Source organism: Papaver somniferum, unplaced genomic scaffold (assembly GCF_003573695.1).
Source record: "Papaver somniferum cultivar HN1 unplaced genomic scaffold, ASM357369v1 unplaced-scaffold_150, whole genome shotgun sequence".
Classification (NCBI taxonomy): Eukaryota; Viridiplantae; Streptophyta; class Magnoliopsida; order Ranunculales; family Papaveraceae; genus Papaver; species Papaver somniferum.
The window spans coordinates 6,051,053-6,123,141 of NW_020624377.1; the positions used below are offsets into that span (position 1 = coordinate 6,051,053).

Sequence of the window (72,089 nt, forward strand, 5' to 3'; positions counted from 1 at the left end):
TATATAAATAGGAAAAAACAGCGTTATTTAGACCCATTATATAAATACAACTGGTTTTCTAAAATTGATTTTTACGTTTTTTTTCTTCTGAATAATATTTTAAAATATTTTTTTATACTGTTTTTCTGTTTCCACACATGTTATACCCGTTTTTCAGAAAAAAATAAAAATATTTTTTTTACCAATTTTTTATATTTAAAATAAAAGATTAAAATTACAATTAAAGAAATAAATGAATAAAAAATAAATAGAAAAACAAAATAACACCGTTATTTAGGCCTGACATAATCGTTTTCACGCATGTTAAAAACGTCAAAAAAAAATCCATTTTTTCCCTACACAACACGTTTTAACTTGTTCATACCCGTCAAAACATGTTATAACAGTCATGCAACCTTGACCCGCTTTCAAACCTTAGATGGTAACTGAGATATTGAACAAAAATTAATGGTCGAGTCTGAGTCATGCTTGTGCCTATGGGCCAATATGACGAATAATATTCATCTAAAGAAAAATGGCACTGTATGCTGAAAACACGAACACCAATGTATCTAGTGGTGGACCATGCTTTATTTTCTAGCTGAACTTTTTTTCTTAATCCACTTGGACTAGATCCCAGCATAACTCTTGTTCTTATCGAAGTATGTTTCCACTCTGTAATGATTTCCATTCTCTAATGAAATTTGCTCACCATCAGAAAATATGTTTGCTCGGGATAAAATCAAATGGATTGTTGTTTTGGCGGGATTATTCCCGCACATCTCTTCATTATAAAGGAAGCCTTAAAATCATTTTACATTCCACCACAAACAAAACCCTAAAATCCTTTCGAAATCCTAATTGATATTTATTTCTATTGACAGGAAACTTATCAATTTTTGATTCTTCATCTTACCAAGGTATGTTTTCTGTTGATCTATGGGCTCAATTTTTTTAACCATGAATTTAACAAATTAACTTTGTCCATAAACCTCTTTTCCTGCTTTGATGATTTTGGACACCAACATACTTAGCTTGAAATTGGCTAATTTCTTTTGATATTTGTTTCTATTGACAGGAAATTTATCGATTTTTGATTCAAACCTTCATCTTACCAAGGTATGTTTTCTGTTAACCTCTACGGGCTCAATTCTTTTTTAGTTTATATATGTTTATTAACCTGAATTTAACAAATTAACTGTGTCCATAAACTTCTTTCCTGCTTTGATGATTTTGCACACCAACATACTTAGTTGTCTAATTTCTTTGTGTTTAACTCTTAATATCAAGCTGTGTATAAATTTTGATGTGATAAATGATTTCATGAAGATTTGTAAATCTTGGCAGCCAAATAAGTTATAATTACCATCATAAATCAAGCCTTGAATTGATTACCTAATTATTTTTAATTGATTTTTTAGAGTAGCCTATAAATGTTTGTGAAAATTACCTAGTCAATTACGATTTTGGAACTTATACAGTCTATATAAGTGTTGTGTGAATTGATCTTGCTCTTCTTTATAGACCTTGATTCTTGCTTTTTCGTTTAATAAGTATCTAAACAAGTCCTTCATCAGCTGAAAGTCTTACAACCCATGTTTGCACGATTCTACTTGAAATGTACTGCCATATGAATTATATCCATTCTATACATTTTTGTTAGGCTTGCACTGCGACTTGCTTTGCTATTAAGTAATAATTAATTCTCATCCGTGTTCGTTATGTCATGATGTTCCCTGGATTTTGTCTTGATATAATAAAGCTACTGATTACCATTGATGTTTAATTTACTGGAGCATGTTTAGTTTAGTAATCTAATTCAGACTATGTTTTTAGGGATCTTAAAGATTTACATCTAAATTGCTGATCAAAATTGAAATGATGTATTTATTCTTTATGTTCATAGGATGGATTTCCAAGACTTCACTACTATTGACAAGAGCTGGATAGGACTGCCAAGAGACGACGATGCACTCAAAGCAGGAGTTCAAAAGTTCATAGACTATGCGAGTCAAGATTTAGAATCCGGCCAGAATTTTTTTTGTCCTTGTAAGGACATATTCTGTGGAATGGGTTTATGCCGGGATAGGTTGATTGGGTATACCATGGAGAAGGGGAGGACCAGGTGAGGGAAACAACCAATACTGGAAATGTGGTGCAGGACGACGATGAAGAAATGTCTGATTTGCTGCAAGAAATGAACTATGAAGCCTCCAATTTTTACAAGTTGCTGAACGATGCGCAGGTGTCACTATATCCTGGCTGCTAAATTTTTTCAAGATTATTCTTCATCGTGCACTTGCTTCATGTCAAGTCCCTTGGTGGATTGAACATCAAGGGATTTGACGCGTTGTTGGGTCTCTTGACCAAAGCCTTTCCGGATGCCAAACTACCAAAGAATTTTTATGAAGCTAGAACAACAATCAAGGGCTTGGGTCTTGGCTACATTTTGATCGATGCTTGCGTGAATGATTGTGTTTTGTTCTGGAAAGAGAATGCAGATAAAAGTTCTTACCCGGTATGTCATGCTTCAAGATGGAAAACTACTGAATTGAATGTAGATAACGAATCAATCAGAAGGACACCAAGAGGTAAAAACATTCCAGTAAAGCAATTGCGGTACTTCCCATTGAAGCAAGACTTCAGAGGTTATTTATGTATTCAAAGACTGCTTCTGATATGCAATATCATGCCAAAAGACGTTCCAAAGATGGAGTTTTGAGGCATCCAGTTGATGCAGAGACATGGAAGACCTTTGATAAGAAGCACCCAACATTTGCAGCTGATCCTCGCAATGTAAGACTTGCATTAGCAACTGATGGGATGAATCCGTTTGGGAATATGTTGCATCCACATAGTACATGGCCAGTGGTTCTCATCAATTATAACTTACCACCATGGTTGTGTATGAAAGAGGAAAATTTTATCTTGTCTATGATAATTCCTGGACCCAAATCCCCAGGAAACGACATCGATGTGTATTTGCAACCACTCATAGAGGAATTGAAGGAATTGTGGGATGAAGGTGTTGAAACTTACGACATTTCAAGGAAAGAGAATTTTAAATGTCATGCAACATTACTTGGCACCATCAGTGATTTACCTGCACTAGCTATGCTTTCCGGGTGGAGCACGAAAGGGGAATTTGTTTGTCCGTGTTGTGGGCCTGACCGATGTTCAGAACGTCTGAGCAATGGGGGAAAGTATTGTTACATGCATCATCGCCGATACTTGCCTCCTGGTCATCATTGGCGCCACCAGAAATCAGCCTTTAATGGAGAGAAAGAACTCGAGAACCACCACATCTGATGAATGGGGATGAAATCGCTCAACAGCTGGCTCATTTTCAACAAGTTCAGTTTGGTAAGAACGCCAAACAAACTGGTCTGACAAAAATAACACCGGTTACTTTTGAACACAACTGGAAAAAAAAGCATGTTTCATGAGTTTCCGTACTTAAGCTCAATTATATGTTTTCATAATGTCGACGTGATGCACGTTGAGAAGAATATTTCTGAAACTGTATTGGGCACAGTGATGAATGTAGAAGGGAAAACGAAAGACAATCTTAAGGCCCGGTTGGATCTGATGGACTGGGGATTACGACCGGAGTTACATTTGAGACAAGAGGGAGACAAAGTAGTGGTGACAACAGCTTCTTTTGTCATGTCGTCGAAAGAAAAGGAATCATTTTGTAGAACTTTGAAGGATATTAAGGTTCCCGATGGATACTCATCAAACATTTCTCGGTGTGTGAACGTTAAGGATCGAAAGATTATGGGTCTGAAAAGTCATGATTATCATGTACTAATGGAATATTTATTTCCTATTGCCTTACGGGACACTTGGATGGGGATATATTGGAAGCATGGATGGGGATATGTATGTATGTGTTTTTAAAGTGTTGTGTACACGGGTTCTCAAGATAGAGGATCTGGATAAACTACAAGAATTGCAATTACTTTGTGCAAGTTGGAAAGAATATTCCCCCATCTTTTTTTGTTGTGATGATGCATTTGCCCATTCATCTACACAACAAGCAAAGGATGCAGGTCCAGTTCAGTATCGGTGGATGTATCCGATCGAGAGGTAAGGGTATTCATTTATTTTATGTGCAACATTGTCTAATTACATTGACGACTTGGGTGAATATTTCTTTTTGTAATTTTTTTATACATCACTATTTTTGGAACTTATGTAATTACTTTAGGTATCTGCGTAAGTTGAAGTCTTATGTGCGGAATAAAGCTTGCCCCGAAGGATCGATGGCTGAAGCATACCTTATAGATGAATGTATCACTTTTTGTACGCGTTACTTGAATAGTGTTGTTACAAAATTTAATAAACTTGAAAGGAATGAGGATGATGAGGCGCCACAACCTGATGATCGATTAATAGTTTTCAAACAATCCGGTAGGCCCGTTGGAGCTGAAACTTGGGGACAGCTTACGGAGTCAGAGATGAAACAAATCCAACTTTATGCTTTGCTGAATACCAAAGAAGTGCAGCCATATGAGGAGCGCGTGTATTTATTTGTGTTTTATAGCCATTAACTTGTTCAAGATCTCGTAATATTTTAGCATGTTGTGGTTAACTATGTTAAGCGCTGCACCTGCAGGGAACAAAAGTGAGCTGCAAAGCCGTGGCTTAAGAGACGCCGAGGTTAATAGAAGACACATCAAAGATTTCCTGATTGGTTTGCAACTAAAGTAAGTACCGATATATCATTGTAACACAATTTCTTTTGCGATTTTAATGACTTTCACTTCGTTTTTTCGTCATTTAAAATCTCTATGCATGTATGAATAGATATACCAATTGCATAAAATGGTCAGGTGAGTGATGAACTATATTCGTTGAGTCAAGGTCCTGCTAAAGAATGTTTGAGTTACAATGGCTACTTATCATGGGTTTAGATTTCATACAAGAGAGTGGGAGAGTCGACGAAAGTCACAGAATAGTGGACTGTGTGTCCCTCGGGAAGACGAAGGTGTAGCTGAAGATGAAAATGATTTTTATGGAGTTGTGAATAATATTATCGAGGCACGGTATGTGGGTCAACTCCGAGTTCTTCTTTTCAAATGCGATTGGAGACCGATTGCAGGAACAATGAGTTTGGATTTACTAGTGTCCATATGAATAGAAGATATTATGTGAATGAACCGTTTATTTTAGCATCTCAAGCACAACAGGTTTTCTATATCAAGATGTATATAATAACAAAAGAAGTGGTTATAAAAACAACCTCGTCGGTCTTTCAATATTCCAGAAATAGATTCGGATGGGGAGACTGAAACAGAAACTCGACTTCTAGTGAGGCATATCAAGAATGGCATTCAAGTATTCGATAAAAGATCTTAGAGGAGAGCCACATCAGGATCGCAGTGACAGTTTGTTTGGGATAGGAACGACGTTCCCCCGAAACTATCAGTCGTGCTGCAGCAGCAGTAGCTTGTCGAAGCCAAGAAGATGAAGAGGAAAATGACACGGATGTTTACACCTCTGATGATGAGGATGGGTATGAATTTGATGATAATAACAACCGTGATGATATGGAATTTTAATAGTGATGAGTATTAATTCATCTTATTGATCTAATAAAAGTTTTTCCTTTTGTGATGCTTGGATTATTTTGAATTTAAGTTTAATCTATGATGAGTTAGTTACTGAGTTATCTATATTTTGTAGGACTTGTCCAGTTATCGACTGCAAATGCCTTGCAAAATGGACGGGTTTCTATGTTTCTCTTACTGGGGTGTGGTGTTGCGAGGCTATCACCTGTTAGAAGTAGAATTTTTTTCCCTGCTACTTTGACATCGGGTACTTGGCAATTTGGGAAGACATGACAGTTCATATTTTTAATCTTGTAAACTTCTCTTTCACGTTTCCCACTTTTAATCTCTTGTAGACTTTAAGAGTGTTTCAAGGCACTCGTTTTCTTGAATCATTTCCATGAATGATATTCTAACCGGAGTCTTGTAAGGATCTAATTAAGTTACACATTTCACTGTGAAATTTTTTGTCATACCTAACAGTGACTGCCATCTTAACAGTTAACGAAGACTAGTAGTTCAAATTCCTAACCTTAAAATCACATTTTAATGTTTTCAAAAAGACTGATTAAGAATGAGTGTGATAGCAAATCAAGAACAAGTATTTATAATTTATCAAATTCTCATTTCATTAGTGGAGACTCAATGAAATTTCGTAGGATACTCTTACCCTTACCATTTTCCTTGTATTTTCTTCAATCTAACTTCGGTTCCAACACTCTTACCCTTACCCTTACCCTTTTCCTTGTATTTTATTTAATCTAACTTCGGTTCCAACAAGTAATACTGTAGGTGACTTCTGGTCATTCGAATTAAAATATTCAAAAAAAAAGCAGAAAACATCCAACTAATTTTTTTCAAGCAAGCTATTTACAAAAGAATGAGAAACATAACTGCAAAGAGCCTCAAAATTTTAATTTAAATGTCAACAGGTGTTTTAACATTAACAATTAACATAATTTAGTTGGTGTATTTGGGTGCTCAAACATTTGGCAATCACAGTTGCTGGTTTAGTTTCCGAAGTCTTAAGCAACTATGCCATCGGTTAATTGTGCAAGCTTAGTTTCCGAAGAGTTTGGAAACTAGTGCATTATATGTAGTTGGCATATCTTTGTTGCTGAAGAGTTTGGAAACTAATGAAACCTATAGTTGCGATTGACGTGTTGTCAAACTATGTAAGAACAAAAAGTTGCCTTCGCCTAGTTGGCATATACTTGTTGCTAAAGAATTCAGAAACTAATAAAAATGGTAGTTGCGTGCAGATTGTTGCGGAAGTATATAGGAACTACTAGTTTCCTTTGACTTGTTTCGATATCATTTGGCAACTAATAGTTGCGAGATTTTAGTGGTCTTTGCTAGGATTTTTTGTAGTGTTTTATTATTTTTTCTTCCTCTTATGCCCCCATTCCAGTTCCTATCCTTATCAACTTGGGCTCCTCTTCTGTACCCATGTTGATCTCTTTAGTCGGCTCATCTACAATAAAGTTCGCCTTTGGTTCACCTAGCGGAGATGGCTCTTTGATCTCTTTCGCTGGTGCTCCTTCTTCGTCTATTTCGCTTGGTGTTCCTCGACCTTCTTTTGCTCGCGCCATATATACCCTGAGCTCTTCTTCTTTCTTTAGCTGCTTTGCCTTTCACCATCTATCTTTTCGCTTTTTTGCTCTTCCCTCATAGTTCTTGACATCTAACTGGGTACGTGCTTTCTCTCTTTCTGTGTCACCTGCAATTTTTCCTATTCCGTTCAGCATCGGGAAACGTATGCATTGATGTAAGGTTGATGCCACGCCTTTTATACCATGCATCCACGACCTTCCCAAGAGCATGTTGTATGGTGATTCCACATCTACCATACACAATGTGACCTGCACTTCTATCTCTCCTAGTGGCATTTTTATAGTTACCTCCCCTTTTGGATTTGTTATTGCTTTGTTGAAACCGTGGATGTTGTATGCAGACGGCTTTAAGTCTGCATCGTCATATCCAATGTTCTTAAACGTGCGATAAAATAAGATGTCGGCTGAGCTTCCGGTATCTATCAAAGTTCCTTCAATCGCCCATTCCTCTGAAGCTTTCGCATCTTTATCCTTCTCCATCTTTCACGCGGGTATAGTTACTGCCAATGAATCTGTTCGTCCCCAGCTTCCTTGTGGTATATTGTCCGCTTCGAACATGATCTTCTGTTTTTTCCATTCGTGCAAGGGAGACATCTTCTCGATATTCGAGATCTTCCTTCCTTCATAATCACGCTTGTGGATCTGCCCTGTAAGTCCTGCATGAAAATATGTGACATCCACACCTTATTTTGTTATCATATTACATTGTAGACGCCCGCTTCCGTCCATCGCTCCGATGGTGTTTATCACTTTCGTAGATTTATTTGTTTCCTGTAGCATACACATAGTTGTGTGCTTTTTTTGCCGCCTTAATTCGTTCCCCTTTTATCTACAGACAACCTTGATTAGCTTTTTCCAGAAATAAGATTAGTTTTTCCAAATACCTCTTAAAAAAATATATCAAGTTTGTGCCTCGAAAGAAAACTTATAATCCTTAGAATTACTCCATAGATTCGAAATCAGTAAATGCTCAAGAACAAACTTACGAACTTATTTGTTTTGTAAACCGAAACTCAACAAAAACAATCAAAAATCTTTCACAAAAGCAAGAATATAAGAAATCTTTGAAAAATCAATTTAAAACTTTCACAAACAAGTATAATCTCTTCCCCGAGCTGTATTAGATAATCTATATAGTAAACTAAGAAATCATCATGAAAAACACTTATAAAAACTTTATTAAGCTTAGAAATCAATACAAGGAAAGAAGAAGATAAAACCCTAACTTGGGTAGCAAATAACTTTCTCTCTCCTATAATTCTATCTCAACTCTCTAAAAGGATCTCTCTCCCAACACAAGGATGGTTGGTCCTATATACAGGAATTTTACATAGTGGAGGAAAGTTAATAAAGCCCCTATTTTCGGATCTGACGTGCGATGTGCTCGCACCCGTGTACTGGATCGACTCGCACGTACTCATGAACTTCACATTGGGTTCACATTTTACTCGTGACCTTATGACGTCATTGATTCCGCCATCTGGGGTATAATATGTGCGAGTCCGTTCGCCCCCTTATAATAGTACCGCTTCGCATAATACCTACGGGTGCGATATTTAACCGGTACATTTTGTTTGCTTACGTTGTGCAACTAAGAAAGTCTGTAAAATTGGTTTAATTTTTTCAGAAATCTTGATAAAACTAAAGAACATTAGCCTATATAAAACCACCATTCCAAACAGGATAACCATGTCAATCCATTTCGAATAACCCATGGGCATTTGCCATACTGTTTCCAAAATTTCTTTACCAGTAATAGTTGATGAACCACTTCCTTGATTCCTAGGAAAACTTAATCCTTCGAACTCATTCTTGTAGAGTCCTTCAATCGCGTACCTCTGAAAACCAATGTAGTACATTGGGTATTTCCAAAAAGGATTTGGAATTTCATCCGGTAGTCTAAAGAAACCAGCGTTCAATATCATTATTCCCTGAATTCCTGCTCCAATTATTATACCCATAAGATAATTAGGAACTATACTAGCCACGAGCATCATTAAGCTCTCGACTAACATCACTGATGCGAAAATTACTAGAACAAAGAAGATAAAATGCTCGAATCCTTTGTGAAGACCAACTAAGTAATAAGCAATAGCGCCCGGGATTACGGAGATTATAAGCAAGTATGGTATAGAGGAAAATGTGTTTCCAACTACAAAAGCTGCAACACCGTAATGCCCGTTTAATCTTTCTCTGCCAAATATCTAATATTAAAAGATGAAACAAAAACATAACATCAGTAACAGTATAAATATGTAGTTTATGCATATATATACATCATAAGAAAATCAGCAAAATACCATCACATCCTCCACGAAAGAAGGGAATCCGCCAATTGACATGAAAGTTAAGAATGAGGCTACAAACATAAGCATTGCACCTCTAGCCTGCAAAACAAGGAACCATTTGATGTGACATTGTGCATGGTCAGTTTCAATATTATCTAAAACTTTAGAGATTATTCTTTATTTACCTGTACTGAACCAGTATCGTGGCCAATGTCATAAAACATGGTACCAATACAAAGACAGAGTGAAACATAGATTCCAAGACGTAACCAGTAGTAGCCTAAATCGCGGTACATGTTTACGAAAGACCTTCTTGTAAGGATAAATGATTGTGTTAAGAAGCTAGCTTGACTTCCTTTCTCAAGTACTCTCCCTTCCTATAAAATTTTGAACGTTTTCATATGTCTATGTTGCGTCTGATAAAAATTTACAATTGAAAAGATGCATTAATCGTTTATATTTTTGTGCAAAGCCTACCATTTTAGATATTTCGGAAACTTGATAATGTACTTGTTGGAAGAACTGAGATGACTTGTATGACTCAATTAAAATGTTAATTGTTTCCTCTGTAGTTACCGGTTTATTTTGCGCCAAACCTTTTTCAATGTCCTCATCGTTATCAAAGTCTTTGTTGATAGTTCTTAGATAGTGATCCGAAGGATTTCTCATACTTTGGCAAGGGAATCCATTTAATGCGAAAAACTACAAAATAATATTTCAAAAACAAACGACAAAAATCAACAACCACGAGCACAAAATTTGAAGAGAATTTCACGTAGATAAAACCAGAGAATTGATTATTTACCTCATCTGTTGCAGATGCTGGACCAAAAAAACAGTTCTACCAGAAGAAAGTAGACAAAGATTATTAAAGAGAGCAAAAACTTCATGGCTTGGTTGGTGAATGGAAGCGATAACAGTCATACCACATTGTTGCGAAAGCTTCACAATTCTGTTCATGGCATGGTATGATGCTGCACTATCGAGACCACTTGTGGGTTCGTCTAGAAAGAGTAGCTTTGGACGTTTTAAAATCTCTATACAAATGCTTACTCTTCTCTTTTGTCCTCCACTAAGTCCTTTACCGCTCCAGCCTCCTATTCTTGTATTCATTGCTTCTTGTAATCCCATTTCCCTTATTGTCGTCTCTGCTCTTTGTTTCTTTTCAGAAACGGTCATGGAATCAGGTAATTGGAGCATAGCAGAGTAGTAAACAGATTCTTTCACTGTTAATGTTGTTGTTAGTGCATCATCTTGAGCAACATATGCCTATAAATGTCAAAATAAAATGAATTATTGACCAATCTCCGAATTCTATTTTCGCATAGTCGATATTAGGGGCTAAATTTTTCTTTACCGATGTTCCAAAAGCTAACGTTTGAGCATACCCATTAAGCCCTTGGATTATAGCTTTATCAGTATCCTCACTACTTCCTACAGTAACCCATAAATCTTCCCATGTCAAGAAACCCCCTGCAGCCTCAAATGAACTGTTCTTATTCTTGATTTCTTCCAAATGATCAATATCATCATTTTTTTCTTTGTTGCCAAGGAGTGGAAATGGTGACCTCCTTGGAGTTAGGTTAGGGATCCATCCTGGATAATTGTTATCATTAATGGATGACGATGAAGAAGCCATGCTTCCTCAAATGAGAAATCTTTAAATGGTTTTTGTGTTTTGATCAATGGTGTGGTTCTAGCTAGAGAGGAGGAGAGATTTGAAATGGATGGTTTACAATGTATGTATTTAACAAGTGGTTTAACACTTCTAAAACTTTATTTATTTGTCACATTTGCAATGAATGTGACTTGTGAATATAGTACTTGATGATAATGGGTCATGCAAAATATCTTGTCGGGTTCATGTCAAATTCAGATGTACAAACAGCTCTAAAAACCCTAACGTTTTTAGGGGCCACTCAAAAGGAATTAGGGGTCAACAATAAAATAAAAAAGGTCACCCAATCCTAAATTGTGTTCACCCCTTATCTCCCATATTTCGTAATAACAAAATTACCCTTCGATATTCGGTAATTTGAGCAGGATTCGGGTGATAAAAAATTTGAGGGATTTTTTTTTTTTTTTTTTTTTTTTTTGCTTTTTCGAACTTTGGTACAACCATAATCGGTAGTAAAGTGTGTTACTTTAACTTCCGAATGTATATTGGTCCCAAAATGAGATTTTTCCAAAATCCTTTAATTTTCGACTTTGGTGCAACCATAATTGGTAGTAAAGTGTGTTACTTTAACTTCTGAATGTATATTTGCCCCAAAATGATATTTTGCCAAAATCCTTAAATTTTCGAACTTTGGTACAACCATAATCGCTAGTAAATTGTGTTACTTTAGCCTCCGAATATATTCATTTTTTGAATCTTAGTACTACCATAATCGGTAGTAAATTTGACTTCCGAATGTATATTGTCCCCAAAATGAGATTTTGCCAAAATCCTAAAATTTTCAAACTTTGGTATTACCATAATCGGTAGTAAAGTGTGTTACTTTAACCTCCGAATATACTAAATTTTCGAATTTTAGCACTACCATAATCGGTAGTAAATTTAACTTCCGAACGTATATTGGCCCCAAAATGAGATTTTGCCAAAATCCTAAAATTTTCGAACTTTGGTACTACCATAATCGGTAGTAAAGTGTGTTACTTTAACCTCCGAATATACTCAATTTTCGAATATTAGTACTACCATAATCGGTAGTAAATTTGATTTCCGAATGTATATTGGCCCCAAAATGTGATTTTGCAAAATCTTAAAATTTTCGAATTTTGGTACTACCATAATCGGTAGTAAAGTGTGTTACTTTAACCTCCGAATATATTCAATTTTCGAATATTAGTACTACCATAATCGGTAGTAAATTTGACTTCCGAATGTATATTGGCCCCAAAATATGATTTTGCCAAAATCCTAAAATTTTCGAACTTTGGTACTACCATAATCGGTAGTAAAGTGTGTTACTTTAACCTCCGAATATACTAAATTTTCGAATTTTAGTACTACCATAATCGGAAGTGAATTGTGTTAATAAGTGATGCTTATTATCTGCCGATTGTGTTCATGGCCTCAAATTCAAATTTTCAAAACTTAACAAAAGTTTCAAAATTTTCTACTTTCACAATCAGTAGTTAATGGTGTTTATTATCTATCGATTGTGCGTAACTTTTTGTACAGAGAAATTTAATTTTTAGAATCAAGAATAATCGGTAGATATCGATCAATTTACCTACCGATTATGGTTGATGTTCTTAAGAAACGAAGAACATCAACCATAATCGGTAGGTAAAGTAGATTATTATCTACCGATTATGTTTCTGCTAGTGTAAATCCAAGAACATCAACCATAATCGGTGGGTAAAATAGATAGTTATCTACCGATTATGTTTCTGCTACTGTAAATCCAAGAAAATTTTCGGATCAAATTTTTGATTTCAAGTAATCAAATCCTAATTTTGAATCACAACTACTATCATCTATTAGTTTTGTTTGTTGAACTCCTTTTTTTTTTGATGTTCTAAGTTTCAACTTTAAGGTTAATGAATTTTGGGTTTTAATTTTAAACAATCAATCATAACATTTGTTTGATCGATGATCTTTGTTTTCAATCAAAATTAAAATGATGGAAAAAAATTTCAATGGGTGGAAAAGAGAAGAAGAAGTGGAATGATATGATTATGAAAATAAAGGATATAGGTTTAGATTTAGTATAAAGGTGAAGGATAATATAGACAATTTTTTATTTTTAAGACATCCCTTAACCTCCTTCAATGGATGGGAATAAAAAGGTGGCCCCTAATTCCTTTTGAGTGGCTCCTAAAAACGCTACGCTAAAAACCTTGCAATTTTCCAATCAAATGTGTCCCGTTTTCTAAGGGGGGTTGATTTTCATGTAAATCATATCAACAAAAATGCTCATAGCATAATCAACTTTGGTTACTTTAGTCGGAAAGGGGCCTAACTGAGTCACTCTGACAATGACTGATCGTTTCAGTTACGTGATTAGACTAAAATTAACATATTTCACAATAGATTTAACATTTCAAAACACTTATGTATCACAAAGAAATTATTGAAGTATATTGTAGTTGCAGGAAAACCTATAACCAACACCCCATCAATAATTTCTAGATCTAATCATATAAGTCTTCTAATTATTAATATAAGTGCTAGAAATATAAATAGACACGAGATTTACGTGGTTCGATCAATGTGATCTACGGGTTAGGATTTGCCATGATTATTAAAATTACATACGAATTACATTGAGACTCTGTTGGGAATATATTTTCAAAACATAAATTTATTCCCAATCAATATGTTTTTTATGGCCTTTATTGAAAGAAATTAATTTTTGTTATAATTAATTTGACCGTTTCATATTTTTAGTTTTAATGGTGTTAACTCAACCATAATAACATTTTCATGAACATTTAATTGTTTTGAAACTTTTGACTATAAATCAGAATTTTTGTTGGAAAAATAATAAGAGAGAGATTGTTCTTTTATGTTTTGGTGTTAAAAAGAACTTGGAGAGTTGTTGAAATCTTTTTTTTAGTGAGAGAATTTTTTTTTATGACTTAAGTTTACAGAAGAAATGAATTTTAGAGAAAGAAAAATAAGTGTTTGAACATCTCTTATTTTTCAAAATGAGTTTCTGAGCAAGAATGAAGTGTAGAAGTTTCACATCCTCTCACCGTGCAAGAGTGATTGTGTAAGAGATTGATCTCGGCTGTTTTATCCTGGAGACGACGCGTCATTGAAGAACTGCTTGCACAATCTTGGGCAGAGCCGCGAAACGTCTTAAAGATAGTGACCTAGTCCGCGACTCAGTCATAACGTTTTTTGTTTCTTGTTTGATTTTATTTGTTGTGCAGGCATAATTCGGCAGTTGTTCCAACAATTTTAAGACGATTTATTCTTCCATGGATACCAAAAGAAAACAATTGCTCAAACGCGATAAGTATCATTGTTTTATTTTGTTTGATAGAATTATAACCGGAATATTTTTTTCTTTAACGATTGAACATGATGCTTGAGATTTTAGGTAACCTGATACCTAAAGTTAATTTTATGTCTAATATTGATGGACTAGGAATAACATGGTTAAATATTTTTTCTTTGTGAGCAGTGGACATAGACAAATATTGTTGATGTTAAACGAATGTTTTTAACATGTTGTAGAGTCTTATTTTTATCTCCTACAAGAAATTGAATTGGGTCTTGAAATTGTAACCGGGTGTATTAGACATCATGAGAATCATCCACGTAAAATTTCAGAATATTTGGAGTCTGGAAAGTATTTTTAAAGTATTTTAGAAAACTACATAACGTATCTGAAAAATTCTGACGGCAGAAAATTAATCCTTATTAAATCCGCTTTTCCTAATCTTTGTTTAGAAAATTTGAATCCGTGTATTACACGAAACTTGTATATCAGGAACTTATCTTAAAACCCATTTTCAAGTTTTCAATTTGGGTTGTTATTTTGAGAGATGTGGTATCGTTGTGTATGTTTGTCCAAAATATGAAACATGATACTTGAGATTAGAGATTAGAGATGTAAGAAATTACTTTAAAGATCATGTTTTGATTCTAGTACTTCATACGCTTGTTTTGGTAATGAAAATAAAGATTATTGTTAGCAATCAAACTAGTCCATCACGTATGTTTGGTAAAATGCTTGATAGAGAGTTATAAATGTATGATGTTATAATTATATAACTTTGAATCTTGGTTTGACAATTAAGAGAAACTTGGAGTATGATATTAGTTGATTTTCAAGTAATTATGTAAGTGTGTATACCTTCTTATTTTTTTGGTTTCAAATGCTCACGCGTACGTAATTGTGACAGGTGAAAAATACACTTACTTGAGCAAGTTTTTATTTTCCAATGAAAAAACAATTGCGGGAGATTAATCGATGTAAGGAGCAATGGGGTTTCTGATTTCTTTGTTGGTGCGCAAAGAATGGACAATGTTTTATAACCAATTTAGCTTTAAAAGCAATTGAGGTATGTTTGATGAACTATTTGTAGTTATTGCGGTGATCAAATAATGGCATTCTAAATTGAATAAGTTGATTGTTCAATCTTAGAATAAATGTAAGGGAAACAAGATATTGATAATTATTGTGTATGACAATAAACATGTGACACATATAAGTTTTGAACTTATGAGATGAAATTTTATACGAACCCAAAACCGAAATAATTAGAAACCTAGTCAAAATAAATGTGAATATCAACTCTCACCAAGAAATGAACATAATATTGATTATGAGATTATTTGCTATTCTTGCATGGCATTGCAAGGATATCAAATGTTATTAACAACAGTTTTCAAGCTTAGTTAATGTGAACTATGGATAAGGTGAGAGGTTGATATATATTGGTGTTTTACACCATATTTGTTTTGATAGGTTATGATTCAAAAGTTGAACCTAATCGTTTTGAAAGAAAGTGACGTTGAGATATACTCACATCACTAGGACTTTCGGTATTGGTATAGCCTAAAAGTTTACTTTGGGTAGAACAATCTTGTTAAAGATATATATAGTTTCCAAGATGTTCAACTTGTTAATAACAAGATGTTCATATCTTGTTATAAACAAGAGTGAGATAAGAAATTTGTTGAATTTGATCATTGCACTGCTACAAATGATAAGTTATGGATAAAATGTTTGAATATAATATTATAATTTTATTATAAAATAAATTGAATTTTGAATATTTGAAATATGAGATTTTGTCATGTTTTTTAAGAAACAAATGAGTTAGTGATGAATATGAGCATGTTATATTTTTTTATGAACTTGGTGAATTTTTGAGTAACATGTATGTAATAATCTTACCTAACTCATAAAAGCATGTACATTTTCAAATCTTACGCAACTTGCAATGATATTGGATGAAATAAAATATTTGAGAATTTTATAAAGATGCTTCGAATAACTTGTCCTGATATCAAATATGATTTTTGAGTAGTAAATATTAAGCAATGTTGCTTTCAAGAAAATTGTTTGAAGTTTTCTCTATATTGTGCAAAACATTTTGGGTTTAGATCATTGGCTTATTAGTTTTTCACAATTTTTGGGATCTTTGATATTATTTTGAAATTCTTGTTTGAGTCAAAAATAGTGGGGGTTCCATATCCTATTCTTTAACACATTTGATTTAAATTAGAGGAACTAGAAAAATGAAGGTAACAAGTAATTCACTAAGAATGAACGTAGAAAAGCATAAATAGTGAGACTAAATTTTAGTCATGAATATTTTGTTGCTTATAATTTGAAAGATAACTTCTTATAGAGAGTAACTTTTTTCTTCAAACTATTCAATCTTTGGAAAAAAGTTTTTATGAGCCTATTGTTTATAGACAAGCAAACAGAAAATTGTTGACTCTTACATTCATTTCGCCAAATAACTTACATGCTTGTTTTGTTGATGTTGTTTCTACAATGTATGATTTGTTATAGTCATAAGTAAAAATATATACTTTTGTGTAAGTTAAGGATGAGAATATATGTAAACCAAGCATGGAAAACTGTGTAGTTTCTACAATAAAAGAAATCATATAAGTTAGATAAGTTATCCTTTACATTCTGAAAAACAACTTTAAAACAATTTATAAAATAAAAATTGTTTACTTGATTCATTCGAATGATTTCAGAATTGATGAAACCGAAATGCACAATACTCTTTGTTTTGTATGCATAAGTGATTTTTTGAATTTTTATTCTAACTTATAGGATGAAAATGAAATTGAGAACATGCTTAGTTTGTTATTTGACATGAAAGACTTGAGTGAAGATGATGTATATTTTTGAATTTTTTTTTTTCTTTCTTTGTTTCATTTTCATTTCAATGAAAATAATTTTTTTTTAAAGAGACAGAAATATATATAGTCTGACTGTAAACAAGTTTTCACTCATTTGGTTTAGGCTAATGCTTTTGAGATTGTGTGTGATTGCTCTAGACATGAGTATGGTAGCTCAGTATGCTTCTTTGCTACGTGATTGACTATATATATAAGTATTTTTTGTAGTGGGGGTGTAATATATTGCTTCCATAGTGGGGGTTTTATAATCAGTTTTTCCAATCCTAGTATGGAAAATTGGTAAAATATTGAGAAGGTTATGAGGTGTTTCAAACACATCATACGCCTAGAAATACAATATCTAAATGGTTACCGCAATCCTTTAAGGATATTGCAAAGATGATTGGACATCCTTTCAGTTGAATCCTTTAAGGGATGGAGCGATTCGATCCTCTAATAGATAAAGGAACAGACATATTAGTCCAATGTTATAGTACCGCGGCTATTGCATGAATTGAGAATGTAACGACAACTATAAGAGTTGATTTTATGAGAATATGGAATATATAGTGTCTGAAACGAGTTTCCATTAGTCCTTTGACGAAAGGATTGATAAGAAGATGTGAATACATCTTAGGTATGAGGTTGATGCCCATTGAGATTGATCCATCTATGATGGATACCCAACCTAGAAATAGGTTCAAAGGGACTAGATGAAGTCATAGGTGATATAGAGATGCGAGAATCATGTTTTTGAAGAATTCATCCCAAGACATGACATCCTGAAACGAGTAAAGGTTGAGTTTAGTTTTTAATTTTAAAATTTTAAACTCTTAATGATGTTTATATCTCTATTTAGAGTGGGGTACATTCAGGAGTACTCTTGATAGACCCACCTATATGAATGTGAAAGTGTGGTCGCTTTATATGAGAATATGGGAAGTTCTCTAGATCATTCATTAAACTGGGATACAAGCGCAGGGCCGTAATGTGCTGGCTTTAGACTTTACACTAGTATAGTCGTGTGTGTTGATTAATCTTTTTATCTCCTATAGTTCAATATTTATGTTCACTCTATGGTCATATTTTAAGAGAGCCTATTAACACTACGTAAAGGTTCAAGTCGCGAGACACCTTTGCTTATGCACAACTCTGTACGTTCTTGCTCAATGTTTTAAAAATATAAGTGGAAGATTGTTGGGAATATATTTTCAAAACATAAATTTATTCCCAATCAATATGTTTTTTATAGCCTTTATTGAAAGAAATTAATTTTTGTTATAATTAATTTGACCGTTTCATATTTTTAGTTTTAATGGTGTTAACTACACCATTATAACTTTGAGAGTTTCATTTTGTGGTTTTTAATGGTGTTAACTCAGTCATAATAACATTTTCATGAACATTTAATTGTTTTAAAACTCTTGACTATAAATAAGAATTTTGGTTGGAAAAATAATAAGAGAGAGATTTTTCTTTTATGTTTTGGTGTTAAAAAGAACATGGAGAGTTGTTGAAATCTTTTTTTTTAGTGAGAGAATTTTTCTTTTTTATGACTTCAGTTTACAGAAGAAATGAATTTTAGAGAAAAAAAAATAAGTGTGTGAACATCTCTAGTTTTTCAAAATGAGTTTCTGAGCAAGAAAGAAGTGTAGAAGTTTCACATCCTATCACCGTGCAAGAGTGATTGTGTAAGAGATTGATCTCGGTTGTTTTATTCTGGGGACGGCGCGCCATTGAAGAACTGCTTGCACAATCTTGGGCAGAGCCGCGAAACGTCTTAAAGATAGCGACCTAGTCCGCGACTCAGCCATAACGTTGTTTGTTTCGTGTTTGATTTTATTTGTTGTGCAAGCATAATTCGGTAGTTGTTCCAACAGACTCCATTAATGAGTATTTAGAGCTCTAGATTGAAGAAGGAAGAAGAAGGAGATCACCATAATACAAATTCTGTTTTCTCTCTCTATAAATATGTCCTCCCTAAATTGTTTCTTTCCTAAAGTGTGTCTCTTTCCTAAAATGTATCCTTCCTTTCTCTCTCCTTCCTTTCTCTTTATATAGGTATTTACATAGTGGATGACAGCTCACATGTAGTGGAGTACAACTCATATTCCCCCTATTTTCGGATCCCGTACTACATTCTCGCACAATAGGAAATGAATGTATCTCGCACACTAACAAATGTGGTGTGCGATATTTTGATCCTACATATATTAATCTTAGCCGTCCAGGTGCACCATTTGTGCGTGTCATCCTAGCACAGGGAAATACTAATAATTTTAGTTAGGAGCACAAAATTGTCTGACTAGTAGTCGAGACAGACACTTTTCCTTGTGTTCATGCAATTGTTTCAGATCTTTCTTGCCATCAAGGGCTGTGGTTCCTCAGACCACCCCTTACATCTCGCACGTGCGGCGTTAATTCCAATATTATGAATGAAAAATGAAAGCTCAAGTCAAGATATGAATTTTCAAAAATTACAACAGGGACGTTCGAACTCATGACCTGTTGTGTCATAAGAGTGCCCTCTAACTAGTGTTCCAACTTGGTTGGAATTAATAGAAAAGATAAATCAACGGTGGTGGTCTGTTCAACTTAAATATCATAATTGCTTTATTAATTAGTGTTTCACTAATTACACATAATAAATAATCTATTCATTATAAAGTGTTTTATTAATTAGTGTTTCACTAATTGCTCATAATAAATGATTAATCATTTTTTAATTATAAATGTTTTCTTAATTAATTATAATATTTATTTCTATTACTAAGTATTTTTGATAAATAATATCAATAGACATTTTCGTCGACAATGAGTAGTAGAAGAGGCTGAGCCAGAAATATTAGTGGTGGTTAAGGGCGGAGCTGATGTTTTTCCAAAAGTTGTTGTAGTAGTGGTAAAAAGGTTCTTTTCGGACTTGTGAAGAAAACAAGTTTTAGATTTAAATTAAACTAGACAATTAAATAAAGTTGTTCAAAGTTATAGAGAAAAACACCAAGACTCTGGATTCCACCATTGTCCCATTAAATGATAAATTTTATTCAATATTCATGCAATTTTTTCCTTTTCAAGTGATTCTAATATTTGCCTATAATAAATTTTTGAAGTAATAATTGTAATCACAGAGTATGAAACATCAAAAGTTTTAAAAAACCAAGCATGCTTCATCAAAATAATTCACAACTACTCAATAAAAATCAATTTATCTATTTCAATTCCATGCAAATAATCATATAAAAAATATTGCAAATAAATAATAAAAATAAAATTTTACCAATTAATCTGGGACAATGGCTTCCTCCGTTGCCTCGGCTAATAGGTTTAGCTCCTCATCCCAAAAACATAATCAAAAGATGTGTTCATGACTTAATAGGTATTTTTATTTATGAAATAGTGTAAAAAGAAGTTTGCAACGCTGTAATGGTGTTACAGCGTCGCTGTTACAAAGATAAGTGTAGCTGTAAACGATATATATTTGTTGCTGTAAAACAATGACATTCTGTTTCTCTTTTAAGATTGTTGAAAAACGACTGCCTTAGCTTGTCTGTTCTTCGTGTTCTTGAAGGTCTTCAATGGCGGCAGCAGCAGCAACAATATCTCTCTGTAACTCGATTCTCTCGTCTCTCCTGACCTCTAAACTCTCTCCAAAATTTTTTTTTTTCAACCCTTCTATGACATAAACCCAACTATTTATAGGCTTTAAATCCCCTAGAAACTCGATCGAAATCGTTGAAAATTCCAATTATTCTTTACGGGCAGTTGGGAGAATAATTCCCTTTTTGTTGCGTTCCACTGTTTTGTTAGCTATTCTCTCGTCACAAATCTCTTCTATGACTTGGACTAAACTGATTTGACGTGTATCTCACGTAAGAATATCCCATAAATCTCTCAAACAATTCTTGAACCCTAAACAGAGAAGCGGTATCCTGTTTGGACTTTGATCTCTTCTCCCGGCTATTCCAGCCCAATTGGATCTAGGAAATTGCCCATAGAAGCCCAGTTAAGTCTATTAGAGTCCAGCCCAATCGAAATCCATTGTTGAATCTCATAAAATCACGTCAAAAATCCAAACTCTAATTTATTGTTGTGAACTCCAAATTTCCCGCCATTTTTCTGTTTTGAACGTGAAGAGGAAGGGTGTCCCCCTATCCTCTGATGGGGTGCGAACATCAAGTGGTCACCCCTTATCAAGTGGGTGCCCCTTATCCAACTTAAGGATGCCTTTAGCAATTATTCTGGGATGTTTTCCGCACTTTTTCGGGGTTCCTCCGGGGTATTCCTGGGGTGTCTCCAACATACTTCTGGGGTGCTTCTGGTAGTTATCAACGGAGGTCCAAATGCCGCATTTTTAGCCAATTTCGCCACAAAGCCTTATTCTTCCAAAAATACCTACAAATAAATAAAATAACCAAATAAGTACGATATCGAGCACTAACAATATATACAAATGAGCTATATTAGACACATAAATGCGTCTATCAAATACCCCCAAACTTATTATTTGCTAGTCCCGAGCAAATCAAAACTACAAAATAAAATCCTAACTCACTTTCGCAGGCATCGTCGATTGCATTTAGCGTATGCAATAAGCCTTTAAACCCCTAGGTGGCCTTAGTGGCCGAGTTATAGTCTCGGGAGGGCTTACAAGAGAAATACCCACAAAACCTTAATACTCCAGATCCTAGCTATCTACAACGAACCTTGGAAGGTACTAAAGAATCTCCTTGGTTGGCATACTTATTGACTACAAGAGGAAGTACCCTGATGCGAAATTCCAATTGATGTACACGAGTTTGCACTCAAGCATACTAAAATTCATATAAAGTGACGGAGCTCTACTCAGATAGTCTCACTATGGACATCAATATCCGGAGTCAAAAATAATCACATGGATAGATCAAGAAGATGGATATAGAGAAAAACATAGATGGTTCTGATGTTTACTAAGTGAACGGCGTTTCCCATATCTGTCTGAAGGCCTCCGCCAAAATGAACCTATCCTAATGGATTGAGATACTAGTCTGACTAATATCAACACAACTGGCATATACAAGGGAACCAGTGATTGATAATCCTAACTCTAGGTCAACACAGCTGGCATATACAAGGGTACCAGTGGTCGACTTTATTGATTTTATTCCTTTTGGTCAAATGGTCTGGTCTCAATTTTATTTTTTTTCATCTCTTTTTTAAAATTCAACTTTTTTTTTTTTTGATATCTCAATCACTCTAATTCACCCTAGCACTGGTAACAACTTGAATCGTGAGCCCCACCTAATCACTTAGAGTAACATAGTTTAAAAACAAAATAAAATAAAAATAGAAGTGAAAAGGACTCAACGTGATATGGTGAAACTATCATGTTATTTCTAACACCTGAGCTCTGTGCTTTTATGAATAGACTCTTCTATATGTTTCCATCTAATCAGATTGGTTCCTCAACTCCTACAACCAAAATGCTTCCATCCACTTAGGTTGGTTAGTGATATCCTTAATATGCATAAATTTCTAGGCTCTGGAGTTTATTTAAAACAAAAGGTTTCTACCCCACCCCCAAACTTAAATCTAACATTGTCCTCAATGTTTCGCATGAAAGACCAGTACCAAAAATATAAGTAACATGAGGAAATAGTAAAGAGAGAGTTTGGAAAGATAGTACCTGAGTGAAGTGAAACCAAAAACTGACAAAAATAAATAAAAATTATACAACATACAAATCGCCTCGATGGTCAATCAAGGGTAAACAGGGTCCTCCAGAGGGACCTCCTCAACATCACTTGTAGGAAAAGGCTCTAAAAAGGGCTTCAATCTCTGACCGTTAACCTTTGAAGAACTAGTACCATCTGATGTCTCAATCTCAATAGCGCCATGAGGAAAAACAGTACGGACCACAAAAGGACCGGTCCACCGAGAGCGCAGTTTCCCTGGGAATAGATGCAAACGAGTGTCATACAGAAGAACTTTTTGACTTGGAGAAAATGACTTCCGTAATATGTTTCTATCATGCAGAAGTTTCATTTTGTTCTTATACTCCTCCGCACTATCGTAAGCATATATACGAATCTCGTTCAACTCATTGAGCTGGAGTTTCCTATGGTCTCCTGCCTCGTCAAGTGAAAAATTTAGCTGCTTAACAGCCCAATAAGCTCTATGTTCTAACTCAACAGGTAAGTGACATGCCTTGCCATAAACAAGCCGATAAGGCGACATTCCAATAGGGGTCTTAAACGCAGTACGGTAAGCCCATAAGGCATCAGTAATCCTAGACGACCAGTCTTTCGGATTAGGATTAACTGTTTTCTCTAATATACGTTTTATATCCCCATTGGAAACCTCTACCTGACCACTAGTCTGTGGATGATATGGGGTAGCTACCTTATGTGTAATACCATATTTCTTCATCAGAAGCCTAAAAGTCCCATTACAAAAGTGCGACCCTCCATCACTAGTTATAGCTCGCGGTGTACCAAAACGTGTAAGTATATTATTTTTCAAGAACTCAATCACAACCCTATGGTCATTGGTTTTACACGCAACCGCCTCAATCCACTTAGAGACATAGTCTACGGCGACAAGGATGTATAGGTTACCAAAAGAATTAGGAAACGGACCCATAAAGTCAATACTCCACACATCAAAGACCTCAACAATTAAAATAGGGATCAAGGGCATCATGTTCCTACGGGAAATGGTTCCTAATTTCTGGCATCGTTCACAAGTAACGCAGTAACTGTGAGAGTCTTTAAACAACGAAGGCCAATAGAATCCTGATAGACGCATTTATGTGTCTAATTTGTCCCAATTGTTTATATTGTTAGTGCTCGATTTTGTACTTATTTGGTTATGTTATGTCTTTGTAGGTGTTTTTGGAGAAATAAGCTTTTGCGGCGAAATTGGCTCAAAATGTGGCATTTGAACCTCCGTAGATAACGTACCAGAAGCACCCCAGAAGTATGTTGGAAGCACCCCAGAAATACCCCGGAGGAACCCTGAAAAAGTGCTGAAAATATCCCAGAAAAATTACTATTTGCACCCAAGGGGAAAGTGTTATTCGGACTCTCACTATGGATAAGGGGTAACCCAATTCGGACATGTGCTAAAGGGACACCAAAACTGGATAAGGGGGAGGTCACCTTCACCGTTTGAAAACAAATTTTGGCGGGAAAATTTTCTTTCACCAGACAGATTTAGGGTTGGATTTTCGGACGAGTTTTAATGAGATTAAATCACTGATTCTCATGGGATGGACGTGATATGGATATACAATTCTAGTATGGATGATTTCATGGTCTTAATTGGGCTAGAATATCCGGGAGAAGCAATCAAAGTTAAAACAGAGAGACGTGTCCTGTTGTGCACTTTCAAAGATTTTGTGGAGATTTTGGGAGAGTTTTACGCTGGATAATCATGTATTTGGTCCTGTTCAAGTCATAGGAAGAGTTTGGTGGCTATTTATAGCTAACAGACGCGTACAAACACTGACATAGGTGATTATTGTTTCAACGGCAGAGAAGAAAAAAAAGAGATTCTATCGGGATTTCTTTGAGCTGTGAAGTATATAAGAGGTGGAGAGAAGTTATAAAAGGTTAGATCAAGAGTTAGGGGTCGATTGGGAGGCCAGCAGAGAGGCGCAGGAGGAGTTGCAGGAATTGTACCTGCTGCTGCTGCTGCCATTAACAAAGCTCGAAGAACACGAAGAACACACCTGTAGAGACAGTCGTTTATCAACAGTGACAACGACTAGCAGCTGAGGGTCTTAAAACAACAGCGTCAACAGTAGCAGTGAGGTATCGTTACTTACAGCAGTGGCATTCTATCGTTCTTCTCTGGACGCTTAAAGAGGGTCGTAGTTTCACTGTATTATATTTTTCACTCTTTTAATCATATTTTGAGCATCAAGTATGTATTTTGAGAACATGATTATTATGAGTAGCTAAACCCCAATACTGGGATGATGGAGGAAGCTGTTTTTCAGCCATGTGGTTATTTAAATAATTCTTAATTCACTTTTTGCACCGATTTTAATTGATTTATGATTTCAATTAATTACTTGTGATTTTGTTTGATGGAACATGCTTAGTCCTAGGGATTCTTGATGTGCCATGCTTATCATATACAAGTAATATTTTATGGAATCTAATTTGGCAAAGATAGAGTTAGTACTTGTTTTATTTTGAGCTATAATCGCCTAGAATTATTTTCTGAGCCACTTGAATATGAAACACATTGGAATCCTGAGTCCTGGTTCCTCTTGATCTTGTGACATATTGTGTATATATTTTTGTTTTAAAAATCTTTTCAAGTCCGAGTAACGAACTCTTATTTACCGCAATCGAAGTACCACAACAAATCCACACTGCAATATCTTAGCAGCAGTTTTCTTAGCACTAAAGTGACCCCCACAAGCATGATCATGACAAAAGGAAATAATACTGGACTAGTCACTCTCAGGTATACATCTCCTAATAATATGGTCTGGACAATACTTAAACAAATAAGGATCATCCCAAAAGAAGTGCTTAACCTCAGCTAAAAATCTAGAACGATCTTGTTTACCCCAATGTTGGGGCGTTCGACCAGTGACAAGATAGTTCACTATATTCTCATACCAAGGTAATTGGGTAACAAAGAACAATTGTTCATCAGTAAAGCTATCCCTTATAGGAAGGGAATCATCTGGGGAACTAACAACTAGCCTAGACAAGTGATCTGCTACAACATTTTCGGCACCCTTTTTGTCTCTATGTCTGGAGAAAACTCTTCAAACAACAGAATCCACCTAATCAATCTAGGTTTAGTATCCTTCTTAGACAAAAGATATTTTAAAGCAGCATGATCAGTATATATGATGATCTTAGAACCTAAGATATAGGGTCTAAACTTGTCTAAGGCAAACACAATGGCTAATAGTTCCTTCTCGGTAGTGGTATAGTTCAACTGGGCATCATTCAGAGTTTTGCTAGCATAGTAAATCACATGAAGTAACTTATTTTCTCGCTGACCTAGCACAACACCAATAACATAATCTGAAGCATCACACATGATCTCAAAGGGTAGGTTCCAGTTGGGTGCCTGGACTATGGGGGCGGTAGTGAGTAATGACTTAAGCTTCTCAAAAGCCTCTAAACAAGCATCATCAAAGACAAACTTAACATCTTTTGCAAGCAAATTTCAAAGAGGTCTAGACATCAAGCTAAAATCCTTAATGAAACGACGATAAAAACCAGCATGCCCTAAGAATGACCTAATATCTCTTACGGTTTTTGGGACCGGTAAAGTTTTAATAAGGTTAACTTTGGCTATATCCACCTCTATACCCTTTGAAGATACAATATGCCCTAGAAAAATTCCTGAACGAACCATAAAGTGACATTTCTCCCAATTAAGCACTAAATTCTTTTCCTTACACCTAGTCAAAACTAATGACAAATGATGCAAGAACTCATCGGAAGACGAACCAAACACTGAAAAATCATCCATAAAGACCTCTAATAACCGTTCTACCATGTCAGAAAATATGCTCATCATGCAACGCTGAAAAGTCGCAGGGGCATTACATAGCCCGAAAGGCATGCGTCTATACGCAAAGGTACCAAAGGGACAGGTAAAAGTGGTTTTCTCCTGGTCTTCTGGGGCAATAACGATCTGATTATATCCAGAGTAGTCATCTAAAAAGCAGTAGTGACTATGTCCAACTAATCTCTCTATCATCTGGTCGATGAAGGGAAGGGGAAAGTGGTCCTTCCTAGTGACCTTGTTCAATTTCCTATAGTCAATACAAACACGCCAACCCGTGGTCACTCGGGTCAGGATTAACTCATTGTTATCATTCTGGACTACAGTAATACCAGATTTCTTGGGAACAACCTGAACGGGGCTGACCCACTTACTGTCTGAAATAGGGTAGATAATGCCTGCATCTAATAGCTTAAGAACCTCAGTTCGAACTACTTCTTTCATATTAGGGTTTAGTCGACGTTGCATCTCCCTAGAAGGTTTGGTGTCTTCCTCTAAATAGATCTGATGCATACAAACAGTAGGACATATACCCTTAATGTCTGCTATGGTCCACCCTAAAGCTTCCTTGTTGTTTTGAAGGACGGTTACTAGCCTACTTTCCTGATCTCTATCCAAGTCGGAAGAAATAATCACAGGTAAAGTCTCAGACGGGCCTAAAAACACATACTTCAGGGTATCTAGCAATGGTTTTAGGTCCAACTTAGGAGGCTCTTCTAAAGAAGGAACTAGGGTAGACTTATAAACTGGTAGTGGTTCGAACTTAGGTTTCCATCCATTACTAGTATCTAACAAAGGGGTTGAATCTAACAAATCATTCACCTCATCAATCATATTATCATCATCAAAATCAATCCCAAAGTGAGATAGGCATTTTTCTAATGGATCTTCTAACAAAGTGTTTGGTAATGACTCCTCGACTAATGTTCCTATCATGTTCACCTCTTCTATATTCGAGTCATCTAGTTCAGAGGGTAGCTTACTAATATTAAAAATGTTCAGCTCAATAGTCATATTACCAAAAGAAAAATTTATAATACCATTTCGACAGTTAATGATCGCATTGGATGTAGCTAAAAACGGGCGACCTAAAATCACTGGTATTTGGTTCTCTGGGTCAGGGACAGGTTGGGTATCTAGGATAACAAAATCCACTGGATAAATAAACTTGTCAACATCTATGAGAACATCCTCGATCACACCACGAGGAATTTTAACGGACCTATCAGCTAACTGAAGTGTCATTTGGGTAGGTTTCATCTCACCAAGTCCTAGCTTAAGGTACACATGATATGGAAGTAAATTCACACTGGATCCTAAGTCAAGCAAAGCTTTCTCAACACGGTACTTACCTATTGTACAAGCAATGGTAGGGGACCCTGGGTCTTTATACTTAGGAGTAGTGGTATTCTGAATAATAGAACTCACATGACTAGCTATGAAGGATTTCTTCTGGACACTGAGCTTACGCTTTCGCGTACACAAGTCCTTAAGGAACTTGGCATAAGAGGGAATATGCCTAATTTCATCTAATAATGGAAGGTTGATATTAACCTGCTTAAAAACCTCCAATATATCATTAAAGTTGGACTCCCTCTTAGTCGGAACTAGCAGCTGGGGAAACGGGGCTTGGGAACAAAGCCGGGCTCATCAGGACCCTCATTGGTCTCTTTGGAGACTCTATCAGTCTCCTCATTTTCTGGCTCATAAGGGTGAACTACAGCATGTTCACTTTCAGGTATGTCGACTTTATTATCAACTTTCTTTCCACTCCTAAGGGTTGTAACAGAGTTCACATGATCGTACGATTTCTCTCCTTTAGGGTTAGGATCAGTATGACTAGGGAACCTTCCTTCTTCTCTCTCATTGATAAACTTAGCTATTTGGCCGACTTGAAGCTCTAATTTAGCAAACGACTGGGCACTATCCTTAAAATTCTGTTTGGTTTCCTCTTGAAAATTACCCTGGCTTTTTACTAACATTTCCTTGCTTTGTGATAGCATCTCTTGGCTCTTCCTTAATATACTAAGGGTTTCCTCTAAGCTAGCTATTCTATTCTCAAATGGGTTCTGGCTCTGACCTGAAGAGTTCTTAGTATATCCAAAACCTGGGGGAGGCTGAGAATTACTACGCTGGCCTTTATTCTAGCCCTTAGACCAAGAGAAATTAGGATGGTTTCTCCAACCAGGGTTGTAGGTATCTGAGTAGGGGTCAAACTTCTGACGGTTTTCAAACCTAGCATTGTTATAGACAGCATGAGCTTGCTCTTCACTAACCTGACCTTCCCAGAATGAGTTATCGGGCTCTATTCCACAACTAGAGACTTGGGCGGCTCTATTAGGTTCAACAAGGGACCTATTTTTAGGCTGATTCAATTCCAAAGCTTCTAACCTTCTTGATAAAGCAGCAAACTTAGCATCTGAACCAAAACTTGTATCTACCACATTGGTGCTACTTCTATTGACCAAGAGTCTTTTAGGGGGTTTAACACAAGACTCCCATTGTTGGGATTTTTCAGCGATAGCTCCTAAGAAGGTAAAAGCATCTTCAGCATTTTTACTAGTGAACTCACCAGCGCACATAGATTCGACCATAGCTTTGGTTGAATAGTCCAAACCATTATAAATAATCTCTACAAGATTCATCTTATCAAATCCATGGTGAGGACACTGGGATAGAAGATCATTGAATCTCTCTAAAAATCTATAAAGAGACTCTCCCTCTTGTTGCACACTAGTACTAATGTTCTGCCTAACAGCTGCAGTTTTATGCTTAGGGTAGAACTTCATATAGAAGGCAGTGATAAGTTCTTGCCATGTTTTTATGGATTCAGACGGTAGGTTGTTCAGCCAGGTCTTGGCTTTGTCTCTCAAAGAAAAGGGAAACATCTTAAGTTTCAAGACTTCATCGGTAAGGCCCTTTATCCTAATTGTTCCACAAATTTCCTCAAAGTTCCTAATATGAAAATATGGGTTCTCATCATCCTTTCCTAAGTATATAGGGATCATTTGAAGAATACTAGGTTTTATCTCGAAATTAGCCGTAGTGGCTGGCAATTTAATGCACGAAGCTCGGTTGGACCTAGTTGGGAACATGTAATCTTTCAAAGTTGCCATCAGTGGCACAGCAGAAGTACTAGGGGTACTTTCCTCACGAAGAGATAGGTTCTCAAAACTGAAGTTTCCAAAAAGGGGGCTCTCAAAAGAAGAGTCTTCGAGCTCCCCGCTTCCACAAGAAGATCTTTTAGGATCGTCACTAATCAAACGGCCAAAATTATCTCTTTTCCAAGCACGCTCTGTAAAGGACTCGAGCGCTTTTGGCATACACAAACAAAAATCCTAAGGAAGGGAGGTTCTAAGCAAACACACAGCAGGCCGACTCCACCAAATCAAACCTAAAAATTTCTAGCAAACAAAAAGCATGATGACTCCACTTAGATTGTTTCTAGACCAGCTTCTAATCCTTCGAAAAGGAATTCGTTACAATCTGAGCAAATTCTCTGGAATCAGTACGAGTCAAAGTGAGTTGAATAGAGGCGAGGGAAGCTAAGTGGATCTTTGATACCCAAGGCCTCACCGGTATTCAAGGCGGCGCAGTCACGCATCCAACTCACAGAAACCATCCTGAACTTCTAAGTATGCTCAAAAGAGTAACCAATATTTTTTGAATGACTGTCCTATTAAGCTCGTTACCCTATAGGTCTCGTTCTATTCAAAATTTTAGGCTTAGGTTCGTGTTTGATGAAATCTGAACCCTTATCTTGTATGGCCAGTCCTTTCCCTTTACTAGGAATTTAAAAACAGTCCAAATTCATCCTCAATCAATGAATCACCTTAAGGAATACAGTAACTCGCTTACAGGATATTCGCGAGTGTTTCGATGGGCTTACCTCCCGTACCAGACGGGGGATGAACCGTTGAAGTCGACTCGGGCCACGACTCCTATGTCATGTACGAACTCGAGGGGCCGAGACGATATCGTAATCGTCGTCCTTCCCTGCAAACAGTTTGTATTTAAGGATACCCTTCCGTAGGGTTTAAAATTAAAATAAATTGTCCAAAGTTCATAGTCCAAAAGTCCACAAAATAAAGTGCAAAAGAAAAAGTAAATTACAAAATATTTCCTCATACAATTCTAAAAAAAATAATAAAACTAAATCCTAAAACAAAAATTGTCTTCTTTTTCTTCTCTTTTAGCTTTAAGCTTTGTTCCAAGTCCTTAGTATCCAACTTCAAACCTGCAAATCAAAGACACACCCAAAGAAACGTAAAGAGGAACAAATAAAAATAATAATACAAAATAAATAAAAAAAAATCTAAAAAAAATGCTACCTAAACACAAATCCGCGTCGGCGGCGCCAAAAATTTGATGTTTTTCCAAAAGTTGTTGTAGTAGTGGTAAAAAGGTTCTTTTCGGACTTGTGAAGAAAACGAGTTTTAGATTTAAATTAAACTAGACAATTAAATAAAGTTGTTCAAAGTTATAGAGAAAAACACCAAGACTCTGGATTCCACCATTGTCCCATCAAATGATAAATTTTATTCAATATTCATGCAATTTTTTCCTTTTCAAGTGATTCTAATATTTTCCTATAATAAATTTTTGAAGTAATAATTGTAATCACAGAGTATGAAACATCAAAAGTTTTAAAAAACCCAACATGCTTCATCAAAATAATTCACAACTACTCAATAAAAATCAATTTATCTATTTCAATTCCATGCAAATAATCATATAAAAAATATTGCAAATAAATAATAAAAATAGAATTATACCAATTAATCTGGGACAATGGATTCCTCCATTGCCTCGGCTAATAGGTTTAGCTCCTCATCCCAAAAACATAATCAAAAGATGTGTTCATGACTTAATAGGTGTTTTTATTGATGAAATAGTGTAAAAACAAGTTTGCAACGCTGTAATGGTGTTACAGCGTCGCTGTTACAAAGATAAGTGTAGCTGTAAACGATATATTTTTGTTGCTGTAAAACAACGACATTCTGTTTCTCTTTTAAGACTGTTGAAAAACGACTGCCTTAGCTTGTCTGTTCTTCGTGTTCTTGAAGGTCTTCAATGGCGGCAGCAGCAATAACAATATCTCTCTGTAACTCGATTCTCTCGTCTCTCCTGACCTTTAAACTCTCTCCAAAACTTTTTTTCAACCCTTCTATGACATAAACCCAACTATTTATAGGCTTTAAATCCCCTAGAAACTCGATCGAAATCGTTGAAAATTTCCATTATTCTTTACGGGCAGTTGGGAGAATAATTCCCTTTTTGTTGCGTTCCACTGTTTTGTTAGCTATTCTCTCGTCACAAATCTCTTCTATGACTTGGACTAAACTGATTTGACGTGTATCTCACGTAAGAATATCCCATAAATCTCTCAAACAATTCTTGAACCCTAAACATAGAAGCGGTATCCTGTTTGGACTTTGATCTCTTCTCCCGGCTATTCCAGCCCAATTGGATCGAGGAAATTGCCTATAGAAGCCGAGTTAAGTCTATTAGAGTCCATCCTAATCGAAATCCAGTGTTGAATCTCATAAAATCACGTCAAAAATCCAAACTCTAATTTACTGCTGTGAACTCCAAATTTCCCGCCATTTTTCTGATTTGAACGTGAAGAAGAAGGGTGTCCCCCTATCCTCTGATGGGGTGCGAACAACAAGTGGTCACCACTTATCAAGTGGGTGCCCCTTATCCAACTTAAGGATGCCTTTAGCAATTCTTCTGGGATGTTTTCCACACTTTTTCGGGGTTTCTACGGGGTATTTCTGGGGTGTCTACAACATACTTCTGGGGTGCTTCTGGTAGTTATCAACGGAGGTCCAAATGCCGCATTTTTAGCCAATTTCGCCACAAAGCCTTATTCTTCCAAAAACACCTACAAATAAATAAAATAACCAAATAAGTACGATATCGAGTACTAACAATATATACAAATGAGCTATATTAGACACATGAATGCTCTATCAGGAGCCAAGCACAATTATATTTTTTTTTTCTTTTAACGTAAAATGGGATACAAAGTCCATTTTTCACATGTACCCAACTTACCAAGAATTTTTTTCTCCCTCTTTCCTCAAAATCCTGGCTCCGCTCCTGGTTTGTGGTGGAAGAAGTAGTGACGGTGAGTTCTGGTGAGTAGCGATGGACAATATTAATTTTATGTTGTCGTTACAACATCAATAACATCGTAGTGTGGAATATGTGGTTGGTTGTTTTAACACTTTTGATAAATGAAGGTACCAATATATTTCAGGGATGATATCATAGAAGATAATATTTTCATGATCGTAGTTGGATCACCCAAATGGTACCCTGTTATCTTGGTACTATATCGTATAAATCAAGATTTTTTAATGTTAAAATAAAATTGATTGCAATACAAAAAAGAATATATACACGGAAAAAAAAAACAATGAAACTAATCAATTGACGATATTTTGTTCAATCTAAACCTCATACATGGCATTTGCGATTGAGAATTAAAATTGCGTCCAACAACCTACATGGGGTGGGCGGCAGTGATGGTGGCAGTGGTGGAGTCAAAAATTAACATTGAGGAGGCCTATTTTTTTTTAGAAAGAAACATGTGAACTTTGGTGGCCTAAACCATAAATATATATGGACAAAGTACTATTTATAAAATAAACTAAAAAATTTATGTAGTTATTAAAAATTTAAGGGGTTAGAGTCAGGTTAGTCAACCCTTGGCTCTGCCACTAGGTGGTGATAGATAAAAAAATTTTGGATTCATATGGTTTTATGGTGGTGGCCGGTATTGGTGAACAAAAACATATTATGCTAATTTGTCAACGCCATAAAATATGTAACGTTATATTATAAAGTATAAAACGTGGTTGATCATTCTAATGTTAAAATAAACTCGATAAAACACATGTCCGTTTTAAAAAATTGGTGCAATCAATTGCCATTTTATGTAATAACTAAACGAACGACACATATCAAGATCAGAACATATAAAATTATTTATTATCTATTTGTATAACTAAAGAGTGGTCAGGATTTGTCCTTAGCAAAGATTAATTTACCGTTGGGGTATGTTCAACTAAACAATTTTTGAATGTTTTATTAATTAGTGTCTCATTGATTGTTCATAATGATTAATTAAGTTTCTATTGTAAATGTCCCTTTAATAATCTAACATAAATACATAATTTTATTAATAAATAATTTTACTAAAAACCATGTTAATTCTAATGGTGGTAGTGGAAGTAGAGTTAGTATAAATGGTGGCGGGTGTTTGTGAATGGTGGAGGCGATAACATTACTGTTGGTAGAAGAAATAGTGGCGGTGGATGGTTTTTATGGTGGTGGGTGTTGGTAATAGTAGTGGATAATAATAGTTTTTGCTTTTTGGTGAGTTTTATTGACCGAGTAAAAAAAAATCTTCACAAAACATGCAACATTGTATTTTGAAAGATGTAATTGATTGTTTTTAGAACGATTGATAAGGATAAAAACCAAATGTTTCGAGGATGATACCGGAACGTATTAGACAATATGATCATGACTGTTGGATCACTGAAACGGTATCCGTATTATATATAGGAAATTGGTGTACCCGCGTAAGAGAACATTATCACTCTCTCAAATACTATTACATTCATTTTCCTAAAAGACCATCAATGTCGAATTGTTTCGCGGAAACTACCTACATAGACAACAACTTTCACTCAATTCCCGATATAAAACCTTATTGACCGGGAAAATGTAAGGGGTACATTGACCACACTTGCACAAATAGCTCACTTCGCAAATGATTGGTGTTGCATGTATTGTCTAGAATGCAACGAGGAATTTGAGAAAACAAGGCACCATAAGCAGTGTCCGGAGTATTTTGGATATAGTAACTTAGACCCGATGTAATACTTATGTTTCTTTTTTTTTTTAGTTTTTCTACAATCTATTTATTTAAGAAAATGAACATTGCAAATACATAACATCAACAAACATTAGATAGATTGCGTTTGAAAATAATGGCTACTGATGATCCGGAAACGACAAAAGATAGGAATTGTAAGGGATACATTGACCACACTTGCGCAAATAGCTCACTTCGCAAATGATTGGTGGTGCATGTACTGTCTAGAATGCAACGAGGAATTTGAGGAAACAAGGCACCAGAAGCAGTGTCCGGAGTATTTTGGATATAATAACTTAGACCCGATGTAATACTTATGTTCTTTTTTTTAGTTTTTCTACAATCTATTTATTTAAGAAAATGAACATTGCAAATACATAACATCAACAAAAATTAGATAGATTGCGTTTGAAAATAATGGCTACTGATGGTCCGGAAACGACAAAAGAAAGGAATTCTAAGGGATATATTGACCACACTTGCGCAAATAGCTCACTTCGCAAATGATTGGTGTTGCATGTACTATCTAGAATGCAACGAGGAATTTGAGGAAACAAGGCACCAGAAGCAGTGTCCGGAGTATTTTGGATATAATAACTTAGACCCGATGTAATACTTATGTTCTTTTATTTTTAGTTTTTCTACAATCTATTTATTCAAGAAAAATGAACATTGCAAATACATAACATCAACAAAAATTAGACAGATTGCTTTTGAAAATAATGGCTACTGATGGTCCGAAAATGGCAAAAGAAAGGAATTTATGTAAAATAATTGTTGGGATATACAACGGATTACTTGATACGAATGAAAGAGGTATAACTATTTCAATTTTGAAATCACATAAAGTTCACAGTAGAAGATGAAATTAAGTTTAAAGTTTGTAACAAACATAATATGGCTAACTAAAATGTTAAAAACAAACAGGATATATAAACTTAGAAAGCCGTGGAACTTGAAGAGGCCAATTTTGAAAACTACAATCTTCGAAAGCAACGATCCACAATACCATAATATTTTTTTTATAAATATTCAATGTAGAAGATGTCAACTTTTAGTAAAGGATCCATTTCGAACCTATTAATTTGAAATAGGATAAGGGAGTACAATATGTGTTCAACGTTCTCTATGAGGTAATGTGTCACCAGATTGTATTCCAAGTGAAGGTAGGAACAGATGGAAGTGACAAAATTTCCAAGACTTTGAAGTTACCAAAGACTTCGTTAAGACGAACTGCTGGGAACAATAATTTGCTGAATATTTAATGGCATAGGTTCACATATATACAATCCCTTCGAAAAGGTAATGGGTACACATTTTAAACATTTTCATCTAATGGGTGTTGAAAAATTACAGGAAAATCATGTCACATTGGAGAGTTTGTATCATCCTTTCGATGCGCAAAAATATTATTCTATGCCTATTTGGAGGATCGAAAACCATGATAGATGAATCATCTGGAGCGAAATAGGATCATGGGGAGACTTTTATGGACGATATTGATTAGTTGATTTCACTAAGATGAGCGCTGTTGACGACATATTTCCAAAAAATATTTAAACTTCCATGTTCATGTAGAGCATTATCTCATTATAAGCAATATGAACCTAAATAAAAAAGTGTCTGGAAATTAAGATTATATTTATTTCATTTGAGCAAATCTCGGCGGTAAAATATTAAAGGAAAAAAACAAGAAAAAAAGAGAGGAAAATCCTAACTATTTTTATGACAAATTCATATTAAATCATAAGGAGTTGATAAGTATTCGGGACACAAATTACACGATATATTAAAAATGAACCAACATCATGGCCCGTGCCGTAAGGGCTAGTAAACTTAATAAAATTCCTTAAGTGTTCTTCATAATGATTTCTTAATTAGTTTACTAGATTTCTTAAGGGGTGTAGTAGTAGGATTTTCTACTACTACATTTTGGCGCTAGATAACAGGTCGGGAATGAGATTGTGTGTATTTGAGAAAAGTTTTATGTGGATTTTCTGAAAAATTCTTGTTGTTTTAAAATTTAACATTTGAACAGATTACAAGTTTTGTTTTGAAAAATAAGTTTATAGATCTGAGGAAATAGGAGATACATAAGTGAATGAAAAGGGAGATGAACAAATCTAAAAGAGTAATAAAGACAACAGGAGTAGAAGAAGAGAGTCCGTTTGCGGTGTAATATGATAACAAAATCAGCTATAGATGTAAAAAGTTACCAGGAAGGATTTATAGGACAGATTCACAAACATGATTACGAGGGAAAGAAGATCTTGGGAATCGAGAAAATGTCACCCTTGCACGAATGGCAGAAGCAGAAGATCATGTTTGAGGCAGATGACATACCATACAGAAGTTGGGGACAAACAGATCCATTGGTGATAACCGTACCCGCGCGAAGAATGATGAAGAATGACGATGCGAAAACCAAGAAGGATTTGGGAGATAGACAAAACTTTGATAGATACTGGAAGCTCGGCAGATATCTTATTCTACCGCGCTTTCAGGGAAATGGGATACGATGATAAGGATCTACAACCAACTACTTATAATATACATGGTTTCAACAAAGTTGTAACAAAACCAAAAGGAGAGGTAGTTATGAATATGCCGCTGGGAGAAATAGAGGTGAACGTAACACTATGTGTGGTAGATGTGGATCACCGTATAATATGATATTAGGAAGACCTTGGATACATGGAATAAAGGGAGTAGCCTCGGCTTTGCACCGATGTCTACGCTTCCCTATGCCAAGCGGAATAGAGGAAATTGTTGGAGACTTAGAAAGATCAAGCGCATGCTATCAGTTAGACGTGAAGAATTACAAAGGAAGAGCTAAAAAGAGGAAAGATAGATGGAGGCAAGAGAAACAATCAAGAAAAGAGGAAGAATTTAAGGTGTACATGATAAGAGCGAAAGAATGAAGGGGTATACCAAGTGAAATACCAGAAGAAGAAGGCGCACCAGTAAAAGAAATAAAAGAGCCATCACCAATAAATGAACCAAGGTCAAATTTTGTTGCAGCCGAGCCAACCAAAGAAATCAACATAGGAATGGAAGAGGAACCCAAGATGATAAGGATAGGAACATGAATGGTGCGGAAGAAGAGGAGCAGACAATAAACCTCCTGCGAAAGTGTCATGATGTCTTCGCGTGGGAAATGGATGAAATGACGGGTATGGACCCTAGTATCGCATGTCACAAATTAGACATAAGAAAGGACGTGCGACCATTCAAGCAAAGGATAAGGAAAATAGCAACCATATATCATCCGCAAATAGAAGCCGAATTGCAGAAGATGTTGAACTCAGGAATAATTAGGGAAGCAAAATATCCCGAGTGAATAACGAACATGGTGGTAGTGCCAAAAAAGAATAAAGGAATAAGAATTTGCATCGACTTCAGCGACTTGAACAAAGCTTGTCCCGAGGACAGTTATCCTTTACCAGACATACAACAAATGGTAGAAGCAGCGTCAGGATATAAAAGAATGTCACTAATCGATGGGTATAAAGGCTACAATCAAATCCCGCTAGATGAAGAAGGTCAGGAACACACGGATTTCTTCGCACCTAGAGGGTTATACTGTTACACTAGAATGCCTTTCGGGTTGAAGAATGCAGGTGCGACATATCAAAGGATGGTGGAAAAGGTGTTCGCAGAATGGATTCACAAGACTTTAGAAGTGTATGTTGATGACATGCTGGTAAAGAGTAAATAAATAGAAAATCATGTAACTCATCTGGAGGAGATATTCGATAAAATGCGACAATGCAAAATGAAGATAAATCCTGCGAAGTGTACCTTTGGAGTGGCATCAGGGAAATTTCTAGGCTCTATCGTGTCAGAAAAAGGAATACAAGTGGACCCAGAGAAGGTGCAAGCAGTACGCGACATGCCAACACCAGTAACATTAAAATATGTACAAAAATTGAATGGATTACTAGATTCATCTCGCGATCATCATATAAATTCAAGCACTTCTTCAGCATCCTAAAAAAGGGAGTCAAGTTTGAATGGACATCCGAATGCGAAAAGTCTCTACAAAGTATAAAGAATCACTTAATGAACGTGTCTATTTTGCAGAAAGCTTAACAAGGAGAAGAATTACTATTATACCTAGTCTCAACACCACATGCGTTAAGTATTGTATTACTTCGCTTAGATGGAGGAAATGAAAAACCAATTTATTACATAAGCAAAACATATAATGCAGCAGGGAAAAATTATGCGAACATCGAAAGGCTTATCCTCGCACTTGTGCACGCATCACAAAAGCTTCGCACATATTTTCAAGCCCATAAGATAAGAGTTCTTACTAAAGTACCAATCGAATCTGTAATGAAGAATTCAAAGAGATCCGGGAGAATAGAAAGGTGGAATGCACAAGTAGGAGAGTTCGAAATCAAGTATGAGATACTATCTTCACCAAAATCGCAAGTAATAACAGACTTCCTAGCTGAGTTCCCCTTAAAAGAAGATGAAAGTGTAGAAGAAATGATGGAAGTAGATGAAGATCAGGGAAACCCACAGAACCTATTAAAGGAGAGAAATTCAAAAATGTGGGAGATACTAGTTGATGGATCCGTAAATGGATAAGGAAACGGTATAGGGATAGTTATAATATCACCAACAGGAGTACGAATGGCACATTCATTTAGATTGGAATTCACATCTACAAACAATGAAACAGAATATGAGTGATACATGCACTGCGATTGGCCAATGAGATGAAGTTAGAAGATGTTATAATAACTAGTGATTAACTAGATATTAGGAATATACATCACGAATGAACCATCATTGCAGAAGTACAAACTACTTGCGAAAGAGTTGTCAGCAACGATAAAAAACATGGAATGGAGACACATATGCCGGAAGGATAACAGATTCGCAAACGCCTTAGCATTCCTCGCGTCAATGCTGGTGGATCCAACAGCACGGTACATAAAGATTACAACACTATCCTTTCCATCAATTGCAAAAGAAGAAGAGGCAATGGCGATGATAATAGAAAACAGCGAAGAAGGGGAAAAAGATGATAAAGAAGATTGGAGGCTAGAGCTTCACTCATACCTGGAGAAAGGAGAGGTACCAAGGAACAGACTAGAGGCACACACAATAAAGAGTTGTGCGAAAAACTATGAGTTAAGAGACGGAGTACTTTACCGAAGATCATTTCTTGAACCCTCACTTAGGTGCCTAACGCGAAAATAGGGAATGGAAATATTGAAGGCGATGCATTATGGAGATGAGGGGAACCATAGAGGAGGCAAATCACTCGCATAAAAAACAAGGATGCGAGGATATTACTGGCCTTATATGCATGAGGATGGGAAAGAAGTATCTAGACAGTGCGAAGAATGTCAGAGACACGGGAATAAAATACACGCACCAGGAGCGAATCTAAATTCATCAACAAGTGTCTGGCCATTCACACGATGGGGCTTGGACATTGTGGGACCATTCATTCCAGGATCGGGGAAAAGTAGATATTTGATTGTCGCAACGGACTATTTCACAAAGTGGTCAGAGGCAAAGTCATTCCAACATATACGCGATAAGGATATCTTCACCTTCATATTCGAGAATATCATCTGCATATTTGGAATATCCGTAGAATTGGTGTCGGACAATGGAAAGCAATTCAAGGGTGAGAACATAAACATGCTGCTAAGTGTTTTCAAAATCAAGATTGGAAAATCGACTCCATTATACCCCCAGGGTAACAGACAGGCGGAGGAAACAAACAAGACACTTGCGAATACATTGAAGAAAACACTTGAAGGTCATAATAAAGAATGGTGCGATCAAATCCACAATGTTTTATGGGAATATCGAACAACACGAAGAGAAGCGACAGGGGTGTCACCGTTTTGTTTAACATATGGAGTGGAAGCAGTGTTACCAACCGAAGTCATCATCCCACCAACAAAAAAGGAGGCGTGGGAGAAGAACCTAAATACAAGCTTGATTTTATCAAAATTAGATGATTTGGATGTAGGATCAGAATCTCGCAACAATAATATCTTAGCGAAATTATCAACAACACAACACAACAGCGTCGCAGAACAATTTCAGAAATGATATAATAAACGACGCCAGTTAAAACCATGAGAAAGATGTGATGGTCCTGCGAAAATTATAGAGTTTGAGAGATTAAGATTTGTAAGGTTGCGAGAATGTCGCAAGTCATATTCGAAAATAAAGGACAGATTAGTTGTCATCCACTATGTATTTCCCTATAAATAGTCGTTCAGTTGTAAAGGAAAAAAGAGAGATCTTTTTTGAGTAAGAAACAAGTAAATAGGAGAGAGAAAGTCTAGAGCAGAGGTCATTCTTGATTCCTTTATCTTTTCTTGTAAGAATATTCAAAGATTGATCAATAAAAATTAAGAGTGTAAACCTAAAAATGAGTTGAGTGATAATGAAATCATATGAGGGGTGTAGTGTAGGATTTCCTGCAACTACATAATGGCGCTAAAAACAGGGAATTGAAAGTTGAAAATTGTTGTTGAGAATGTTCAAATCAAGAAAGTGATTAAATTAATCAGTGAACCAGTTAAAAGAAATATGATTAGAATTAATGAAGATGACAAAAGATTGGAGTGTAATATGATAACAAAAACAATGGTTAATGAATTCCATGAAAACATCAAAGGAAGAATACATAAACGAAATTTTGAAGGAAGGAAGGTTATGGCGGTAGAAAATACATCACCCTTGAAAGATTGGGAAAAGCAAAAAATTACATTCATTGCGGCAGAAATACCAAAAGAAAATTTGAACCACGCATCTCCATTGGTTATTACAGTGCCTATTACGCGAAAAGAGAAGGAGACAACAACAAAATCCACGGGAGAATGGATATTGAACATAACTTTAATCGATACGGGAAGTTCAATGGATATAATATTTTATCATGCATTCCGGGGAATGGGATTTAAAGACGAAGAAATGTCCAGTTCAACATATTTTATTCACGGCTTTGGAAAATCCACAACAAAACCTAAAGGAGAAATAGTGGTACGAATTCCTCTTGGAGAGATCGAAACACACGGAATCACCATATAATATGTTATTAGGAAGACCATGGATACATGCGATAAAAGCTGTAGTATCAACGTTGCATCAATGTATTAAATTCCCCACACCAAATGGAATATGTGAAATCAGAGGAGATGTTGACAATGCGAAATTATGTCATCAAATTGAAGTAAAGCATTATGAAGGACAAGCAAAAAAGAAACAATTTCGCAGAAAGTTGGCAAAGGAAGCAAAGAAAGAAGAAGAATTTAGAGTATATATGATAAGGGCAAAAGAAGGCAAAGGAATACCCAGCGAAATTTCGGAAGAAGGAGAAGGACATGTGAAAACAATAAAAGAACCAACACCAATGGGAGAACCTAAACCCAGTTACACTGCCGCAGAACCAACAAAAGAAATAAACGTTGGGACTATAGAAGAACCTCTAATATTGAGAATTGGAACCAAAATGGATGTGGAAGAAGAAGAAAGAACTGTTAACCTTTTGCGAGAATATAAAGATGTTTTCGCAGGAAGCATGGATGAGATACCGGGAATAGATCCATCAATTGCATGCCACAAGTTGGAGATTAACAAAAAATGTGATACCATTTAAACAGAGAATAAGAAAAATTTCAACAACTTACCATTCCCAAATAGAAGAAGAACTACAGAAAATGCTTGATGCGGGAATCATAAGAGAAGCTAAATACCCAGAATGGATAGCGAATATGGTCATTGTCCCAAAGAAAAACAAAGGAATCAGGATTTGCATAGATTTCACTGATTTAAACAAAGCTTTTCCCAAAGATAGTTTTCTGTTACCAGATATTCCTCAAATGGTGGAATCCGCAGCGGGAAATGATAGAGTATCGTCTTTAGATGGGTACAAAGGGTATAACCAAATCCCTCTCGCTGAAGAAGATCAAGAACATACTTCTTTCTTCGCCCCTAGAGGTTTATATTGTTACATGAAAATGCCATTTGGTTTGCGAAATGCGGGAGCGACATACCAAAAAATGGTAGAGAATGTATTCGCAAAATGGATACACAAAACATTAGAAGTTTACATGGATGACATGTTAGTAAATAGTAAAGAAGCTAAAGACCACGTACAAGACCTGAGGGAGATTTTTGAAAAAATGCGGCAGTATAACATTAAATTGAATCCTGAGAAGTGTACTATTGGAGTAGCATCGGGAAATTTTTTAGGCTACATTGTATCAAAGGAAGGAATACAGGTTGATCCAGAAAAAGTGCAAGCAGTTCGTGACATGCCAACACCAGCAACAATAAAAGATGTACAGAAGTTGAATGGGCTTCTAGCTTCGCTGGGGAGATTCATTTCGCGATCATCATACAAATGCAAATATTTTTTCGATATACTCAAGAAGGGTGCGAAATTTAAATGGACTAATGAATGTGAAAAAGATTTTCAAGGGATCAAAGAACATCTGATGAATACAACTATTTTACAAAAAGCAGAATCAAGAGAAGAATTATTTATCTATTTTGCGACGACATCACATGCATTAAGTGTTGTGTTATTGCGAGTAGACGCAGGAGTGGAGAAACCCATTTATTACATTAGCAAAACTTTTAATACTGCCGAGAAGAATTACTCAAAGATTGAGAAGTTAATCTTAGCATTAGTTTATGCATTATGTAAGCTCCGCATATATTTTCAGGCGCATAAGATAAAGGTATTAACAAAAGTACCAGTTGAATCAGTGATGAAGAATTCTAAAAGATCAGGAAGAGTGGAGAGATGGAATGCACAAGTAGGCCACTTTGATATTAAATATGAAATTTTGTCTCCACCAAAGTCACAAGTTGTTGCAGAGTTCTTGGCAGAATTTCCTTTAGAAGAAGATGAAGCAGTAGAAGAAATGATGGATATAGAAGAAGAACACGGAGATCCAAAAGATTTATTAACAGAACCAAATAGATGGGAGATATTAATAGATGGATCATCAAATGGAGAAGGAAATGGAGTTTGAATTGTTTTAATTTCGCCAGAAGGAATAAAGATGGCTTTTTCATTCAGATTGGAATTCGCATCCACTAATAATGAAACGGAATATGAAGTTGTGATACATGCCTTAAAATTCGAAATAGAAATGAAACTAGAAAATGCCAGGATCACTAGTTATTCGCCAAATAAAGGAAGAGTATACTACAAATGAACCATCCTTGAAGAAATACAAGAAGCTCGTTGAAGAACTGTCAGCGAAAATCCCAAAAATAAAATGGAGGCACATTTCAAGAAAGGATAACACACTCGCAGACGCTTTTGCTTTCATCTCAAGCATGATGACAGATCCAACTGCGAGATGCATAAAAATACAAACACTTCTATCACCATCAATCAATAAAGAAGAAGAATAAGTGGATGTAATGATAATAGACAATGAAGAAGAAGAACAAACGAACAATATCGCAGACTGGAGAATGGAACTTCATGCATATTTGGCAAAAGGAGAAACACCAAGGAATAGATTAGAAACACACAAATTAAAAAGTCGGGCAACGAATTATGAATTAAGAGATGGGCTGCTATACCGAAAATCCTTTAACGGACCTTCGCTCAGATGTTTGACACGAGAGGAAGGAGAAAAGGTGCTAAAAATGTTACATAGTGGGGATGTTGGCAATCATAGCGGGGGAAGATCTTTGGAACATGGAGAAAAAATGCAAGGCTATTACTGGTCGTACATGCACGAAGATGCAAAACAAATATCAAGGCGCTGCGAAGATTGTCAGCGGCATGGAAAGAAAATACATGCACCAGAAGCACCGTTATCATCTTCAACCAGTGTGTGGCCTTTTGGAAAGTGGGGCTTAGATATTGTGGGGCCATTTTTACCAGGTTCTGGACAAAGAAGATATTTAATAGTCGTAACAGATTATTTCACAAAATGGACAGAAGTGAAAGCAGTACAGCATATTCGCGACAAAGATATCTTTACATTCATATTCGAAAATATCATTTGCAGATTTGGAATTCCTGCGCAGTTGGTATCTGATAATGGGAAACAATTTGAAGGACAGAATATAGAAATGCTACTTAATGCATTCAAGATAAAATGTGGAAAGTATACTCCTTTGTATCCACAAGCTAATGGGCAGGTAGAAGCAACAAACAAAATAATTGCAGATATATATTAAAGAAGAAATTGGAAGGACATCACAGAACATGGTGCGAACAAGTACATAATGCAGTATGGGCTTATAATACAACTAGAAGAGAAGCTACTGGAATGTCACCTTTTTGTTTAACATACGGAGTTAAAGCAGTGTTACCAACAAAAGTTGTTATTCCGACAACAAAAAGAGAAGCTTGGGAGAAAAATCTTAGTGCGGGTTTGATCTTAAATAAACTTGATGAATTAGAAGAAAGAAGAGAAAAAGCTTTACAACATATGGAGAATTATCAGCGAAGATTAGCCCGAGAATATAATAAACGTGTCAAAGTACGCGAATTTCAACCACGAGATTTAGTTCTGCGAGAGACACCAATATATCAGCGAGAAAATGGTGGAAAATTAGCGAAAAAATGGGATGGACCTTACATCATTAAGGATATAGTTGGAACAAGAGCTTATAAATTAATGGATCCAGAAGGTAGAGATGTTGGTCATAGACTTGACAGACCATGGAACAGGTTGTACTTAAAAAGATATTATTTGTAAGAAGCTTTGAGAAGTTATGGATTCTGAAAGAATAGTTGCAAGATTATTCATATCAAAACAAGATCATGATGTGCGAAATTTTCGCAGAGATAATCATAGAACAATGACATAAAAGAAAGGGGAGAACCTTAATGGCGTACACCCTAGTTCGCGAATAAAATTTCGCAAAAGGCAAATGTAAGACCTAAAGTACGTCATATTATGGGGTACCTGTTGCATGGCTCAGGGAAAGGCTACACCGCCACCGGAACCTGAGTCATGGAAATTTGGGGTCAATAAAGCCCATCCGGGAGAGGCACCTTGGATTCTCAGCTTAATCATATGACTTGGGTTGGGCGACTAAGGTAATAAGGACTCTCCCAAGGAGTGCAGATCTGATCAAGGCGCCGAGGTACACGGTTGAGTCAAGAGTGCCAGGGACGTTTGAAGCGTACCTTGCCATTCTTGACAAGTCTTGGCTTATACTGCACTCGGCCAGGATAAAACCCCACTTAGGGTGCAGTCTCGTAACCATAATCCCTATAGGTAAAAGGAATAAGAGCCTGCGAAAAAAACTGGTTGTTGTTAAGATGGGATGGGAGGAGCTAACCTTGTATGGTAGAAGTACGCCTCCTTGAAGGGGCAATCAGGGGGGAGATAAGGGCGGCACCCTCCATTAGGGAGCTGATAAGTGTATTAAGACGCAAATGTCATGAGGCTTTTTATTCGCAAGGGTATTAAGGCTTGTCATATTTATGCAACAATCCTGAAGAGGCAATAATACAAAGAAAAAGATAAGACGAGATCAATGGGTTTTCGCATGAAAGTGCGAAGACGTCCTGCGATTTCGTCGCAAGACGACAATGTCATGAGGCTTTATTTTCGCAAGAATATTTAGGCATGTCATATTGTCGCAAAATTGCTGAAGAGGCACTAATACAAAAGAAAAAGTTAAGGAAAAATCAATGGGTTTTTGCATGAAAGTGCAAGGACGTCCTGCGATTTTGTCGCAATGACAAGAGGTGGCATAATAAGACCTTTAATTAGGAAGACAAAATAAGACCACATGATAAAACAAAATATTTATAAGTATTCGTAACATATTATTTTTTGCAAGAAATATAATGAGAGGAAAGTATAGGAATCAATAAACAAGAAGCATTATCTTTCTCATCAGCAAAGTACTAAAAGTAAAAATTGATTCCAAAGTTGGTTGAAGAATATTATTCTCAAAAGTGATAAAAGTAAGACAATTCAAGAAGATAAAACTAGATAAGAAGCTCAAGCTTCAGTATTAATTCCCGTAGCAGGAGATAACAGACGTTCTTCGCTAATGTTCTCATTATCGCAAGCCTCTCCTTCATTTCGGTTCTGATCTTCGCCTTGACTAGCACTATAGGATCAGAATCTCGCAACAATAGTGTCTTAGCGAAATTATCAATGGTACATCACGATAGCGTCGCAGAACAATTTTAGGAAGAATATAGCAAACGACGTCAGCTAGGATCATGAGAAAGATGTGATAGTCCTGTGAAAATTAGAGAGCTTGCGAAATTAACATTTGTAAGGTTGCGAGAATGTCGCAAACCATATCCGAAAATAAAGGACAGATTAGCTGTCATCCACTATGTATTTCCTTATAAATAGTCATTCGAGTTGTAAAGAAGAGAGAGATCTTTTTTGAGTAAGAAACAAGTAAATAGGAGAGAGAAAGTTCAGAGTAGAGATCATTCTTGACTTCTTTATCTTTCTTGTAAGAAAATTCAAAAATTAATCAATAAAATTAAGAATATAAACCTAAAAATGAGTTGATCAACAATGAAATCATCTGATGGGTGTAGTGTAGGATTTCCTGCAACTACATAATGGCGCTAGAAACAGGGAGATTGAAGATTGAAAGTTGAAGAATGTTGATTGAGAATATTCAAGTCAAGAAAGTGATTAAATAAATCAGTGAATCAGTTAGAAGAAAGATGAATAGAATTAATGAAAATGGCAAAAGATTGGACTGTAATATGATAACAAAAACGATGATTAATGAATTTCATGAAAACATCAAAGGAAGAATACATAAAGGAAATTTTGAAGGAAGGAAAGTTATGGCGGTAGAAAAAACATCACCCTTGAAAGATTGGGAAAAGCAAAAAATTGCGTTCATGGTGGAAGAAATACCAAAAGAAAATTTGAACCACACATCTCCGTTGGTCATCACAGTGCCTATTACACGAAAATATAAGGAGACAACAATAAAATCCACAAGAGAATGGATGTTGAACAGAACTTTAATTGATACAGGAAGTTCAGTTGATATAATATTTTATCACGCATTCCGGGGAATGGGATTTAAAGATGAAGAAATGTCCAGTTCAACATATTTTGTTCACGGCTTCGGAAAATCCACGACAAAACCTAAAGGAGAGATAGTGGTACGAATTCCACTTGGAGAAATCGAAACACATGTAACATTATGCGTAGTGGATATGGAATCACCATATAATATGTTATTAGGAAGATCATGGATACATGCGATAAAAGTTGTGGTATCAACGTTGCATCAATGTATTAAATTCCCCACTCCAAATGGAATAATTGAAATCAGAGGAGATGTTGACAATGCGAAATTATGTCATCAGATTGAAGTAAAGCATTATGAAGGACAAGCAAAAAAGAAACAGTTTCGCAGAAAGTTGGCAAAGGAAGTAAAGAAAGAAGAAGAATTTAGAGTATATATGATAAGGGCAAAACAAGGCAAAGGAATACCCAGCGAAATTTCGGAAGAAGGAGAAGAGCCTATGAAAACGATAAAAGAACCAACACCAATGGGAGAACCTAAACCCAGTTACACTGCCGTAGAACCAACAAAGGAAATAAACGTTGGGACTATAGAGGAACCTCTAATATTGATAATTGGAACGAAAATGGATAAGGAAGAAGAAGAAAGATTGTTAACTTGTTGCGAGAATATAAAGATGTTTTCGCAGGAAGCATGGATGAGATACCGAGAATAGATCCATCAATTGCATGCCACAAGTTGGAGATTAACAAAAATATGAGACCATTTAAACATAGAATAAGAAAAATTGCAACAACTTACCATTCCCAAATAGAAGAAGAACTACAGAAAATGCTTGACGCAGGAATCATAAGAGAAGCTAAATACCCAAAATGGATAGCGAATATGGTCATTGTCCCAAAGAAAAACAAAGGAATCAGTTTCTGCATAGATTTCACTGATTTAAACAAAGCTTGCCCCAAAGACAGTTTTTCATTAACAGATATTCCTCAAATGGTAGAATCCGCAGCGGGAGACGATATGGTATCATCTTTAGATGGATACAAAGGGTATAACCAAATCCCTCTCGCTGAAGAAGATCAAGAACATACTGCTTTCTTTTCCCCTAGAGGTTTATATTGTTACACGAAAATGCCATTTGGTTTGCGAAATGCGGGAGCGACATACCAAAGAATGGTAGAGAAGGTTTTCGCAAAATGGATACACAAGACGTTAGAAGTATACGTGAATGACATATTAGTAAAGAGTAAAGAAGCTAAAGACCATGTACAAGATTTGAGGGAGATTTTTGAACAAATGCGGCAGTATAACATTAAATTGAATCCTGAAAAAGTGTATTATTGGAGTTGCATCGGGAAATTTTTAGGATATATTGAATCAAAGGAAGGAATACAGGTTGATCCATAAAAGGTGCAAGCAGTTCGTGACATGCCAACACCAGCAACAATAAAAGATGTACAGAAGTTCAATGGGCTTCTAGCTTTGCTGGGGAGATTCATTTCGTGATCATCAGACAAATGCAAATATTTTTTCGATATACTCAAGAAGGGCGCAAAATTTAAATGGAGTGATGAATGTGAAAAGGCTTTTCAAGGAATCAAAGAACATCTTATAAATACAACTATTTTACAAAAAGCATAACCAGGAGAAGAATTATTGATTTACCTTGCGACAACGTCGCATGCATTAAGTGATGTGTTATTGCCAGTAGACGCAGGAGTGGAGAAACCCATTTATTACATTAGAAAAACTTTTAATACCGCTGAGAAGAATTACTCAAAGATTGAAAAGTTAATCTTAGCATTAGTTTATGCATCATTTAAGATCCGCATATACTTTCAAGCACACAAGATAAAGGTACTAACAAAAGTACCAATTGAATCAGTGATGAAGAATTCTAAAAGATCAGGAAGGGTGGAGAGATGGAATGCACAAGTAGGCCAATTTGATATTAAATATGAAATTTTATCTTCACCAAAATCACAAGTCGTTGCGGATTTCTTGGCAGAATTTCCTTTAGAAGAAGATGAAGCAGTAGAAGAAATGATGGATGTAGAAGAAGAGCATGGAGATCCAAAAGATTTATTAACAGAACCAAATAGATGGGAAATATTGGTACATGGATCATAAAATGGAGAAGGAAATGGAGTTGGAATTGTTTTAATTTCGCCAGAAGGAATAAAGATGGCTTTTTCATTCAGATTGGAATTTGCATCCACTAATAATGAAACAGAATATGAAGCTGTGATACATGCCTTAAAATTCGCAACAGAAATGAAACTAGAAAATGCCAGGATCACTAGTGATTCGCTGCTAGTTATTCGCCAAATAAAAGGAGAGTGTACTACAAATGAACCATCCTTGAAGAAATGCAAGAAGTTGGTTGAAGAATTATCAGCGAAAATCCCAAAAATAAAATGGAGGCACATTTCAAGAAAGGATAATAGACTCGCAGACGCTTTTGCTTTCATCTCAAGCATGATAACAGATCCAACTACGAGATGCATAAAAATACAAACACTTCTGTCACCATCAATAAATAAAGAAGAGGAAGATGTGGATGTGATGATAATAGATAATGGAAAAGAAGAACAAGTAAACAATGTCGCAGACTGGAGAATGAAACTTCATGCATATTTGGCGAAAGGAGAGACACCAAGAAATAGGTTGGAAACACACAAGCTAAAAAGATGAGCAACGAATTATGAATTAAGAGATGGGTTGCTATACCGAAAATCCTTTAGTGGACCATCACTCAGATGTTTGACACGGTAGGAAGGAGAAAAGGTGTTGGCAATCATAGTGGAGGAAGATCTTTGGCACATAGGCAAAAATGCAAGGTTATTACTGGACATACATGCATGAAGATGCAAAACAAATATCAAGACGTTGCGAAGATTGTCAGCGGCATGGAAAGAAAATACATGCACCAGGAGCACCATTGTCATCTTCAACCAGTGTGTGGCCTTTTGGAAAATGGGGCTTAGACATTGTGGGGCCATTTTTACCAGGAACTGGACAAAGAAGATACTTAATAGTCGCAACGGATTATTTCACAAAATGGACAGAAGTGAAGGCAGTACAACATATTTGCGGGCTTAATTTTAAACAAACTTGATGAATTAGAAGAAAGAAGAGAAAAAGCTTTACAACATATAGAGAATTATCAGCGAAGATTATCTCGAGAATATAATAAACGTGTCAAAGTACGCGAATTTCAACCACGAGATTTAGTTCTGCGAGAAACACCATTATCAGCGAGAAAATGGTGGAAAATTAGCGAAAAAATGGGATGGAACTTACATCATAAGGAAATAGTTGGAACAGGAGCTTATAGATTAATGGATCCAGAAGGAAGAAATGTTGGTCATAGACTGGACAGACCATGGAACAGGTTGTACTTAAAAAGATATTATCCGTAAGTAGCTTTGAGAAGTTATGGAATCTGAAAGAATAATTGCAAGATTACTCATATCAAAACAAGATCATAATGTTCGAAATTTTCGCAGAGATAATCACAGAACAATGACATAAAAGAAAGAGGCGAACCTCTATGGCGTACACCCTAGTTCGCGAATAAAATTTCGTAAGAGGCAAATGTAAGACCTAAAGTACTTCATATTAGGGGGTACCTATTGCATGGCTCAGGGAAAGGATACACCTCCACCGGAACCTAAGTCATGGAGATTTGGGGTCAATAAAGCCCATCCGGGAGAGGCACCTTGGATTCTCATCTTAAGCATATGACTTAGGTTGGGCGACTAAGGTAATAAGGACTCTCCCAAGGAGTGCAGAATCTTATCAAGGCGCCGAGGTACACGGTTGAGTCAAGAGTGTCGGGGGCGTTCGAAGCGTCCTTTCCATTCTTGACAAGTCTTGGCTCATACTGCACTCGGCCTGAAGAAAACCCCACTTAGGGTGCAGTCTCGTAACCATAATCCCTATAGGTAAAAGGGATAAGAGGATGCCAAAACAACTGGTTGTTGTTAAGACTGGATGGGAGGAGCTAACCTTGTATGGTAGAAGTACGCCTCCTTGAAGGGGCAACTAGGGGGGAGATAAGGGCGGCACCCTCTATTAGGGAGCTGATAAGTGTCTTAAGACGCAAATGTCATGAGGCTTTTTATTCGCAAGGATATTAAGGCTTGTCATATTGTGCAACAATCCTGAAGAGGCAATAATACAAAAGAAAAAGATAAGACGAGATCAATGGGTTTTCGCATGAAAGTGCGAAGACGTCCTGCGATTTCGTCGCAAGACGGCAATGTCATGGGGCTTTATTTTTGCAAGAATATTTAGGCCTGTCATATTGTCGCAACATTCCTGAAGAGGCCATAATACAAAAGAAAAAGTTAAGGCAAGATCAATGGGTTTTTGCATGAAAGTGCAAGGACGTCCTGCGATTTTGTCGCAATGACAAAAGGTGGCATAATAAGACCTTTAATTAGGAACGAAAAATAAGACCATATGATAAAACAAATTAATTATAAGTATTCGCAACAGATTATTTTTTGCAAGAAAGATAATGAGAGGCAAGTATGGGAATCAATACACAAGAAGCATTATCTTTCTCATCAACAAAATATTAAAAGAAAAGTTGATTCCAAAGTTGGTAGAAAAGTGTAATTCGCAAAAGTGATAGAAATAAGACAATTCAAGAAGACAAAGCTAGATAGAGAGCTCAAGATTCAATATTAATTTCAGTATCAGGAGATGAAAAAATTTCTTCGCCAATATTCTCGCAAGCCTCTCCTTCATTTCGGTTTTGATCTTCGCCATGACTAGCATCTTGATTATCGCCAGCAATAACTTCTTTAGGAGAAATTTCTTTCTCATTCTGATTAACACCAGCAGATACTTATTTATAAGGAACCTCTTCTTCATCTTCCAAGAAATTATCCTCTGCACCGCTTTCGTAATCATAATCACTATCAGCAGGACGAGGAACTTCATCATCATCTACTTCTAAAGGATCAATTCATGTAGGAGGAAGAGAGTTGGACAATAAAATGTCATTTACAAGGACTTCAGCCCGGAGATGAACTTGGAGAAGAGGTTCTCTTTGATGATTCCTATCTTGAATATCCTTAAAATAAGCAAGATAATCAAGTCTTTTTTCTGCTCGGTCGCGAGAACCAGTAAGGGTAGAGACGAGCAATGCATTTTCTTTGCGAATTTTAGCATATTTAGCCTCCAAAACAGAAATAGAAGAATGAAGATTCTTCTCAGACTCTGCGAAAAATAGAATAGAAAATTTTATTAAGATAAGGAATTCAGAGAGATATGACAAAGAAAAGATAATTAAGGCAGTCAAATTATTATGACTACCTTCCTTTTGCGAAATGAGGTGTTGAATCAAGGATAGACAACTATTATCCCAATGGTCCATTGCGTCATCAAATTTATCTCCAACTAAACCTTTAAGTCGAGACTGAAGATTTTTCTCTTTAGAAATAAGAAAGGCATTTTTCTTCGCAAGAGAAGAATAAGATTCTTCTAATTTGGAATATTATTCTTTAAGCTGATTTGCCTTTACACTTAAAGCTATTCTACCTTGAATGAGTGTATCTCTTTCAGCGATAGATGATTCTGTTACTTCTTTAAGTTCATTTCTCAAAGAGCGAAGAGATTGCTCTTGGTCAGCACATACTTTTGGAGAATACTAAGTTGTTGCGAAGACATCGCCATCTTGTTTAAATAAGTTCGCTGCTCTTGAGATAAGGTTTTATTCTCATCTGATAAAGTTTCCATCCCTGAATTAGCTTCAGTTAAAGAATAAGAAAGACGAGATACTTCATTACTTAATAGATCTTGTCTTTGAACTAATTAGGTATTTTCATTATTCGTTTCTGATTTAATGCTTAACATGCGAAAGAGGGATTTAAAGGATAATTAAACATGGGAAGGATAAAACCATCAAAAAGGCAAATTAAAGATATAGATAAGAAAATCATACCTCTCAATTCATCATTCTTCTTGTGAAGATTGTCACGATCTAGCAAAACATTCTGAAGCTTCTGATTTTCAAGACGGAGAGCATTACATTCTTTTTCTAAAGTTGTCTGCGAAGCAGCTCTGTCAGAACCCAAATGCTTGCTCAGAATTTCGCAAACATTAGACTTGATGGGATCAATAGAAGACTTCTTGCCATCATCCAGAAGTTCAGATAAAACTTTGAAAGCAATATCTATCCCTTCCACGGTTTCTTTCGACAGGGGAAGAGACTTGGGTAGAGAACTGGTAGAGATAGAAGGTTGAGAAACACTCTCAATGGGAAGAGAAGAGGTTTCATTTGCAGAAGGATCCACAAGGGGGACTTCAATCATAGAAAGGTCAGCTGAAGAAATGAAATCAGAGGCAGCATTTTCGCGAATTGGAGATAAAGGTTTATCTTGCGAAGATGTCGCAGGAGATTTGGAAGAAATGAGTAGGTGGAAGGGAACAGAAGTTGGAACAGTTTTAAGGTGGCGAGATTTCTTGAGAGGTTTATGAAGATCTTTATCACCCTGCGAATTACAATCCAGATAAGAAACAGAGGCAACAATATTGTTATTAGAAAAAGATAGTGTTTCTTACTACCTTCTCATTCGCAGACTTTATTTTATGTGCCACAACCTTATGCTGTGATTTTTTTTGAATGGGAATTGGCGGCATTTGATTGTGTACTATGGAACGGGATACAACATGCGCACCAAAAATTTGATGCTGTCACCATTACTGCATTTGTCGAGAGGGCTTATCCAGAGACGGATACCTTTCATCTACCTTTTGGTGAGATGGAAATAACTCTGGATGATTGTTTTAGAATCCTAGCGCTACCAATTACAGGAACAAGTGTTCGAGATGGCTATGATCCCTCGATGAGTTATGAAGTTCTTGAAAAACTAGTAGAAGGGTGTCTAGGATGGAGCGATAAAAAGGCACAATGTGAGAAGAAATGATGGACGACGAAGAAGTGGTCGTACTCGTTTTGCTAGACGAAGAAAAGCTTGCATGATAGGAACAACCCCGGAAGAAACCTGTTGCGCAGGAGTAGATTTCTTTTTGAAGCTCGGGAGATCCAAGTTAGTTTCTATAATAGGAGGTTGCTTACTCCTTTTAGGCTTCTTTTCTTTCTCTTTCGCGTCAGCCTGCGAATGACAATATAGATAAGAAACAGAGGCAACAATATTGTTTAAAGAAATGAAGTATTTCTTACTAACTTGTCATGCGAAGGCTTCCTTTTGAGTGATTTATCGCTTTCGCGCCTTGAAGATGAGTTAGGGTTTTGAACGAAGAAGCGAGTTCCGGAAGGGGAAGATTTACTACAAAAATCAAAGTATGGGAATTATCAGAAATAACAGCAATGACGGTGAACAAGAAGCAACAGCAGAACAACAATGGCGGCTCGACAGTTACAGTCAACAATAAAGTTTAAAAAGAAAGCAAAGCACAAGGAGTAAAAATTGTATAGCAAGAAGTAAGATCATACCTTTGAGAAGAGTTCATGGTGTGCAAACGCTGATGGAAGAAAAAGAAATTGTGAATTTGGGGGGACAAAAAAATTCAAAAGGGTTCTGTGAGGAAAGAAAATTAAACTTCTATCTCTGAGAAGAGATTAAATAAGGAAGAATACAACCGGTTAAACCAGTTAAAGGGTGTGACGTGTCAGTGAAAAGCGCAGAAGTAAGGACTGTAGACGGTTACGCTGAAAATCCGGAGATTTGTCGACTGAAAGAGAATGTGAAGAGTTGACAAGATTGAAAATCCGGAGATTTGTCGACTGAAAGAGAATGTGAAGAGTTGACAAGATTTTGCATTTCATGCGGAAAAGGACTTGAAGACAAGTTCTCTCATCGCTCTTTCTAATAAAGATCGATAAGAGAAGAGGCAAAATGTAGGGGTTAAATATCGCGTCCGTGTATATTATGCGAGGTAGTGCATTAGTAAAGGAGCGAACTCATCTCGCATGTGTTAAGTCCCAGGTGACGGAATCAATGACATCACGAAGTCACGAGTAAAGTGTGAAGAGGCATGAGAGAATCAAGAGTACATGCGAGAAGACTTAATGTAAGGGTGTGAATTCATCGCATGTCAAATCCGAAAATAGGGACTCTATTAGTTGTCCTCCATTATGTAAAAGTCCCTATAAATAGGACCAGCTACCCTTGTGGTAGGGAAAGATCTTTTTGAAAGAGAATATAGAGTTTTAAGAGAGAGAAAGTTGTTTGTTCTCGAAGTTATAGTTTTGCTTGCCATTCTTGTACTGATTTCATAAACTTAATAAAATTCCTTAAGTGTTCTTCATAATGATTTCTTAATTAGTTTACTAGATTTCTCAAGGGGTGTCTACTACTACGGATTCAGATTTTTTCCTGTCAAATTAAATTTTATAAACGGCTCTAAAAACCTTGCATTTTCCAAATCAAATATGTCATGCCAACTAATGCAGTACGCAAGCCTTAGTCTCTTCTGCGGGGTAGATTTTCATGCGGGGTAGATTTTGAGATATCGACAAAAATGCATGCCCATAGTGTAACCAACTTTGCGTTACTTCAGTTGGAAAGGAACCCGACTCTGATAATAATTAATCAGTTGCACGCGTTATGTGACCCGAGTGTTGATATTTTCTGCAGCCAGTGCATTTAGGAGAGCGTGAGCTCACCACATCCGTTTCCTAATACTATTTGGGAATGATCTCAAAATCCAAATTGGAACGGAATTAGGTCTCTCTTAGGGTCGTGGACAAGTTCAACATATAGCAGTTTCCTAAACTAAGGACTTGACCTGATTATTGTACTATGTGTTTCCTAATTGTATTCGCCATGCCCCTATATATACACCAGACGGGTATCACGCTAGAAATAAATTTCTCTTTCTCTCTCAAGTCCTCCAGAAATCTATCACCGTAGAAGTTGTAACTTGTAATTTGCGCCTTCAAGAACTAAATTAGCTATGGACTTAGACTACAACCTTTCGAAAGATTTTATGGAATGTGCTAGCTTAAAAGATGTGCCTGCAGCTCCAGATCAATTAGCACCACAGGCACTCTCCCTCTTTGCGGAAGGCATCTGGCATATCCTCTCCCATTGGGTTTCGCTTATGACGTCAGTCTCAGTTCTAAAACGCCTACCTAAATTTCAAATAAGCGAGTATCTTACAGAAAATCGAGGGAAATTTATGGCCGAGGAAGTGAAACAGTTAGCTGATGACATCTTTATTTGGTTCCAACAGTCAAAAGGTATGTTGTGCAGAGTTTTATGTTCTAAGTTCATGAATATATTACTTTTGTTTATGATGTAGTCCAAAAACATTCATAATTAAATTAAGGTGGTTACGATGCGCTAACTTGGCTTACCGTTTCTTTTTTTGTGTTTTTGTTAGATGAACGCAAAGTTAAATCTTTAGAGTGTCTAATCCAAGAAATTCTCCGAACAAAGTTTAATATTTCTGTAGTGGATGGATCCACTCTTTTGGTATCAAGCAAATTAGAGATGTTGCACCAGGATCTTGTGCAAGGGAATTTTGAGTCGATTGAAGAACTAAGGAAGTCATCCACAAGTAGGATTGGGAAACGTACTTTTGGTAGGATGAATAAAGAAGCACAAATGCGTTGTTTTTTTCAGAGGAAAATCTCGCCCCATCCGAATATCACAAAACAATCCAAGAAGTCATCTATTGCGAAAGGCATGAAGAAGAGCAGTAAACGACATGCAAGGAAACATGCAAGAAAACTACAACTACTACTTTCATCTCTTCATATTTCAGATTGCTAATTAGATAGGATTCGTGAATGAGGTTCCTACATGTAAACTGATGATAAAGAATGGTTTCAGAAGCAGGCATGGTGCTTTCGAGTAAAGTGCAAGAGACGGTTAGATAGTCCTATGGAATTGATTTTCACACCTCAACCTGCTATATCTGTAGAACATTCAAAAGACAAAAATGTAATACAGTTTTTGGAGCACATGAATATGTCACCAGTAACTTTAACCCGTACGTCTTCTGCATCTTCCAATTCCTGCCAGTGACTCTGTAAGTTTATAGCCATATTTTTCGTGGTGCATGAGTGCATCATGTGCTCGGTAAAAAAAAACAGACTGTACTCGATTAATTTTTTTAAACACAGGAAAACCCGTTTGTACAAAAGATAATTGTTCATATACATACATTGCCTCCTCTACCTGGGAAGATAAACAATGTCTTGGGAAGTCAACCTGATGCATGCCGATGTCAATTGTCAAATGGCATCAAAAGGTGTCTATGCCTGTATGAGGGGCGGAGCCAAGGGTCGACTAACCCCGGCTATGCCCCCAAAAAAGAATTCCTAACAATCTACTCCCTTCGTCCCACTATTAAGTGATCTAGTTGAAGTTTGCACAAATTTTAAGGCAAACAAGGAAAAATAGATTTTTAAGCATTTTTTACAATTATATCCTTATGGATAATAATTAATGAAATTTTGAAATGATTTATCTCTCAAACTACACCACGGATGTCCGCAAACTTTATACCATTGAAAAGCATTTTAAAACACCTACGTAACGAATATAAACATGCCTATCAAATTATGCATATTTCTTATATTTCTTTTAATCAATTAAAAGGGTAATTTTAGAAATATCTCCTTGTTTAGTGATATAGGTCACTTAATGATGGGACAAAATTAAAAACCAAATAAGTCACTTAATGTTGGGACGGAGGGAGTAATAAAAACCCTCAAAAATCTTACTATATTCTGTATTTAGCCCACCTTGTGTTTAGCATTTACTCCACTAAGTCTAACTTTTTTATAAAATTTTAATATCTAGCCCCCCTAAATCTTAAACTACGGCTCCGCCACTGAGTCTGTATCCGATTCCAAAAATCCTCCTATTCTCACAGCAGTAACCCCTTATGGGATAGGTGGTCGGTACACATAATGACATCAGTGATGGTAATTTCTTTCTTCCTACTTTTCTTTTACTCTTCACTTTACTATTTGAACCCCGTTTTAAGGCATACGAAAAAATTTCAAGGCATACAAAACAATATTGCCATCTTGAGTGACCTTATAAGGGGTATCCTATGGGTAGTTCAATTACCTATATATGTTTAATACAAAAACCTAAAATCAGTTACAGAAAAAAATCAGTAACATATTTTCTTCTTTCTCTAGCCGAGCTCTTCTCCTCCCACGAAAAAAAATTACATTGCTGTGATTAATGTCGATTCATAAAAATTTGATTGTCGATTAAATAATGACTCGTACAAAGAAAAAAGTAAGGACTAAGCAAACCAAATCGTCTTCCAATCCATCAGTTGAAGAAAAAGGAGAACCAATTGAAGATGGAGGTGTAGAAACTGAAAATTAGCCACCAACCGGACCAGAAATTGAAACAACTGCATCTCCAACTCCGGAAATGAGGATAAGAAAGCAAGTTTTACAAACTCAATCTCTTATTTGTTGTTTTTCATCGATTCAATTGGGTTAATTCAAAAAAGAAAAGGGTTTTTGACGGTTACAGAAGAGGGTTCGGCGCAAATTTTGGTTGTGTTTTGAGCCGAACTATTCTTCACGGAAGCTTCTTGTAAGTGTACATAAACAGTTCGGTTTGAAATTTCATCAAACTTTTAAGCCGAACCTGATCACATATAGAAATGTATAGGAATTCGGCGTATTCGATAAAATTATTTTAAGCCGAACATATGCTGTTTTCATTTACACAGGAGGTTCGGTTTATATACTAATTAAAAGAATCACCGCAACGGAAATCCAAAAAGAAAAATATTTTCCCCACTAGAGGAGTTTGAAACTGCACAAGTGGAATTCAATCTCTTTCTCCTCTTAGTGAATGTTCTACGAACCACCAGTATTAGAAGCTTCAGAATCGTATTTGCTTTGACCAGGCGTACTTCTTTGGGATGTTCTCTTGGTTGGTACAAGAATATTGTTTTCTTCTTCATCGTACACTGATGCTTTTTCTGAAACATCGTCCTTGAAAACAGGGTGTATGTAGGCGTCTTGGAGGTAACGGTGTTGACTGCTTCGCACCTTTTGAGCTCATCAAACCCATAAGTAGAAGTTGCGATATTACTAGTCCAATAATCAAACGACGCTGAACATCTGGATAAAACGCTGCCCCACTCTCGTATTTCTGGTTATAAACATTGATTATCTTGCAAGAAGAAAACAAACATCACACAGAAAAAATTAGTTGTCACATTGAGATCTTTTTATTAGCTATAATTTGTTATGGACTTCAGAGACTTCTAGCTTACCTGATGCCGGAACACCAAATATGCGAAACCAAAGAAGACGACGATAAAAGGAAGGAGGACTGGTGTGACAACAGAATAGACTAGTCCAAGCAAGAAATACAACTGTATTCGAGGTTCATTAGAAGCAAAGTCCACACTCCCAGCATCCATTGCCTCCTCTCTGTCTTGCTCTGTCTTAACCAAGAAGGCATTTTTCAAGTGAAACATAACCAATGGAACCAATCGAAGAATCTCTCCAGCATAACCATGATATTTTTACCAGCATTGTTCCTGAACAAGCTCATCACCCCGACTGCCTCTTATTTATATGCTACTATATGAAGATGAGCATGAAGTCTCAAGTCAGGGACAAATGGCTGAAGTTGGGAAAAGAAGATGCAGTAGAAAAAGCCAACAAGAAAAGAGTAACTCTGGTATTGAAAATGCTGACGGATCTTGGAAACAGTTGGGCGATAGATGCCAATGAAGACATCTGGGATGATGTTGTGCGTCAATGTGATGAAGCTGAGCGTCAATGTGAAGTTGTGCATAATAGAAAGGCTCAAACGTAACTTTGTTTTAACAACCTGTGTGTTGTTGGTAGGTTGAGCAATTTAACTTAGGAGTGAAAACTAATGGGAAAGTAGTTAGTGTGAAGCTTAACTTCAGTCAGTAGTTATGTGTAATGTGTCGGTATGAAAAACTTAACTTTACTCAGTAGTTCTTGTCAGAACAACTTATGTTATCTTGTCGATGTTTATATATATATATATATATATATATATATATTTATTATATGTCAACGCTGGTTGCAGTGCTTCTATTTGCTGCAATCTTAATTCATTTAACTGTACTATGATATAAATCTTACAAGGAAAATGAAGGAACAACAGGTTACATATAAACATCTAAATAACAAGTTATGCAACAAAATAAATCTGAATAACATGTTATTCCTAATAAAATAAATGTGCATGACTTGTTATGCAAACACATGGCTTGTTATGCAGACGCATGACTTGTTATGCAGATGCATGAAGGAACCACATTTGCATGAGTCATTATGCGACCATCTTTAAAAGAATAAATGCATAACAGATCGTGCATCGTCAAAAAACAATCCATAAGAGATTCTGCATCCAAAAAAAAATAATGCATAATAAGTTGTGCATCATAAAAACTAATGCATAACACGTTATGCATCATCAAAAACTAATGCACAATCCATTATGCATTTAAGAATAAAAATGAAAACATTATCTGATAGAAGCAGAAAAACACACACTGAAAAAAAAAGTAGTTTTTTATAAAACCAATACAAAAAAGAAACTAAGTAAAGAAAAAGTACTTGTTCATAAAAACTAATACAGAAACTGATGAAAGAAAAATGAATAAGGTTCAAACATAAAAGTAATAGTCTGAAGAAACAAACAAGATAGTTGCTCTCCTTTAACTTCCCTTAGGCTGCTTCGGCGGCTTCGGAGGCTTCTTGTAACAGGTAGGATTCGTACATGTTTGCTTGTTATGATGATCAAGCTCAAAACAATTACCACAGCGCATAGCTCTCCTGAGAGGCTTCTCATATCTGCTCAAATGCCTATTAGCTTGTGGTCTCGCTGGAGGCCTCCTAACATCAGGTACATCGATAATATCATTACCTTCATAAACTTCAGGCCTGTTATAGTTCGGAATAGGATGAATTGCATGGTTGTAGGCATTATTGAAGTATGAAGTAGTGAAATAAGGTTCAATAAAATCATATGGATTAAAACCAGAAATTGTTATTGATACGAAAGCATGCACACATGGAAACCCATAGACGCGCCACCTCTGACAGGTACATGTCCTTGCCTCAAGGTTAACACTATGAGAACTGTCCCCTCCCTCCACTTCATAAACATGAGTATCAGAATGTATAACCATCCAGGTTAAACCCTCATCAATAAGATCCTTCATCTTATTTTCATTCTTCGGTGTGAGAATTGTTATGAAACTATTACCAGTATTCCTCCTTTCTGACATCATACTCATCACATCCTTCCTTATCTGATCCAGAAGAGCATTTGCAGTGAGCTTCTTGTGTACCTTCATCCAACTATTGAAGGATTCAGCAAGAGTATAAGATGTCCTACCATGCCTACAACCTTGGAAATGGGCATTTGACCACTTCTCTGGAGGGATATCTTCAATATAGTCGGCAACCCAACCACAACCAAGACCCCTAATAGTAGCGATGGCAGTTTGGAAACCTTCGGGACTAAGAGCATACGCAGCAGCTTGAAATGAATCAATAACAGCACCATACCTTTCGTCGGATGCATTAATAGGTAAGTTCATCTTAAGATGATAATAGCAAAAACTATGGAAGGCTCCAGGAAAGTAAAATGGAATCGCTCTTTTTAATCCTTCTGCACGATCAGATAAAAATGTGATTGGCCTTTGATCATGATCAAGAACATTACTCAAATTCCTCATGAACCATTCCCAGTTATCATTATCTTCACCAGGTACCAGGGCCATGGCTAGTGGGAAGAAGCCTGCACAAAAAAATAATATAAAATCAAGCCAGCGTCTACATGAAGTATGTGCAGCTAAAAAAATGCATAATGGCTCATGCATCTAAACTAAATGATGCATAAGACATTATGCAGCTAAAACAAAAAATGTATAATGTCTTATGCATCTAAACAGAAATGATGCATAACCAGAAAAGTGAAAACAAATAATGCATAATGTCTTATGCATCTAAACTAACTGATACATAAGACATTATGCATGTGCATAAAAAGGATGCATAAAATCAATAAGTAAAAACCATAATGCATAAGACATTATGCAACTAAAACAAAACATGTATAATGTCTTATGCATCTAAAACAGAAATGATGCATAACCAGAAAAGTGAAAAAAAATAATGCATAAGACATTATGCAGCAAAAATAAATAATGCATGAGACATTATGCACATATATAAAAAGGATGCATTATCAGAAAAATTACCATTTTCAGCATTGATAGCGGTTGCAGCCATGAGGCATCCTCTATATGTCCCTGTAAGAAAGATAGCATCGACATAAACCATGGGGCGAAGGTAACCATGGATGCATGCCTCGAAAGCAATAAAAAGACGCACAAACTTATTTGAAGGTGCCTCATCTTCTAATTCAGCTGAACTATCCTCGTTCACTTCAGGTTCATCCGTTTGAACTTGAAAATCAATCCAACTCCTAGGGTTTGTGTTGCGAATGGAATCTACATACCATGACAGATGCGAATACGACATGGCTTCATCACCAAATATATCTTCATACACTTTCTCTCTTCCGTTGTAAGCTTGGTAGTATTTCACATTGATCCCGTAGTTAGTTTTGAAAAACTTTGCCAAATCAGATGCTTTGAAACTCGGATCACTTCGGATTTCATCCTTGATCAGACTAGAAACAAATTTACTGTTGAGCCTGTGGAAAAGCCTTTCAGTTCCAACACCACAGGTATGACTGCTCTCATATTTCTTAACCTTCAGCATCCTGTTTTCAACATCAATAGTACAAACTTTATACTCCCAAGGGCAATTTTCTTTTGAGCATTTTGCATAGAACCTGCTAGGTTCATTCTTCTTATATACAAGAACACGCCCAGCTTTTAACTCGTATTTCTTCACTACGATACGTACCTCTGCTACACCTCCAAAAAACACTTTACCAACTTCACCAAGTAATTTATCCCAACCTTCAGCCCTAAGAACCTTGTTAACAGGCACAAAACCATCTTCAAGGAAATTCACCATAGCTTGTTCGGGTTCAGGTTCTATTACACGACTACTTGAAGCTCTACTACGACTTCTGGAAGAATTACAACCAACTTCGACAAGTAAATCAAAGCTCTTCTGACCTTTAAAGTGGCAACGAGACACAAAACACTGAAGCAGAATATCATAATCAACTCGCACAAACTTGCTTCCATCATTAAAGGAAAATCTGACATGATAGCGGTAATAAACGAGTCCACTTCTGGAAAACAGCTGTCTTCAAAGACTCCAAAGTTGTGTTGACATCAACAGGATGTGCTAAGAATTCACTGAAGTAGTGAATTACAGCTAGTGCACTACCAACAGGCATTTTCACCCTGCAAAACAAAAAAAGAAAAAACCAAACATATATATCCTGCATATTGCTTCACAAAAATTCTTACTCAAAATTAAAAGATCAAATCAACAACAACAAACAATCTACATTAAACCATATTCAGATGAGAAATCAACAGGATATCAAAATCAATAACAGATAAGAATGGGAAAACAAATCAAATAAAAAATCTAACAGAACGGAAGCAAAACCTAGTAAATTGGTATGTCAACATCGGAACATGAAATCGAAACAAAAAAATTGAATCGAAAAGATCTACATTGATGTTAACAAATTCAAAACCTAGAAAATAAACAAAATTTCAAAAACGAGCTTAAAAGAACAAAAAAACGATTCTAAAAACTAAATTAAGCTTCGAAAACCTAAAATAATAGATCATAATCTTAGAGAAACTAAAACATAGAATCGAATCAAGATTAAACAAAAATCAGAATCAAGATTGGAATAAAAACGAACGAACCTGAAGCTTTGCTGAGTAAATTGAATCTCGGTAATCAAGGACAAGTGAGGCTAAAGCTTGCTGAGTAAATTGAATCTCGGTAATCAAGGACAATTCTCGATAATAAATCTCTCGATCAGGACAAGTGAGGCTAAAGCTTGAATTATCTTTTCTGAGTAAATCGAATATCTCAATCAGCTCCTTCTCAGCTATCGATATTTCAATCTCTCTGCTCTCACTCTCGATCGTATTCTATCTCCTTCTCAATCTCTCAGAAACTGAATCTCTGAATCTAAATCTCTGCGCCTAAATCTATAAAACTGAAACTGAGGCTAAACTGAGAAATAAAAAAAGAAAATAAACGAATTTTGAAAACTCTGAGCCTGCAAATAATTTGTTGGCCGGTTTTGGGTGCGCTCGTGAAATTTTGTGGGAGTGGGTTTCACAGTAGGGAAATGTGTAAGAATGGGTCTCCCTGTAGTTTTCACTTAATTCTTTTCTTGGGGAGTAATTACCGGGCCCCTAGTTTTGTATATTAAGTGGGCTTTTAACTGAGCCCTGAAATTTTCAATTTGATCGAGACATACTCTCCGAGTCTTCCAGCTCCAGGCTCCAGCATACTTGAGTTGAGACTTTACCAACTCACTCCCTCACACACCCAATCTCTTGTGGTCCGGTTATCCCTAGGGTTGAAGATCAGTCATCTCGCTCTCTCTTAATCTCCAAACAGACAACACTTTCGGAGGTATGATTTCTTTTCTTTTTAAGGTTGGCTTTCATATCTAGTTTTAATGTCTTAGATTTTCATACTTCTTGACTGGTGTTAGATAATCATTATTATTACCTTCAAATGAATCTTTCATTCTGTATTCATTAAATTCAATTCGTTAGTTTAATTCTGGATTTGGTTGGGAACAAAAAAGTTCAAAATTGTTAGCAAAATGGGAATAGAGTGAGCTTCACTTCACTTCATAGATGCTGCACAATTTTCTTCATCTTTCTTCTGAGGATTATGGGAACCCTTTCCACATTTTGCTTGTTAAACAAAATTTCTCTTGAAATCAACAGTGTGGGAATATACCCTTTTAGGTTTGTCTCTTGAAAAGTATTCATTCCTCTTAAATCTGCAACTATTCTGGATTGGGTGTCTCAATGGATTTCTCAAATTTCTGGAATGAAATTGGTGAAAATGTGGGAGTTCTAGTGTGTTTGGAAACCAGATAATTGAAGTTTTTCAAATCATCATATACAATTGAGTTCCTAATGCTATTTGATTTATACTTGATTCATGTGGTTTCAGACAGCTTTATGTCGATTAAACTTCGATAGCTAGTAAATTCTAGTGTTGATTTTTGTTAGTATAAGTTTGTTTGAAGATGTGTAGCTGCATATTGACTTTGAATCTTGGTTTTACTTTGTAGAAACTACTACTCCGACCACAATATGAATGTGGTGGGAGAGGATAGGATAAGTAAACTGCCTGATCCATATTACTTCATCATATACTCTCTTTTCTTCCTACCAAGTGTGTCGAAAAGATGGAAGGATGTGTGGGTATATGTACCGACTCTTGATTTTCAAAACTGGGAACCTCCTGGAATCCTTTATGCTAGTTATGAAGATTATGATGAAGAAGCCATTGTCTTGGAGACGAAAAAGTTCATGGATTTTGTGGATAGGATATTGGTTCAGCGAAATATGTTAAATATAAACAAGTTTTCTCTCGATTGTGGGTTTTTCGATCATAAGCGGGTAAATGCATGGATCACGACGGCAATCAAATGTGGAGTTGAAGAGTTCATTTTTTCTGGGTGTTTCTCGTACCCAAGCAATGGCAAGATGATTCCAGATTCCCTTTTCACTTGTGAAACATTAACCACGTTAGACTTTCAGATTGAAGAACAAAATAGGCTTGATCTTCCAGGATCAATTTCTCTTCCAAGATTAAAGATCCTCCGTCTTACGAATTTCATGTATTATGATGAGAAATTGGCAGCAAAACTCTTTTCTAGTTGCCCAGTACTTGAAGAATTGCGGTTGACAGATTGTGGTTTGCTTAATTTTGATTTCATATGTGTTTCAGCTCCTATACTGAAGTCCTTCACTCTAATCAGTTGTTTGAGAAGTAATATGGAAGGTGTCAAGCCTGTCAAGGTCAAGATTGATGCACCAAATCTAATGTCCTTCGCTTTCTGTGATTGTTTACCTGAAGATTTTTGTTTGGATAGCTTTCCATTGCTAGAGTTGTTTGGATAGCTTTCCATTGCTAGAGAATGCAGATTTATATTACCAGCATGGCAACATAGAGAGCAGATTCCTTCCTTCATCTAAGTTTATAATGAAGCTCTGCAATGTAAAGGTCTTGAGTATATCAGGTGCTTACTTTAAGGTATGCTTGCTTGCTTACTTTTTAGTGTTTCTTTCATAGAATCTTAGGTGACTTCTACAGAATACCTTGGATCCTCAGGAATGACCCTGAGTTTGGCTTTTAACTTGGCCAAAGCCAAATTCACGGCTAAAGAACTAGTCCTTGTTACATATTTTTCTTCAATAAGGTATGTTACACTTGTCAGGTCTGTTTGTCATTGCATTTGCTTTTTGAATAAAACAAGAAAAGAAGTTAACAGCTTAAAAAACTTGGGTTGTAGGTTAAATTTAGTGGAAAAGTGAATGAGAACACTTTAACATTTGGAAAAGTGCCTCGTTGTTTGGAATGCCTCAAGCCGTTCGAGATTCAGCAGTTCAATGGGTCCCCAAAAGAGCTGGAGATGGTTAAATTTGGTCTGAAACATGCAAGAATTCTTCAAAAGGTCATCCTGGAAACACTATATACTGTGGAAGAAGATTATTTGGATCCACGCAAGAATAGGAAGCATCTTGAAGCCATGGAAGTTGAAGCTTTGAATAAGAAAATTTTGATGCAGCTAGAGACGTCTCCATGGGCTTCAACAGGTTGTGTCATTAAGTTTTCAAGCTTCTAAATCTTGTTTTTTAATTTAACCGTGGAATAGGGTGCGGGTAGGACATCTTTTTTCAGAATTTTAAACAGCTATTGCCTTGATTTACATCAGTAGGAATATCAGTTTATAGCGGATTTTTTTGGAACTTATTGAAGCTTGAATGTGTTGGTGAGTCGTCATGCAGGATTGATGGTGCTCTATTTGAATACAGAGCAGTCTTACTTTTTGTTGGACTCTTCATTATTGGCCATATGCATCTATTGCCATTTGCCAGCCTTACTTTCAGGCTCCAGCAGGAATGTGAATGCTTGGTAAATGACTTCAACTTCAAATTTAGTGAGCATACACTTCCTTTTGGACCTCTAGTTAGTCTTCATAGTTGTAAGTGTCAGGACAACAATGTGAAAGGGAAGCATGTTTCCAGTGACCTCAGTCCAATATAAATTTTGTTATTAAAAAAAAGGCTAGGCAGTAAAAAAAAAATCAAATCAAATCAAACATGATAGAATGAGGGCAATTATCAAAAAAATCAAATGTAAGCACTTAGACCCAGGCCGGACCAGAATAAGCTTTACACTCGTAAGGATCATAACAAAAGAAAAAGTGACAAGCCATACAGCATAGGAAAATTCCTATAGCAGCAGAAACTACAATTAGGAGTAACTTCCATGCACTCATCGGTGGTCGAGGTGGTTGAGGTGGTCGAGGTGGTGGAGGGTAGTACTAGAAGAGAAGATTTTTCACGATCACTATTATTTCCATCAATTCTTTCCTTGTGCAAACTAAAATGTCCTCCTGAATCCAGTCTAGCTCTATATATATGATTAAGAACATCCTCCTTCACAGCACTTCCTTCTTCTTGTTCTTGATTCTTGTTTTGGTAAAGATATTTAATAACAGCATTATCGGAACCAACAAGATATAACTCACCAGTTACGTTTAGACTTAGGATTATTGGCCTACTTGTTATTACCGAACCGTTGAGCGCATCTGATATTAGGGCAATTCCTATGGCAATGGCCAAAAACAAAATTTTGTTCAGCCAGGTGGATTGTCAAACAGGATTCTCCACTATGGAAAACCAGCGAGCGACAGAGAGGTAGACGCGCGTCTTGCAGGACAACGCTGGCGTACGACGTGAAAGCGCTGGCGTTATCGTTGATGGCGCCAGCGACTGGACTCTGAACGCCAGCGCTTTGGACCCAATCGCCAACGGCAACGACAAGTTTCCAACGATCACCGGAACGGCTAGTTTCTACTTCTATAAATAGGCTCGAATCTGATCTCAAAAATACACAACAATCTTTCATCCGATCAATCTTTTCTTAATTTCGATTACTCTCAATTTCCAATCATGAATTCTGATTCTTCTGAGGATATGGAGATGGATGACATGTTGTATGAAGAAGATGAAGAAATGTGTATGGAGTCTTTGAATCAAATGGATGAAGATGCAGATTAAGATATAAGAAGACGAAATTTTATGTTGCAGTTACAAACCGGGATCATACCAAAGCCTTTAGAGCCATATGAAGTTGCAACTAGAAGATGGACGTGGAGAGACCGACATTTTTACCACGAAAAGATGATGCATGATTATTTTAATCATGACTGTATGTATTCCGATGAGGATTTTCAGCGTTGATTCCGCATGGGCCGCAACTTGACGCAAAGAATTAATGCCGAGCTTTGTCAGGTATAACCTTTGTTTAATTATCAGTATGATGCACGACATGTACGAGGCTTTAGTCCCGAACAAAAGGTCACTACGGCCCTCTGTATACTATGTTGCGGGGTACCAGCGGATTCCACGGACGATTACATTCGTATGGGGAAAACAACCTCCTTTAGGTATCTCAAACTGTTTTGCGAAACAATAGTCGAGCATTTTGGTCCAACCTTTTTAAGAAAGCCTACTCAGGAAGATGTTCAAAGAATAACTGCAGAAAACACCGAGAGGGGTTTTCCAGGAATGCTACGTAGTCTTGACTGCATGCACTAGATGTGGCATGCGTGTCCGGTAGAATGGGAAGGCCAATATAAGTATCATTATCCAAAACCAATTGTAATTTTAGAAGCTTCAGCTACTTAAGATTGTTGGTTTTGGCATGCTTTTTTTAGACTCCCAGGTTCAAATAACGATCTCAACGTTTTATATAAGTCAAACATATTTGAAGATCTTAAGAATGGGATCGCGCCGCACTGTAATTTCACCATCAACGGTAATCACTACACTCAGGGTTATTATCTAGCAGACGGAATCTATCCAGAATGGTCAACTATGGTTCAAGCTTATAAACAGGTAGGCTTTAGTCCGACGACTTCGAAGGATATGCAGTACTTGTTTGTGTTTGTGTTTGTTGTGGTGTTTGTTGTTGTGATCGTTGTGGTGTTTGTTGTTGTGATCTTTGTTGTGAGGATGACATATTTGTTAAAGATGAAATTTTTCTGAAAGATTGAATTGATATAAATAGTTTTGTTTGAAAAAAAAAAGTTAGAGACGGTATGAAAATTGTGTAATGTTGAGGAAGGTGTGAGTATAAGTCTCCAGACGAACTGAATTTATAGGGGAAGGGAAGCAGGGATGGGAGTACCTGGGGGCGCTCATATTATCAACTCGGTGATATGATAAAAACCGCTTGCGTCGTCAACCAAAACGCGCGGGCGTCAGCCATGATGTCGCCGGAGTTATTTGTAATGGCCCGCAGCATTTGAGCAGACGCGCGCCTGGTGGAGTGTCTCGATGTTCAAATGAACATATCTGTTCATTTGAACATCCATTTTCTTGGTTTGTTCATCCATTATATGGGATCAAAATGAACAAACCTAGACATTCCATAGGAATTGCTCTTACACACATGCTTTCTGCACCAAAATCAGTCTTTGAATATATTGCCACTAAACCATTATTCTGTTGAATTGATAATCTGTCACCGCGAGAGACAAGATCAACTCCAGGTCTTAACTTTTGACCGCCAAGAATAGTATCGGTAGGATGATTGAATCTTTCCCAAACAACTTGAGATTCTGAACCATATAATACGAAGTTGCCATTATCATGCATCCCTGCATATGATGCCGGTTCTTGTATGTCAGGCATCAAGGGTTGCTCTTTATTATCTGGCATTATCCTCAGCACTAACTTTCCATCGTTGTTCAAGAGAATTGAAGATGGATTACTTAATGGAATATCGTTATGATTAGCTGTCCAACTAAGGTTTTAAATGGAGATTTAACAAACCATATACCAACTACGTATCTATCACTACAATAGGGTGAAGAACGTGTGCATGGTGATTGGTAGAAACCAAAAGCAATGTTATCAGAGGGAGAAAGCCAATAAGAAGTACTAGTATCATTCAAAGAAAGAGATGAACTTCTTGTTATGTTGCTGCTGACCGAAGTATCATTAAAGATGAGGATTCAACAACTAGTAATGGAACAACAAGTAATAATAAGGACAAGGTGAAGAGAATTACTGGAAGGAACTTCATGGTTTTGGACGACTAGCTTAGCAGTGATATCCAAAATCAGATTGTTTGTGTTAGCAGAAACTTGGCATATCAATTCCTCCTTATATAGCCTCAAAACTAGTCAGGAAATAGCAATCATCTAAAATTAGGAAACAATGCAACCTGAACGTGCGGACATGGCCAACGTATTTCAAAACTTTGGGCAGCTTCATTATAAATTTTATGAACAATTTATGAACCAGAGTTAAATTTGGGCAAGCATGGGCATAAATATTTGTAACCCAAACAACCAGCCCAACCCAAAGAACTATATAAGATATATTTTTTTATAATTGGTATTATCATCTATTTAGAAAAATTTTAGATATTATCTTTAAATCTTTTAATCTATCTCATTAATCATTCAATATGAAAAGAGTTTATATTATTGTAAATAATCTTCGGTTATTTGGAAATTTAAAATAAATAGAGCAATTAAATTTTATTATTATTAAATTTATTATTATCACATTAACAAAACTTATATGTCTAATTGAACTTGGACCAATCCGAAGAACCCGGGGAATCCGAGGAACATAATTTGGACGGACTTGGGCAATTTAGACAAAGAATTCCTAGCTCGGGTCTACCTAGGCCAAGCCTTCAAACCCGTCCAACCAACCCAAATCCCACCCTATTCTGTTTGCCTTTCCTAATTCTAGTTTATCCCTACGGCCCTAGCCCTTTATATGCATACACACACCAGAAGAGTATCACGCTGAAAGTTAGCGATTAGAAATCTCTCAAGAGTTTGAGAAGCAGATATCTCTGATCGAATACCACTTCGGTGATCTGTGTCTCCAAGAACGAAACTAGCTATGGACCTAGATCAGAACCAAAACCTTGCGAATCAAGATTTTATCGACTATGCTAGCTTGAAAAATGTACTAGCTGCTCCAGATCAATTAACACCACAGGCACTATCTCTCTTTGCCGAAGGCATCTGTTATATCCTCTCCCATTGGGATTCACTTATACAGACAGCCGCAGTTCGATACCGACGACCTATTTTCCAAAGAGGCGAGTATCTTACCCAAAGGCGCCGGAAATTTATGTCCGAGGAATTTAAACAAATAGCTGATGACATCTTTATTTGGTTCTCACAGTCAAAAGGTATATATGTTGTTAAATTATTACTTTGATATGGTCCTAAGACC

General features: G+C 36.3%; 1 protein-coding gene and 1 pseudogene across 2 annotated transcripts; one reads left to right on the plus strand and one right to left on the minus strand.

Annotated features, from left to right (window-relative positions):
- Window positions 1-8,296: 8,296 nt before the first annotated feature.
- Window positions 8,297-11,127, minus strand: LOC113336200 (annotated as a pseudogene).
- A 53,948-nt stretch (window positions 11,128-65,075) lies between these two features.
- LOC113335953 (F-box/LRR-repeat protein At3g59200-like) lies at window positions 65,076-67,652 on the plus strand. 2 transcript variants are annotated; one of them, XR_003353556.1, is made up of 3 exons: window positions 65,076-65,205; window positions 65,882-67,015; window positions 67,109-67,652. XR_003353556.1 is itself a non-coding variant. In XM_026581955.1 (2 exons), the coding sequence occupies exon 2, from the start codon at window positions 65,904-65,906 to the stop codon at window positions 66,714-66,716; it is 813 nt and encodes a 270-aa protein (XP_026437740.1). In that variant the 5' UTR covers window positions 65,076-65,205; window positions 65,882-65,903; the 3' UTR covers window positions 66,717-67,652. The 2 variants fall into 2 exon arrangements, 1 of the variants encoding a protein (XP_026437740.1); XM_026581955.1 differs by having other exon boundaries at window positions 65,882-67,652.
- The last annotated feature ends 4,437 nt before the right edge of the window (window positions 67,653-72,089 follow it).

Excerpts from the sequence above, each read along its gene's own strand:
- LOC113335953 (XM_026581955.1), top strand. The coding sequence starts at position 65,904 with ATGAATGTGGTGGGAGAGGATAGGATAAGTAAACTGCCTGATCCATAT.